This window comes from Oryzias latipes, chromosome 7 (genome assembly GCF_053564925.1).
Source record: "Oryzias latipes strain Hd-rR chromosome 7, Olatipes_Hd-rR_3.1".
Taxonomy (NCBI): domain Eukaryota; kingdom Metazoa; phylum Chordata; class Actinopteri; order Beloniformes; family Adrianichthyidae; genus Oryzias; species Oryzias latipes.
In genome coordinates, this window is record NC_136243.1 from 30,879,023 (window position 1) to 30,951,111 (window position 72,089).

A 72,089-nucleotide genomic window follows, 5' to 3' on the forward strand; every position below is an offset into this window, starting at 1 on the left:
ACATGCCAGTGTGAACACAACATAATACAACACTATTATTGCTACAAATATTGTCTCAACGTTCAGCCTCTAAAAAAACACAAAATGAACAACTAACTAATAAACAAAACTGATGGAAAAGAAAAAAACTACTAAACGTTTGGAGGAAGTGTTAACATCGATGAATCTGCCTTTAATGTGTTTGTTGTTTAAAGTTAATTCCCTGACTATTTAAAGTCAATAAAGTCTTTTTTTACTTGTTCTGTCCAATTAAAGCTTTTACTGGACATCACTTTTTCTATAAAATGCTGTTGTTGCCTTTTCTCTTTAAATGTGCCATGGTGCACAACATTAAAAGTTCCAAAAGAAATGACCAAAGTGACGAGCGAGATACAGCTTCCTGCTAGCAGGTCTTTCTCCTTCTAAAGCACATTGGGTTGTCTGGGCCCATGGAGGGTTGTAGAGAGGAGCGGCTGCATCTTAAGGGGATACGTCTGGCTGCGTGTAAAGAGCGCACACTTATCACGTGAACAGCACTGACAGGCTCCTTGCTCAGTCTGCAGGATTTGGGATGTTAGAAAAATATTTTAAAAATCTATATGACACGCCTGCGTCTCACCTACTTCACCCCTACTTCCTCTTGTATGTTGAATTAGTGTTCACTATGCCTGCAGGATGCCCATCTACAATCCTAAAATTTCATGCTGGCTCCCTGCTCGCCTGACACAGATTTGCCCATTTTGTTGTTGCCCACACACAGCCCTCATCCACCCATGAGGGCATTCGTTTATGCATTCATCTTTTAAACCCGTTTTGTTCCTTTCGGGGTCACGGGTCTGCCGGAGTCTATCCCGGCCACTCATGGGTGAAGGCAGAGGACACCCTGGACAGGTCACCAGTCGGTTGCAGGGCCACACAAATCACACACCCATGCACCCCATAAGGGCGGATTTGTAAAACGATTCTGCCCTGGACAATCAGCGTCTTTGGTTGCTAAGTAACCCTCCTGAACCTCAGCACAGCAAAGGTAGGGTGTAAACATGTGCAGTCCAGCTGTGACTCTGCTGCTTCTACTGTATGTCCCACAAACGTCCTCCTTTTCAGCAGCAGATAAATCCTCCTCTGTGCAGACCCCCCCCCCACCCCACTCCCATGAGGAGCTCTGTTAACTGCTTTTTCCCTTAGAAAGGGGGGGCGGTTATTTTGGCTTGTGCATCACATACAGTGACACCCCACTCAGGGGGGTTTCACGCTTATGAATCCTCACAGTCGGGCATCGGAGTGTGTGACGGCGCTGTCTGCTCCTTCCTGTCTCCTCGTTTGTTTCTGCTCTAGGAAGAGGCCCCGCCCCTCAGCACTCGTTCCACTTCCTTCCCTCCTTCTTGTCTCTGTCCATCTCGCTGCATGTCACTGTTTATTTCTTCCCATCTCGTCCCTCTCACTGCCGTCTGTCCATCTTCTGGCAGCCGCATTATGTTACGTCTCCTCTTCATTGATCTTTGCCCCCCCCCCCTGCAGTCGCTCTTGAGTGTGTGTTCTAAGACTGTGAAAGATGAAGATCCAGACAAGAGCTGAGATTTTTCCTCTGAGCTTAAGGAATCCTAAATTGCAAAAATGATTGTAATTTCATACAACCAAACCAATTTCATAATAAATGAAAACGCAGCTCCTGATCTCATCTGTTGACTCACAACTAAAAACTTATATCAGTCAGTTAGTCACTAATTGTCGAGCGCCTTACATCAACCTGCGTAGAACACAAGGTGCTTGACAGAAAGACAGAAAACAATAGTCATAAAAGTTAGTAGAATAAAAACAGCAGCAATCAAAGACAAACATCAAATGGAAGAAAACACTGTGGCTACTACGGTAGTTAGAGCGAGAACTGTATCGATTTTAAGATAGAAATGTTAATGAATGAACAATGGATGAACCATAAAAGCCATAAAACACTTAATAGTCAAATAAGTTAATTAAGAGAATGATATAAATCTTAAGTTAAAAAGATGAGTCTTTAATTTACATTTAAAAACTTCCACAGATGCAGAAACTCTCTGATCCTCTTGTAAGTTATGTCACACAAAAGGACCAGGGAACTGAAAAGAGGTCAAAGGTTATGATGGGAACACGGATGAGCAGGAAACTGAAAGTTTTGTCTTTCGATGACGCCATCTCTTCACCACAATAAAGTGGTAGAAAAGAGCATCAGAGGGTCACAGCTTGATTAGAAAAAGTGCCACCTCAGCTCCTAACACCAGAGGACATCCAAAGACAAACTCAGCGTTTAGTTGAAGAAATTTTGTCTGTCCAGGTGACAGACTCGTGCTTTTTAACCAGACAAAGAAATAGAGACTGATTAAAAGACACGTATAAATTCAAAAGCACAAAAATAAATAATAAAATCAAATACTGAAAATAAAAATGTCAAATAAGCAGAAAAACAATGAGTGTTAAAAGAGAATTTATTATTATGGCGGGGGGGGGGGGGGGTTGTAGTGCGTAGGGTTTTAAGGGGGTGGCTGTGGCTGTGGGTGCGTGGCGATCCCTGGGTTGCTAAGGTCGCGTGCCTGGGCTGGCTTGCGGGGACGGGGCGCCGGTCGGGTGGTGGCTGGCTCATGGGTTCCGGGGGCCCTGGCTTCGTCCCTGGCCTTTGTCTCGGTGTCCGGCGCCCGGTGGCCCCCATGGCTGCCGCCTGGTACGGCTAAGCGCTCCTGTCTTGTGGCCTGGGGGCCGGACACTGGGTTCGCTTGTGCCTCTGGGCATTGGGGGGGCCCCTGTAGGGGGGCCCTCTCTGTGCCTGGCTGGTGGGGTGGGCGGTCCCCTCCTCCTCCCCTCCCGGGCTGCCTGGGTCCGGAGGCTGGGGGGGCTTCTGGCCTGGGGGGCTCTCCTCCCCTTTCCTGGTCTGGCTGGTCTGGCTGGGTAGGTTCTGGCTCCCTTTATGAACACACGGTTCACGTCGGCAGCATGCATGTATCTCCACCCCCACGTGCACGTGCACACTGCCACACTCCCTGTCTGCTTAATCCCTCCTCCTTACCTACAGTGTATTGATGGACAGATTTTTTTTCGCTCATCTTAGTGTCAGATTTTCACCTTTGATGTAACATTCGTCTTTCCAGCAGATCTGGTATAATTGTTACAGCTTAAATTAATAACTTAGTCAAATCAGTGCTTGTATCCCCCACCTTTTCACCTTTCTTCCTTTTACTCTCTTCCACCCTCCCCTCACATTCTTCCCCTCTCCCTCCCCACACACACTAAATGTAACAAATAAATAAAAAATAATACGACAAAAAGGGGTTTATACAAATCTACACTCTAGTTTCTTGAAGCTATATAACCTCTTTTTGTGATAGTAAAACCTGTCCAACACAAAAAGCCTTCAGCTCTAATCTGTTTGCTCAGCTGTTGGACAGAACAAGTTAAAAAAAAAAAAGAGAATTTATTGCTTTACCTCTTAACTGCTTTAAAATATTTTAGAATTGCATAATGAAGGCAAATTGATTTTTAAATAAGTATGTACAAATCTCCATACAAAGAAAAGTAGAAGTTTGCTTTAAAGAAGCCACATAATATTTTTTGTTGTTTGTTTTTTTATTTGAATTTTTATTTTTGTCTTTTTTTTATAGGGAAAATTTGTAAAAAGTAGTAACCTCTACAAGACCACAAAGTTTTAGGAGTTGGTCATCTTTTGTACCCTTTAGTTGTTTCTCATCTGCAATAATAATAATCTTTGCCTCGTGTTCAACATTTGAAATTTGTTTAAGGAAGAAAACAAAGCTTTGATTTTCCAACATGAAAATCATCTGCTCCACTTTTTTAGATTCGTGCAGAATGAGGTCTGAAGTGAAGCAGGATCAGCAGCCAGACGGGGGTGCTGGTCCCTCAGAGTCTGCCTGTAGCGCAGGACTCTGCATTTATGAATGAACTTCACAGTCAGAGAAAAAAAACGCTCTGTGCCAAGTTGAATCCACATCACTCTGCCAGCTGTCTCTGCGTCCGCTCGCAGCGCTTTTAGGAAGTATCAGGTTCTGTGCTGGCAACACAAAGCACGTCTTAAAGCAATTCTCCTGTACGAGTAACAGCTTGTGAAATGTCTGTTCTCCTCACCTGTGAGAGAAACGCTGCGGCTCGAGGGGGGCATTGTGATGCAAATTTCAACAAGACACAAGGAAACACGTCCGACTCAGACTGCTGGAGGGTTATTGTGTGTTCAGTTGGACTGTGATGCACAGAAAAAATGGGTCAGCCTTTCTTGATCCTCACGTTTGATTCTGAGAGCCAGTTGATGTCATCGTTTATGGGGTCTGGAGGTTTGCCAGAATAAAGATTCAATTTCTTTAGTACATGGACCCCTGCTTTAGCTTTAGTGTTCTATCACTTGGTCCCTGATCTGACTGACAATTTTTGCTTTTCCTGTTGATCAAAGCAATATTTAGCAACAGTAATTTCAAAATTCTGGTCAGCAGATCTATTGAATTACAGGATTGGACCTTTTTTTTTGCAGTATGAAAGAGTTTTGGACGTTAAAAAATAAAAGAAATCAGTGTGACATGCTTGCATTTCACACTTTTACTTACTCTACGTGTTTTCTAGGGTTCACCATGTTCCCCCGTCCGCAGTATGCCCGTGAAAAAGTTTGCATGAAGATTTTCACTTTATGGGTTCACCAAGTGACTATGGTGTTTTATGCAGGCCACCTGCAAGACCACTTTTTACCCGCAGATCGTCCGTGTCCACCAGCAGTTTTGACTGAGGCTTCAGAAACAGCAATCAATCTCTTATAGTTTTTTATCCATCCATCTTCCTCCGCTTATCCGGGACCGGGTCGCAGTCTAAGCAGAGATGCCCAGACTTCCCTCACCCCGGCTACTTCCTCCAGCTCCTCTGGGGGAACCCCGAGGCATTCCCAGGCCAGCCGAGAGACGTAGTCTCTCCAGCGTGTCCTGGGTCTTCCCCGGGGCCTCCGCCCAGTGGGACATGCCTGGAACACCTCTCCAGGGAGGCGTCCAGGAGGCATCCGGACTAGATGCCCGAGCCACCTCAACTGGTTCCTTTGGATGTGGAGGAGAAGCGGTTCTACTCCAAGGTCTCCGTGGGTGACAGAGATCCTCACCCTATCTCTAAGGGAGCGCCCAGCCACCCTATGCAGGAAGCTCATTTCAGCCACTTGTATTCGGGACCTCGTTCTTTTGGTCATGACCCAGAGTTCATGACCATAGGTGAGTGTTGGCATGAAGATCAACCGGTAAATTGAGAGCTTTGCTTTTTGGCTCAGATCTCTCTTCACCACGACGGACCGATACAGCGACCGCGTAACTACGGACGCCGCTCAGATCCGTCAATCTCACGCTCCGATCTTCCCTCACTCGTAAACAAGACCCCAAGATATATAAACTCCTCCACCTGGGGTAATGAATTTAGTTATTTATATGTGCTCAAAATAAATGCTTTTGAGTTTTGCTTTTCCACTGAGCAGTGGCTACAGCTCATCTAATACGGAAGAGAAAAGTTTCACGTGTGATTAAACTGAAATGAAAGAAACATGTTTTCTACTGTACTATGGGTGCAGATTCTGGTGTTGACTGTCAGAAGTTTTTTTTTGTTTGTTATTTTTGTAAGGATGATCCATTTCCCTAAATTGAATCTCATAAATTTATCAGGCATCAGTTCAAAAATAGTTTGTTGGAAAAGTAAATGTGCTGCTTTGTCAACAGGGAACAAATATATTCAGCTCAGCTGAATCAACAGCTAAACTTTTTGATGCTGGTATCTTCAAGCCTCAAACATTTGCACTGATACCCGTTCTTGAAACCTAAAGTCACAGGAGGGCAAACAGAGAAGACTGCAGAACATCTTCCAGAGCAGATCCTTTTCACAAAAAGAAATCAAGGTCTTTTCCGAACTTGAAGGCATTCGTTTCCTCTTTTCCAGTATCAACAGATTCTCCTCGTTTATCTTGAGGGCTCGCTGTTCCAGCTTACGGCAGTGCGGCTCATTGGAGGTGCTAAGCAGTCGTGAATCTGAGCCCCGTGAAGGTCACAGTCCAGATTTGGATGGTTGTCGGGGACGGAGCAGCAGGCGGTCAGTGGGTGCAGCAATGGTCTTCAACACAAAACTGTGTCGTCTCTCTTTCTCCCTGCCTCCCGCTCTGGCTTCTGCTCTCCAGGATAGATAGAGGACATTCATTATCTGCAGGCCCACTGGGACTTCCTGCTCGCCGCGATGCATCCAGCAGTTTAAATCAGGCCTATCAGAGCACCGAGGGGGTGGAGGATAAAGGACAAGTTATGTGTGCAATATGATTTTCTTCCTCATGCCATCCAGTCCCGCCGTTTTAAGCATCATCATCCATGGTTGCAACTCCCCTGACTGGATTATCTTCATTAAAACATGAAAATCCTTGATTTAGCTCTTAATAATTTTATTTCTTTATTTTTAGGTTAAAGAATTTGTTATGGAAAATGTTGCAAATCTTTAACAGGATATTTACTTCTGTCTGTTTAATGTTGTAAAATTACAGCTTTTTGACTGAAATGAACCACAATGAACTAATCATTAGTCAAAAAACACGTTACATACTAAAATGTGGCACAAAGTGATTTTAGACAAGTAAAAACACAAGTTTCCCAAATGTTTTTCAGTCATGAATGCCTTGACTCGGTGGTCCCTGACCTCCTGGGGCACGCACCGGTACCGGTCTGAGGGGCAGTTAATACTGGGACACAGATAAAAAAAACACTGCCTACATTTTCTTCCATTTTAGTTAGAATCTGATTCTGAAGGAAGTTTTATTTTGGAAAATCTCTGGATTCTCTCCACACCCGACTAATTCAAGTTGCTCCATCATGCGACAAAACTCCATTGGCTACTTGCTTTAACCTTTGTGCTATCCTGCACTTTGACATTGGGAGTTGGGTCATCTAGACCCCACAAGACAAAGCGCTGAACCTTTTTTCTTCAATGATATCTGATCTTCACTGGTGTCCATGGATTACATGAAATCTTTCCACCTTTGTCCACCTTTGTCATGGTAGGAAGAACACGTCAATGGTCATTTTGACCCTATAGGATAGCACAAGGGTTAAGCAGCGGTGCCGACTGCTAAATTGAAAACCCCAAACTGGCAGATTTAACAAAAAACTAACGTATTTGGAAAGTTTCTTTTCACAGAAAAAGAGTCACTTAGGAAAATGAAGTAGAGCCTTTGACTTAAAAATAAAAACATAAATCTGCATTTAATAGACAAACCCAAATATAGATTTATTGCTAGAGGTCTGCACACTTCAAAGGACCTCAGCATCCTAGGAAGATGGAGGCGACTTTGGCCCTTCTAAAACAGGACATTGGTGTTATGGATGCAGCCCAGTTTATTGCTGAGGTGAACATCCAGGTACTTGAAACTGTCAACCATGACAATGTCAGTCCCTTGGATGTTCATTATGCAATGGGTGTTTATGCACTTGAATACCTAAAAGGCTTCAAAGGAGTTTATGCACGTTTAGATGTACAAAGGGGTTTTGATTTGGAAGAGAAAAGTAACAAAAGTTTTTATTTTTTTTTAATCAGCTTTATGTTTCAAATCTGATCTTAAATGTCATTTTAAACTTCAGGTGCTGCTCACTTTTCTATAGCTGCTGTACTGATTTAGCTCTTGGTTTAAATTGTAACAGAAAGAAGTTGGTTCGGTTCCAAAACCTGCCAGGCTTGTTCCACATACTTTAACACCGCATAAAACAGAACCAACACATTCATTTGTCAAGTCGTTCTCTATTCGGCGTTGGACACAAACAAAGCCCCCTCCCCTCCACTGCATGTCTTCATGTGCATTTATTCATTCCTGGTGTCAACCCTATGTTAACAACACATTTATTCTGATTGTACACAGTAAAGAGTGATTAATTCTTTCCAGCTCCAATTATCACAGCACTACGGCCACACACACACAAACACACACGTGCACGTAACTTCCAGGGGTGAGTGTTGCTGGTGGTTTTTTAACACCACTTTCCAGGGCTAATTAAGGTTAATGAACGTAAATGGGATGTAAAAACACATTAACGAGAATAATTGTGACTTTCACTTGTGGGTGCATGACTCCATTGGGAACACCAACGAAAATGACACAACTAATCCGTCAAGCTTCTCTTCTGACACGTGTCCATATCCTGTTGAACTATCAAGTCAACCGAGGCAGCTGAATGAACATTTTTAGCATTGTTGGGTTTAGTATATGTCACTTTATTTTAGCCATTCACTTTCATTGATCTATTAGTTCTTCAGCAATTTGGAAAACTTGATTTTAAAAACTTTAAACATTATTTTATTAATTGTAAATTCTTATTTTCAATGGCTAAAGGATTTTTATTTTTATTGGTTGTAAATGAATTACTTGTAAAAGTCTTTGTTTTTTATGAATGAATAATGCGCTGACCAATAAGAACATTTTAAATTTCATCCAGTGACAATGACAATAAAGTATTAGAAACATGGCAACTATGTAAAGAAAAAATAGAGGTGGGATCATGTTAATTCATTTTTTCCTTCTCCGTTTCAAGCAGTTAATCAAACATGATTTGACGATCATTAAATATCATTGATCCAATGTGTCATGTGTGAGTATAATATGTGTAAGTGCAAATATGTCCATTTTAGCTTATAATGTAAAAGAAAATTGCATTATTTTCTTCTATTTTCTTTGTTTACCCCTTGTGCTATCTTAAATGACCCCACCCTTACGTTGACGTGTTCTCCCTACCATGACAAAGTTGGATAAAGGTGGAAAGATTTCATGTAATCCATGGACACCAGTAAAGATCACAAATCATTGAAGAAAAAAGTTTCACAGCACTGTCTAGTGGGTCTAGATGACCCAACTCCCAATGGTAAAGGGCCTAGGATAGCACAAGGGTTACCAATCAATTAATGAGTAAATATCTTAACCCTCTGAAGTCCCAGTTTGATCTTCTTTTGATCTATTGTAAATTTGTTCCCAGTGGTCTTTTGATGCCGGTTTTAGCCAAAATAAAATAACAGGTGTTATTTTCTAGAACAAAGTTTGTTCAGAGCAGCAGGAGTTCATCATAAACTAAAGTAGGCCTCTATTGGTATACAATCATCCATTTGTTTACACGCTCTCTCACTAGCTTACAGCCCCTCACAACCCCAACCTAACATTAGCGGTGCAACATAAATGGCGAGCAACATTGGAGCTGTTCAGCCGCACAGTTTAGAGCCAGATGCCAGCAAGGACGAAGGCGTACATGGATCTATTTGCACAAGTGGATGCATCAGAGACTTTGCCCCTTCCATTTCAGTCGCTGCGTCACAACTGAGAGCGTTTTCAAACAGATTCAGCACCATTTGAATGAAGAGTACACAGTCTGGTGAAACTGAGAGATTTTCCAGGTTCTGTGGTTCAGTCCATTTGTAGATAAACTGGTGCTGGCGGCATTGTTGGCGTTGATGGTTCTGGCAGCAGTTTGATGCAAATCAGTTCCTTGGATAGATGCAGTATACCTTCATCAATATATGGGACTTTAGGAATGATGTGACTTTTTTTTAGAATTTACTGCAATAAATTACAAAAGAAATTCAAAGAAAAAAACTTTAGTTTGTTGTAAAGGACCAAGTTTTTGCTCTTAAAACAGGATTGTGTTTAATCCATATGTAGATCTTTGTTTATGCGCAATGGAAAACACCAAAGCCGCCATCAGCTGACAGTATTGGGAGTATTAGTTCTATTGATCCTCATATTTCCACTCTCATGCCGAGGCTTTGGTTCAGTGTGTTTCTGTGTGAGACCTCCCAGCTGCTCTGCCATTGACTTTCACTCAGCCTGACACAGGAAGTGAGTTTATCAATCCCTTGATTGCCCAACAGCCTTTTATTTATGACACTCTGGATGGGAAGTTGCAGCTTGTTATTTAATCTTTTCTTAAAAAAGTGATGCAGCGAGATATAAGTGTGTGTGTGTGTGTCAAAGACTTGAGACTAGGAAAGGATGAGATAAAGCCGGAAATCAATACATTTTTACTGAAAGTGCAGCAAGACGGAGACAGGAGAGAGCAGGGAGGACAGAAGAAACAGCTTCTCAAAGACAGGAGGGAAGTCCGTCCCTTTGAAGTTTCCTGTTTTTTTTATTTTTTACTGTTCAGTTTACCACACTTTAGCCTTCTGACTTATACTATCAGCATAAACTTAAGAAAGGTGAAATGCTACTGCCAGGTTTCTTAGTTTGCCGCTAAATTAATGCTAAATGTTGTTTTGTAGTCTTTAATGATCTTTTTTTATCAGGTCCCACTCTGATTTGATATTTTCAAAGCGTTCCTAGTGGACTTTTAATTATGATTATGCCTTTTTAAGCCAAAATACAAAAAATGTAAGCTGTTTTCTAGGCCATAGTCTCTGGAGCGCATTAGAAATTCGCCTCTAAGTTGTGGGACTGTTAGTGCAGAGTAAGCCTGCTCCCCTTCCCAACATCCATCTAAATATGTGCTCTTCTGAAAACTTACAGCCCCTCACAACCCTGACCTAAAACTACAGGTGGAACAAAAATGGTAAGCAATATTGGAGCTATTCAGCCGTACAGTTTGGATTCAGATGCCAGCTCAGACGAGGAAAACAAAGACGTACATGGATGTGGTCCTCTGAGAGTGGAGGCATCAGAATGGAGCGGAGCAGGGAGCTTGTGGCTTGTCGTAGTAGCTTCTACGTCACACCTTCAAGCTTTTTTCCAACTGCATTTTTGCATTTGCTCCTTATTCACGACCATTTGAATACTGACATACTCAGTAATCCAATTTTAAGAATAATTTCCATTATACATGTCCTCCAATATGAGAAAAATGCCACAAGAACAGAACTGTTTTGTGAAAACCAGCATAAGTTTGTTTTATTTTTTTGTTCACTGAAAATGTTCTATATTTTATGTGTAAGAAATTGCCTAGAAATTGCACTATAAAACAAATTAAAAGAAAAAACAATTATTGATCTTCAAACGCAGAGACAAAAAAAACAGGTTAAAAAACCATTAATAATTTAATAATTTGTTATTTTTTATCTTTATTCCCCTTTTCCAATGGATGAAATTCCTGAAATGTTTTATTTCTGCTCAAGAGAAGCTTTAAAATATAAATCTTTTATATAGTCATGTCATTGGAGACCTATTTTAAATCGTTTCAATCTCCAAAATCACAGGAATTATTATAAGTATCAAATTTCAGTAACTTCAAGGTCTGAAATAAAATTAAAAAAAAGTATTGATAAACTTGGTAAATAACACTGGAGGGGCAGAGGATGAAAGTAGAGGAAGGAAGAAAGGTGTCAGACTCTTATGATGAATGTGGTCAAACATCAATACAGTGTGAATGATGACGCCTGGCATGGCAGCACTCAGCTGCAGCGCTCGGCTGTAGCTGCCTCAGTAAGTGCTGTGCCTTTCTTGATCCCCTTAACCTCCATTTCAATTTCTATATTAAAATGTCTCTCATTGTTTTATGCTGGCTGGCACAGTGCTGCGTGTTTCTTGGTGTAAGGAGGATGATAAATAAATCGATGTACAGTAAAGAGCAGCGTTATCAGATGGCACAGCCTGGCCTGCAGTTTAACACTATTCAGACTGTTTTCTATTAAACTTACATATATATTTGGCTGCTTTTCATAGCCTGCTTCCATCATCGGATATTAAATGTTTTTGTTGGAAAGAATGCAGGGAAACACTGAAATAGATTAGGAAACAGAACAGAACGAAAGCAGTTTCAGAAATTAGATTTAAACATAAATATGTGAGACATTTAATTACTTTTTTTCCAAATATATCAAAAACAGTCACTAAACTCGTCTTGGACTACAAAAAATATTGGGGTTTTTCATGGTAACGATAATTAATAAGCAGAAAAATCTGACTTCTATTCCCAAACCATTTATTATTTTCTTTATATGCATTTATGATTATAATGTTTACATGTTTTTCAGACTTCTGTCTGAATTGTTCATTTTAAAAAGAAAGGTTCTTATGGAGAGATATAACCCGGAGAGGATGATCAAATTCAGCAAACTAACAAGAAAAGGACGTCGGGGGGTATTCCAGAAAGCAGGTCATGCTAGTTACCATGGTAAGTTTGAGGCTAAGGAAGAGGATAACCTCGGCTTTCGGTTCCAAAAATGGAGTTATGTTTTAGGGTATGTCAAGTTGCCATAGCAACTCATGCTCTGAACATAATCTGGTCTGGAGCAGGTTTAGTTGAAGCGTAGTTTGTTTTCAGAGAGGTGAAGCAGCATGGCGTGTCTATTTGAAGATGATTTAGTGGATGAAGAAGCTCAGATAATACTTTTTCCACCATGAGGGGGTGATAAGACCACGTTTGGATGTTTAAAGATAAACTTTTTACATTGATCTAACTTAATTATTTGCTTTAGTTAAGATAAATAATTTTTTTGATTTCAGTCAGCTTAAAAATAACATGTAGTAATCAGACAGTTATTTTACTTTCATTCAAATGAATTCAATTAAGTAGGTGTAATTTTGGTGCTGCTGTTAGATCAGCAGCGCAAGGAATTGTGGGATACCATCCCTTTGCCTGTCTGGACGGATTTGGGTTTAAGTGTGGGTTTTTGACCAAATGAGTTTAATTGTTTTACTGTGTTTTGCCGAGTTATTTTGTCCTATCATGTTTAATTCTTTCTGCACCATGAGTGAGAGGGAGGGAGGAAGGGGATGATGCAATTATTTACCATCCCTAGCAATGCTTACTGTTGCCAGAACTGAAGTTAAAGTCTGAGTCATAATAACTGAATCCACTTTTTATGTTGCAAATCCACATGGTATCATTGATTTTATTGTTATAAAAATGAGAATATCTGCAGGCTCAAACTTAGACATATGAGAGTTCAAGAAGTACAACAATTAGGTTGGAAAAACATTTGATCGAATTGGATTAATATGACATTCAGTTAGATAAATATGTAAATTTGAGTTGTATAAACAATAATTGAGATTGAATAAACATAAGAAATTAGGTTGAATATATTTAACTCAGTTAAGTTATATAAATATATGTCACAATGAAAATAGAAATGAGAGAGAAACTCGTGCGTTAACTTTGTCCGTTCTTTTTCTCCAAGCAGAAACTATTTCTTTTGCTGATGCAGCCGTATTACTTTTTTTATCAATGTATAATCTTCATACGCTGTCATTAAAATCTCAGACTCCCTCTCAATGGAGTATAGCGCTCTCTTTTGTTCTCCACGTGTTTCCATGGTGACTACAGAAATCGGCGATCCATTGAGAATGTCTTTATATACTTGCCGTGCACGTGCATTAACCCAGGGTTACCAAGTCGAGCGTAATTACACTAACTCATATCTGGTCTTTTGGAACCGACATACCCAGAGTAAGCAAGTTCAGGCGGATTTCAGCCAGAGTTCAGGTTGAAGTCAGGGTAGTTTAAATCTGCCTTCTGGAATACCCCCCTGATGGTTCCTTTATTATGATCTTCAGCAAAAGAAACAAAGTGCTATCTTTTCTGAAAGGAGAAATGATTATCTAAACCACTAACTAGCGGCCCACGGTCCGGATCCAGAGCAAGACGCTGGGTCATGTGGATCAATACCCGGACTTGGATCCAAACTCGACGCAAAACTAATACGATGGGGTCTCTGTTTTAAATGGTGCAGCTCTTGTTTTCATTGTAACCAACAAATTCTCAATCCCAACTCAACATTTTCCCTCTCCAAATTTTCTAATCATTGTTATTTTTACTTAAAAAGTAAAGAACAAAACTTGAACAAAACTTAATTCTAATTTTTTTTGAATGAACTTTATTGCACATTATCCCATTTTACAGAGAGTCACATTTAGGTATGCAATAAAAAAATCAATTGCAAATATCAAATACACATATAAAAAAAGAAAAAGAAAAACAAGAGCAGAAATACAAATAAGCCAGGGGGTTATACTTTAAAAATCACAATGACTAAAAATTTTGAGTCTTTCACATACAGACGAGGTTTTGATCCATTTTTGTTTCTTACACGATTTCAAGTTCTTTTTTTTTTTACTTTATTGTACAAAACGGAGGTACAGTACAAAACACAACTTTACTAAATAAACTTAAAATATGCCAGGGGAGCATACATATTACATGCATTTTACATAAAAACATTCAAGTTTCTACAACTTTCATACAAAAGAATTGAAGTTCTTTCGCGCCACTTAACGTCACTTTCTGAACTGGAAGGCGATTGGTCTTCGTCCCGGAAGAAGAGATGGTCACGTGTTCGCCCCACCTGACTCTGGGAAATCATTTAAGTGATTGGCTGCACCTGTTGATTGAGTTCAGTTCTTCACAACATGGCATGCCTCGCGTGCAGGTGAGAGAAGTTGCTTTTTAGCGGGTTTATTTTATTTATTTAGTCCATTCCATGTTAATATTTCTGTTTTTCTTTGAAAATCGAATTTAAGGTTGTTGTTTTTTAAAAAAAAAATGTATTTGATGAATTTGCAGACGGACTTCAGTTGGTAAAAAAAGGCGGCCGAGCTTCACGTCGGGATCTCTGATCCCAAAGGTCAGTCTGAGTTTTTAGAAACTTTTTAGTACAAATGTTTTTACTTTGCATGCAAACAAAGTAGGTATTTTAAAATTAACTTCTCATTTTGTTTAGTAAATGAAGGGACAATTCAGTCAATTTATCTTTTAAGTCTGGCAACATTTCTCTTTTATCTTCTTCCTGACTCAGGAAGTAGAAAAACAATCATACCTATTTTACTTATTTCCTCACTTTTGGGTTTAAATTTAATAACTTATGGTTTAATCTGATGCTCCAGAATGTTTTGATGTCCACCTAATTTACTGTTTTACTGATTCTGGGAATTCCAAAGTCTTTTTATTAAAATATTCAAGATTTTCCTGAATCCTGTAGATAAACTTAAAGCTGAATTTAATCTGTAAGGCCACTAAGCAGTTCTCAAAAATTGTCCCCCACTTAAGGTGAATACATTTTTTATCTTTCCTAAAAACTTTTTAAATCAAAATAAACTAAATATTTGTTTTTATATTACTTTTCTGCTAAACATTAAGATTTGCAAGATTGGCTTTAAAAAGATGGTCCTTAATGTAGAAATGTTTTTAAATGTTTAGGACGCTTAACTGCAAAAGACCTTTTTGAGCTGCACTTCAGACATTTACATTTATGAAAAATACTTATTTTTTTTAGCATCTTTAATCCAGTTTGTGTAGTAAAATGTCTTTAGGGCTTTTTATTTCATCTGCAGACAAACATAATAGATGGAATTGTGGGTAAAATTTGTCAAATCTCATCAACAGCTTAATCGGCGCCTTTCAAAAGATTTGGGAGACAACCGAAGACCAGCGAAGTGAACAAAGATGTAAGTATTTACATTAAAGTTAATGAAAAATACAATCAGAGATGGCAAATTAAAGCAAGCTTCTAAAGAATGCCTTAATGAGACTTTAGTTTTGGCAGCTGAAGGAGCTTGTTGAATTTATTTTTTGTGTGTGTGAAAGGGCTTTGGAGCCTTTCTGCTGCACTAAATGTACAAATACCCCCCAAACCAAGGCTTTATAGCCTCCTTGCAGGTCTGCTTATTCCTGTTCTTCAATCTTACCCACCCTGCCAGTTTTCCAGCTCTCCCTGCACTGCTTGTTGCTGATTACCTGGACCAGGTGTGTTCATTCAATCAGAATCTGGAGGCATCTGAGCTAATCAGCAGCTGGCAGGGCTTGATGATCTGGATCTAACAGTCAGGGTGGTGGATCTCTAGGAATGAGCAGCCTTGGCTTTAAGGAACTCTATTTCATCCAAAATGCTGTCCTGCCTTGAAACTTTGGATAAAATGATTTAAGTCTTGAACTGGATTAAAATAAAGGCATCATTTTAGCCTAAAGAGAATCTCCTGCAGAGGGCTAAAGTGTTTCAGTTAAAATGAAGTCTGGTCTGCTTCAGGCATTTCAGAATTTTCTAATTTACTTTAAATGTGGTTAAAAATAAAAAAATGAAGTTGGAATTTGAAAGTATATACACTTTAAACATTTGAAATGTGTCCTTTTTTAAGTTTTCTTTTTGGATCTGTTGGGACTTTAGCTCAAAATTTAGATTTTCCATGTCTTTATTTTTTCTCAGGAGGATCGGCGCTCAGGAGGATCGGCGGCTAGTGAGTCCTTGTGGTTTTTCTTGGCCGCCGTGCCCATCCTGTCCTCTGGCCGCTGCGCCATTTTCTTCATTTCCATTTCCAGCTTGCTGAGCATTGAAGTTGCCTTTTTAATCTACCTCATTTTGGGTCCACAGTGAAGTTGGAACTTATTTTTAACTACCTTGCATTATTGTCTCAAATACATTTTGATGCAATAATGTTTGCCCCTGAGGACAGACCTCCTTTGTGCCTTTAGTATTCAGAGCAGGCAGGTAGTTTTACACTTTCAAAAACTTCAATAGTTTTAGTTTATAGGTTCAAACAATCTTGCGCTCCGACTTTCGCTTCTTCGTCCGTGCATTTTGAATTTCATTTTCATCCAAAAAAGGTATGTGACACACACACACACACACACACACACACACACACACACACGCACACACACTGTCATCAGAAGGTAAGTGTGGCTTTAACTGGACTGGTTCTTGGGCCGCCGTGCCCTTGGTTTGTGTTTTTACCTCTTGGCTGCCGTGCCCCGACCATTCCTATTTTTTGTTTTCCGGGTTGCCGCCCCGACTCCTTTCTTGGCCGCCGCGCCCAAACTCTCCCCATTTTCCTGCTTTTATTTCCCCTTAAAATTTCAATTGAATTTACATTTTCTTTGCGTAACTTGCGCGTAAACAAACCAGCAAAAAACTCTTATTTTAGGTTATTTTAATAGCCGCTGTGCTAAATATACTCAGTATTTAGTACTTTATGCTCAACCTAAGTTCAGTGCTTCACTGTGGTAAAGGTATCTTCAGTCTGTCTTCTTTGCCTTTCTCTGCTCTGGTTGGTGGCTAAAAGTGTAGCTGAGGCTAAAGTTTGATCAGGTTCAGCTTGTGAGGGCTCAGGGTTTAATCTGGACACATGACTTCAGAACTCGAGTTTGTGCAAAGTTAAGCACAAACCCGAATTCTGGAGTCATTAATCCAGACCTCTGGTTTGTGCAGAAGCTCAAAGGTTGAGTTGATGGGCTGGAGCTGAATCGGTGAAAAGACTTCAGGGTTTGGAGTTTGTATTCAGAGGCCTTGGCCAGTGGTGGTCAGTGTTTGGCTCTCATGGTGTTGGTGCGGTGGCCTTTTATCCCCAGGTAAAGCAGCCAAAGGTAAGTGCCATTTTCTTCTTCATACCTACGCAAGGCCTTCCTGTCGTGGTTGTGCCTTAAAATGCTGGTTCTTTCATTTGCTGCCAGGTTTGTTTCCTGTAGTCTTTTGGTCAAAGGGTTTATGTTATTGAAAACTGGTCTTATCAGTGAAAACGTTGGGTGTTGGTTGAACACTCACTTGTGGCATATGGATGTTTGGGGTTTTTCTGGATTCTTTTTCCAGTTTTGACTATGATTGTGGAAGCCCAGCCCTCAACTAGGAAGCTGTAGAGTAGGGAGGGACTGCATGCACACTTTTACCACAACCTCACATGTTTTTTTTTTTTTCATTTCTTCACATTTTTTCACTAGTTTTAGAAATTACATCCACTGTGTTAAATTCTAAGTTTCATATTTGCTCACGGCAAGTAAAGTTCACTTTGCAGGTCACTTTTCACAGTCCTGAGCTTTTAGTTCTCTTCTGTTTAGCAGTTCTTGTCTAGAGTTTTATTTAGCTTTTAGTTTTTTCTGTCTCCCTTGTCTGTCTGAATCTTTAAAAAACAAACAAAAAAAACCTTTATTCTGTCTTGAGTCCAAGACGAAAGACCATAAGAGAAATTTTTGTTTAGGTTCACATCTGTTCACTTCTGTGGTTTTCTGTAGCCTTTCTAGAACTGAGTTTTCCTTAGCTTCTCCTGTGGTCTTTTGTCTGGATCCTCTTGGATTCTGGAATCCCACTGTAGCTCCTTTTTGTTCTGGCTTGTCTGCTCCCTTGCCCAAGTTGTCCTCTGGCCTCTTTGTGTTGCACCCTTTTTTTGTCATTTCTCTAAGCCCACTCTTCTATTTACCTCCCTTGGGAGATCCTGTTTTTTGACTCTGCTTGTATCTTTATTTCCCTGTCCCCCCCCCCCCCCCCCCCCCCCTTCTTGGCCCATTTTCTCCTTTTTTGTAAACCATCACTTGGTTTGCTTTTCTTTGCTTCTGTCCCAGCTCAAAAGTTGGGTTCATATTTCCACCTTCCCTTTCTTCATGAATCATTTAAAATGCCAAATTGCTAAAGTTCTCATGTGTTCAATGAAAACTTTACAAGAGCACACTAAATGGTTCATAGGGCACTTGGTAAGATTAAGTGCCAAATTAAGAACTTATTTGACTGTAGTCTGATATGGAATCCTTTCAAAAGTTCAAAATATTAAACTACGGCATGATTCATTTCAGCTGGTTAAACAATTGATCAGAAGCTAAGAAAATAAATTTGAAATTTATTTGGATAAAACTCTTCTCTAAAAAATGATTCAGTAATGAACAGCTTTTCTGTTAAAACTATCTTGGCAAATAATGTAGTAATGCTAAAAGTAGCTTATATCCCAGAGCTGAGAAATAATTTAGAGCATAAAACAAGAGTTTTGAGTTCTATAAAATAAAAAGCAGTTGCTAGTATAAAGGTTATAAAGCAATTTTAGTTTTTGTTTTATGAAATGCAGCAGGGTGTCAATATCAGCCAATCTTAAATAGTTTAATCAAGAATAAACGAAAGTTTAAAATTGCGAAGTCTGAAACAAGAACTCAAAAATAGGTGACATTATGTATCACATTAATTATAGCAAATCTAAAGATTCAAGTTTAAACATTTACATTGATCTTTGAAACTATTTTAAACTTTTATTTTCATTTCTTTGAAATAAAAGAAATTGAAAAATTAATGGATCTTTCGACAATGGCTGCAGAAACTTCTTCACATGATTTTTATTATTTGTTTATTTATATTTTTTTTTTCGTTTTTGTGTGGATGTGTAAATTGTCATTTAAAACGGTCTAACCAAGCTTATTGTGAGACCAGCACATCTGAGGCTCTGCAAAAAACACCTGAGCTGAGGAAGCATCATGTGGCGAGCAGGAGCAAGACTGTCTTCCTTCAATATCTGGAATCTCCCATCTCTGGCGAAAAGGACGGATACATTTCAAGTGGTTCAATTTCTCTATGCTTCCCGGATCCCATTTTTACAACTGCAAGGATATATATGCAATAATCCAGTGTTCGGAAGTGGCATCGATTCTAATCATTGGAACATAAAGCAACTACTCACAAGGAATGGAAAAGGCTAACAATGGGTATGAAACAGTCTGAAACCTATGGAGGAAATCTACCTATTAATGTTGCAAGAGGTTGCATCCCATGTTGAACGCAAATTGCAACTCAACACAAGGAAAAAGTCTTCTTCCAAAGGAAAATTTTCTGCAAATCTAATATCTGGAGAAATTTCAATCTGACTTTTAGGACTGTAAGCTTTTTGTTATATCAATCAGTATTTTATACATTTGATTTCACTAAAACCAACGGGGAAACACTGGAAATCTTAAAGAATTTTCATCCAATTCTCAGCTTATCATGAAAGATTTGTATTGAAAACTGCCCTGGATGGTTTATAGTTTAAAATCTAACAGTTTTTTTTTATTTTAAAATGAAAATATTTGCATCCATCAGCATTATCTTTATAACCTGCCATGTCTCTCACAGGATTTGAGCTTTTCAAAGAAAAGCTCTTGAAGTCTTGAGGAATCATAGGTGACAGTAATGAGGTTTTATTAATGTGTTTCTATTGCTGTTTATTTAATCTGGTTTTTATTTATTTTCGAAGTTCCTTGTGCACAAAGCCATTGGTGTTGAAGGTGCTACTGACCTTAACAATGGTACTTTTCCTGCAGTCAAATCGAACTCCTGCATACCTTTGTCAATTCTTGGTTTCAGAAAATCAGAGCCTCATTTCAGTGGTCTGCTCTAACATGTTACAGTGATTTTGGGGGTGATTTCCCCCCCCCCCCCCCCCCCCACAGGAACAAGAGGTGTAATAATTGCTACCACTTCTGTCATTAAATTCTCTGCATTGGAGATGTCTTTATGCTGAAGTTTGTTCAGACAAATCAAATCAGTTTGCTTTTTGGAGTTGAAGAGCTCCGGTTGCCACCATGGTTTGGGTAAATCTTTAGCGCTCTCGAAGCCAAATGACAGACCTTTTACCTATTTATATAAACTAACCATCTGAATTCAATCATGCTGGCACAATGGTTGGACAAGTCGGGGTGAATACCTTGACTTCTTGCAGGCTTAACCAAGCTTCTTGACTTTCACCAATTGTCATTTCAACCTGAAGACTTGTTTCCACAGCATGTTCTCTGGGCATTTAGCTTTTACAAACCTTTTGAATGCTCCCCGTTTTCATTTTTACAAATGAGACTGACTATCTTACCCACTTTTTTTTTTTTTTTTTTTTTTTTTTTACTAACAAAGTGTTGCAGATTGGATTGTGGATCACACGGTCACCTTAATCAAAGTTTGTCTTAATCCTGATTTCTGTAAAACTTTAAACTGTCAACATCAATGATGCATGTTGTCTAATGACTCTGAGAATATGGTAACCTGTGAGAAATTTTTACTTGTCTGAGCTTCTGTCTCTGGAATGTGGCATAATTGGTGTTTTCAGGCCAACGTCTATAGAAATATCTGCTCATGGTCTTAAATAACTTGGATGAGCCACATCTGCTGACATCTTGATTTTTCAGGATTTTGAAAAGATTAACCAATGAATCTCTCCAAACTTTATAGCTGTTGGGCTGATGGGTATCTTGAACCTTACATGTTGAAAATATGTATGAATGACTTGAGTTTTTTTTCTTTTCTTTTTTTCTCCCTTTTTTGATAAGGAACAAAACTTGAGACTTGTTCCAAAAGTTTCCCAAATGGCTGAAGAAACAAAAATGGTACCTGCTGGCAAAGTGGTCAGCTAAAACCCTGCCAAGCAGAATGACATAATGGGCCATATGTTGTGCTATTCAAAGGTTTTCTGACGAATTCTTCTGGACATAAGTGTCTTTGGAAGTGGCAATGTATACAGGGATCACGAAAATACTAATTGCTAAAGGTTTCCCATGACTTTTTAATGTGTTGCTTCCATTTTAAAGTGTTTGGTAGAGGTGCATTTCTTATTGGAATGTTTTCTTTTAAACTAATGCTACCTTTGCATTCTCAGGTTTTTATTTTATTGAAAGTGTATTTAAATTACCTGCATTTCTTTTCTTCTTATTCTGCCATTGAATTCACAGGGTTTTCTTTGAACGTGTATTTTAATGTTGTTGGTTTAAGGTCTTAAATCCATGTGGACAAAATTGCAATGCAAAACATTTTTTGCTGAACCTTCTAATGAAAATCAATCTTATCCTTGTGATGAGGCTTTAGGTGGATGCTCACGATATTGTTGGAAATGGGATGGTGAAAAAAATCTAGTTCTGGGATACCATCAGATATAGTTAAAAAAGCTGCATCTGAAATGTAAAGTACATATGGATTCTCTCAAGGACGAGGAAACTTGAGACTCTCATCCTGGGAAGGGAATGACTCATTTTCCATGAAAGGCATCTACTGGAAAGGTTAGTCATGTCGAAATTCAGGATGTATGCTGTCGAGACCCAACAATCATCCCGACTACTTCAATGGATATTAAATTTTCAATAACCAATTCCATCAAGATTTGAAGTCTTTCAACTAAACCACACTTGAGGCCATGGTGTGCTGAACTTTGACTTGAAATAACACATCATCATGGAAGTGCAAGTACAAAATGATGTTGGACCAGTTTGGGGAAAAAAAATCAGCTGAGCTAAAATATGGAGAAGTGTGGAATTTAAACAATATTTCAATTCTTGAAAACATGGAAATGGACTGGAGGTATTTGGGTATTTAACTGAACTAAAATGGAAACTCAACATGAAGACTGTGGGAAAAGGTTAAATCATCCTTTGTTCTTCTGTGCGTCAGAAAACGGAGTTCTGCTCAGTCATCTACTGTGGCACCAGAGCCTGATTAAAATGGAAACGTCAATTCAAAGGCAGACTCCCCACCTGTTGTGAATCAAGCTAATTTTGGGGAATTATTTTCTCATTTCTCAAAACATTTTCAGGATTAAGACTGTACACCAGACCAAGTATTGGTCCTCAAGTCCATATAAGTCTTTGGATCTACTGAAACACTGATAATTAACAAAGATCTTCCATTCACTGGGTGAACTTATTTTCTTTGTAAAACATAAATTGTCTTTTGTTTTTGTTTTTTTTGTTTTTATTTTCTAAGTGGTTGAGGTAAAAGATGGTATAAAAAGCCAAAGCTTGGTGACGTCAATGTGAAGTTGTTAGTTGTTACTCTTCTGTACAGGAAAGTTTCTGGGGCATTGTCAAAAGTTCAGTTTTAGGAAAAGGCAAACTAAGACTTTATATGAATTGGCTTCATAAGATTTTGGAATGGAAATCTAAGTGCTTGACTAAACTTAAAAGTAACTTAAGGAGCTAAGGTATTGCAAATTTTAACTTCAGAATGTTAATCAAATTGATCTTTATTCACAAAGTTGCAATTAAGAGCATCAAACCAACCAAAACTTACAAGTAGATTGTTAAAGTATAATATAAGCAAGCAGAGTAGAAATGACATTTCTGAATGTTCAAACAAATCTTACTACATAAAAAGCCATTGCATCGGTTAGTCTTAAACTTTTTTTTTTTGTAATGTTAAAGTATTAAATATTGTAAGCCATTGTAAGTGTACTGTGAGATCAACAATTTGAACAAAATGTAATTTGCCATTTGTAGTCTAAACTTTATGTAGATAAGCTAGCAGAAAATAAAACTGTAGTGAATAGTTTAATTTCCCTTCTCTTTTTTTAATGCAACCACAAGTGAGCCCAATCCAGTGCTTCTTGTGCCGGTCCCAAGTCCGGATGAATGCAGAGGGTTGTCGGGAAGAGCATCTAACATGAAACCTCAGCCAAATCATGCAATTTATAGCTAAATATTTGAAGATGCCCCACTTGCAAACACACAGAGCCAAAAAACCGGGATCGGTTAAACCATCATAACTCTCCGTTCAAAAAGTGTCTTTTGGTGCAGCTTACTGTCAATTTAGATTTCAATGTATGTTGTGGAACAGATAAAAAAATTACAAAATTATCTATTATATAATTTGTAAAAAAAAAAAAAAACGCAAACATTGGCATTAAACATCCTTCAGAGGTGTACAATTTCCAGAAATGTTTGTTTTCTGGACCCGTGGGTTTATTGGATCAGTTTGGCTCGTGTCCGGCTTTTTGTGGACACGGTGTAATCCCACCAAGAGTCAGATCTCCCTTTTTAAGAAGCTGTGAACGCATCGCGGAGTAATCAGTAACTGATTCCTATGTACGTTTGTTCTTATTTCAATTTTGGATTATGCATGCTCTGCTTAATTTCTCCATTTCTGCATCAGTGCTCAATCCTGACAGGCTCTCCCATTGCAGAGTAATTGCCCCCCCCCACCCCCTCACCAAAATGACTCATTTGCTCATCACATGAAGGAACAGAAATGACGGCTTTTGTAGCTTCGTAGAAGCGTGTATCGTCTTCATTGTTGGCTCCTCAGCTCAGCATGTTCACCCCCCCCCCCCCCCCCTTAATCTATCACTGCAGACCAGCGCAAGTAGAGCTTTCAGCTGTGTGGTAATAATGAATCGTAGGCACTTTAACACATCTGTCACATCGTAGTGCTCCACGCAGCAGGAGAGACGGCGAGTGGCGAGGAGGAGCAAAGGCTAAACGATGCAGGGAGAGGCTGAAGGTGATTCTTCAGGTTTTCACTTCCTTCCTAAGATGCTCATTTTAACTAAACTTAAAGAAGGCACAATTGTGTTCAACGGGAGAAAAACTGGTGAGAGCAGCTCTGATCCTCTTTGACATGATCCTTTATGAGACTGAATATTGAACCAACTCCAATGAATTTGGTTTAAGATGTGACATTTTTCTTAGTATGGAGGACATGGAAAAAAATTTAGCAGAAGAAACCATGCTGTTGAAAAAGCCTTGCAGTAGTGACGTAGGTGCTACTATTGGTGGGGGGGTCACAAGCTCCCTGCTCCCCTCCGGTGCATCTGCCTGCAGAGAAATTGGTCAATTAATGTCTGTTGTCCTCGTCTGAGCTGGTATGTGGTTCAAACCTGTACCTGTTCTTTATTTTTATTTATTTTTTCTGCTCCTTGTGGGTGCCGCTCATTTCATGTCAACCTGGACTTGGCAGCATATCTGCCTTTTGCTCTTAAAAACAAACATCCAAACTTTGGCAGAGATGGATGTGCATATTGTGTGTATATAAAAAGCGTTTTAGCCGGTCACTGCTAGCTCCGTGGAGAGTGTGTGTTAGCCTGGGAGCAGTGCTGACAATGCAGACTCTTCCTGGAAGGGGCTGTTCTCACTCTGTGATGTCACAAGGTAAGCACCCACTTGATTTCAAGGATTGTAAGGGGCTGGTGCTAACAGAGCAGCTTTTTAGAGGAATACTCAGAAATGTTTGTATGGATCAAGATTGTAAATAATGAAATGTTTTGGGCACATTCAGGGGCTCTCCTTCACCCTGTGATGCTGCTCCTCTACACTCTATTTAGCCACTGGATCTATTTCAAAAGTAGCTGTCTGGCACCAGATAAAATCCAACGGTACCATTCCTAAACTCATGTGCTAGAAATGCAAACATGATTCCTGCATACACTTGTTTGTGGGACTGAACTCCTAAAGATCTTGGTGATGAAGAGAGCCATCCTCCTCATTGGGGACTCCTTGTTTCCCTCGACCCCCCCCCCCCCCACTGCTCGATGTTGCTGCAGCCTTTGGTCAGATGATGCAGGAACCCCTCTGGTCCTGAGAAATTGACATTAATGGCTTAAATATTTTTAAAATAGACTGCTCTGTTTAGAGTTTCTGTTAGCTTTTCACTTGTTTTTTATGCATATGTTATGTTTTATTTTCAGTTGTTTTTACTCCAAAGATTTTGAATTTGAAGTATATCAAAGTAACAATATAAAAAACAAACACTTTGCCGTCCCCCAAAACCAATCAGAGCAGTTTAGGGCTCCACCATTGGATACCTTTAATAAAAAAAAAAAAAAAAAAAAAAAAAAAAAAAATTCACTTTCCTTTTCTGCAGGTCTTTTTCTTTTGTGGACTTTCCAAGTTTTTAAAAAGATAATTACAAAAATAGGGTAAAACATCATGTTAACATGTTTTTGGTCACTTTTAGAAAGCCCAAATTGATTTCTTTTCAACTTCCCTGGAAAGAAATGCTGATACTGACTATTCCACAATTGGGTCAGAAAACGAGTAACCATGACTAAGGCATTTTACCCATGATCCTCCATCCTTCACCCGCACACTCGATGCACAATGGAAAGACAACTTAAACAGTTTGGTTCAATGTCAGGGGAAAACTTTATTTGAGTCGGCAACCAGAACAAACACAGACCTTAGGAAAATAAGTCAAGATGGTGTCCTTCATCACTTACGTGCTTCTGTACAATCTGATAAAATTCCAAAGAAACAGGCTCTTCTTCACTTCTAGCTCTCACAGCACTTTTTGCTGAATTAGCAGGAGTCTTGGCTGCAGTCTGAGGTTTTTGCAGTGATCAATGCACAGCTACAGCTGGTTGAAGGGGACCAAATCCATTGAACAGTTGATTTGGTTCCATTTTACCAGCTTTAGCAAAGCATTTTAGGGGTGAATCCAGTCAGGAGGGAGAGGCGGATGAAAAGGAGCCCCCTGAAAAAGACAAAAACCAGGAGGTTTAAATACAGTTAAAAAAAAAAAAAAAAAAAAAAAAAAAAAAAGATTAGGATTGTTGACTAGAGAAGGAATTCTTGTCAGAGGCAGAAATGGTGTGAATTTATAGAAGAGTACAAGAACAAGCAACGTCACCGATGGCTTTTTAAAAAACAGACGAACAAGGCCCTAAGAGAACAGTGTGCTGCACATAAACGATGGCTCCAGACAAACTTGAGAAAACAATGAATTCATCACCAACATGCCGATAGAGCTAATGAAGGTGGCGCACAGGACGGCAGCAGAATTAACTCTCATTGACCTCCAGCGGCTCACAGAACACTTCTTCCCCTCCTCTTCTCTCACACCTTTTCTCTGTTCTGTTCCGGTCTTTCTGCCTCTCGGATTCGGCTTATTAAGCCCGGTGGCAAAGATATGATGTTCTCAGCAGAGTTCCCGCTCGCCACGCAGCTCCGCTTGTCCTTGGAGCAGCTCACTCATTTCCCGGTTCAATTAGCCTCGCAAATCTTTTAATCATTAGGAAATAAACTGTTTAAGCAAAGTCTTGGCCTCAGAAACTCTCATATTGGAATTCTTGGTTTGTTTTTTCTTTCAATAACGGACCTTTAGTAATCCGATGATTCAGTCTTTGCATACGCAATATGATTATTCTGCTTTGGCTGAGTGGTTTTTGCTGTTGAGCCTAAAAGCTGTTAAATCAGTTACTAGAATGTTAACAGTGAAGGAAATGGCTTTGAGAAAAAGCCTGTGGTGAATGTTATCTCACACCTCCGGTGTTCTTTTGTTGACTCTGAACCCCAAACATTTCTGATATTTTCCAAACATCTGTTTTGATGTTTGCATTTGAATTTTTCAGCATTTGTTTGATGCTGAATGACAAAAGTAGACATTGGTTCCTTTTTTTTTTTTTTTTTTGCCTGGTTCCAATAATTATTCAAATGAATTTTATTTTTTTAACTTCCATTTTTGGTAAATGACATGGTTTTCATTTTTACTTTATTTTTATTTTTTTACATAGCTGTCAATTTTCCATCCATGAACTTTTTGAATTTTTGAATAAAAAGGGGTATTCTTGCTTTTTTTGAGTAATCCTAAATCGAACTGTAGACCTTCCTGAATCCCAGCGCCCCATAAACCTAAACTGTCCATTCTTTGCAATAAAATGTTAACATGAACTGAGTGCACAATGGCTGCATTGCAATGCAATGCACATTTTTATTAAAGGTGACTTTACAAATGTAGAACAAAGAATTAACACCAGAAGGAGCCAGCAGGTAGGTCTAAAAAAAAAAAAATTCTTGAGGATATGCAGGTTTGGGCAGTCACATGGGTCGGTGCATGAATGGAAAACACAGACCACCTTAAAACTGACATTGTTACAACAGGGATGGGGGGAGAAAAGGAAATTGAAAACAAGTTAATTAAATTATAATAAATTATTATTCATAGTACTGATTTGTATATCCATTAATATTGAAGCTGGAAGTAGGCATCCAAGCTAAAGAGTTCTTGGTCTTAAGGGCACATGAATTCTTAAATGGCTTTTTTTTTTTTGTTTGTTTTTTTCCAGAATTGTCCATCTTTCGAATAAAGCTTTGCCAGCAGGTTGAAAGCCAGACAAGACTTCAACAACTTCAGCTTCTTTGCCAACATCTTGTTTCAAGAGCAAACTCATTTGATTGTAATCCCAGAAAGTCTTTACTTTGACAAAACGGCTTTAATATACCCAACTCCTCTTTAGCATCCAGCTGAAGGAAGACTCTACGAGAGCAGTTAACGAACCCCATAATTCCTGAGAATGAAGGCTTCCATTAATCAGCCGGCCATGGGCAGATCCAGATGAATAATGATGACAACCAGCATGTCTAGTGTTAATAAATAAGTAAGCTGCAACCATTGCCATTTCCAGTGCTTTGGGCAGTATTTCTCAGTCTGATTTGAAACAAAAGGGTTTGAAAGGGTTACTTATAGATTCTGGCGCTTCACGAAACTTTTATTTTGATCAGAAGCCCAACACCCAAAACACAGATGATTACTCACTTGGTTTTACGAGTTCTGACCCCCACCCCCCACCCCCACCCCCAGGATGACATGGCACCAAGGACCTCCTTTTAGACCATAATTTCAGTCAATGACCTGACTTCAACCAGTGGACCACACGGCCTCGTTGAAGACGTCTTCCTCCCTGTGTTTTCTCTGTATAGATCTTCAACTGAAAGCAATCTAGACGACAAGAATTTAAAATCGAAGCTGAGTCCTTAATCTATAAAACCTTTACATCTCAAAGGCCTCAGGATTTCTCATTGTGTCACTGAATTCTTTGCACCTCCTACCAACACTCACTTTTCAGGAGTATTTTCAACAGTTTTAGAGCCTTCTGAGAAAACAGCTCATCTAACTCAATCTTATCGTTTGTTGCTTCACTAGTCCTTGAAGTTGGAAAACTGTTAGAAGTACACAGTTAACTATTCTGCACTCCTGCAGCCTTAACCTTGCCTGATTTTGGGTTTGATGAGTGTTAGGAATCTGTGCCACAGTTTTTTTTCCTTTTCTGTTCTTTTACCTTTGGCAAGTGTTCTTTAAATAACGATCTAAATTTGATGCAATTTTAATTGTTAAAAGTACAGAACTTTTTGGAGAAGTAACAAATAACTATTGACTGTACATAACTGGACCTTAAAACGGACTCCTATCGCCTTGGCGTTCCAAGTAGAAAGTCCCCGAGGTCTCCAAGAAGCCTAAAATCTTTGACTTCTAAAGACATAAACCGCTATCTCAATCATGTTTGTCAGAAATAACCATTGCTTCTCACCTAACTTTTTTTTTTTAACATGCTCTTGATAATCATATTTTTTTCATATTTTCTCTGTGGTGCAAGTTCTTAAGTATAAACTGGCCAATTGGGGCCTCTTTAAAAGTAGGTGGTGACATCTGGCCCCCACGTCAAACATTCGAAATGTGATTAACCCTTGTGCTATCTTAGATGACCCCACCCTTGCATTGACGTGTTATTTCTACCATATAAAATGTGGATAAAGGTAGAAAGATTTCATGTAATCCATGGACACCAGTCAAAATCACAAATAATTGAAAAAAAAAGGTTCAGAGCACTGTCCAGTGGGTCTAGATTACCCAACTTCCAACATTAAAGTGCCTAGGATAGCACAAGGGTTACGCAGCTAATGACGACCCTGCGTTCAAGTGGTAGGGGTGTGGACTTTAAGTAGCTGGCACAGAAACATTGATTCAGATTGACTCTGACCAATCTCTGCTGAATGACTAGCTACAACATGGCGCCATCCATCGCCAAAAAAGGCGACTAAATTTGTTTTGTAGCAGCATTAGATGAGCTATTTTCTATAGCTGATGTCATACACGCACTGTCCAATGCTGATGACGAAGTTAAAATGGGAAGTATTTGTAATTTCAAAATATTGAGCAAGACTATGTTGGCTTCTAAAATGGAAAGAATTGGATTTATTTTCTGTTATTCATGTTACTTCTTTAGGGAAACAAATATATTTTCTAGGACACTGCGAATATAGAAGGTACACATGCTTGATTCTACCATTTACAGCCTCTGTACATACAAAAATGTTTCTATTTTAGACATGGCTAGATGTTGACTTAAATGACACATGCTCATCAGAGATTACATCAGTTTAGGAAGTGACCATAATTTCAAAATTGAGTTAGATAAAAGACCAGAAACTCGTTTGCCTTCTTGCTTTTCTTTGGGAAATTTTGGTGAAATTATGACCAAAAGATCACACATCTCCACTGATGTTGAACTGTGCTTACTGCCAGTGTTTTAGGGTGATATTCTGTCACAAACATGTACTGTGAAGAATTCTGAGGCAAAACACCATCCGGTCGCTACCTGAATTAATGGACTCTTTCTTCAAACGTCTGTCAGCAGCAACGCTTTCAAGCCGTCATGGCTTGCTGTAAAGCTCCATTTGGTTTCTAAAGATGAGTGTAAGTTTGTGTGCGACTAGAGGGACGGATCGCTCTGTCAGACCTGTATCAAAGCTGTCCACCCTTCCGTAGATAACAAATACATCATAAGAGAAAAACAGAACCTGAAATGCTGGCAGTGCATGCAAAGAGCCACTCCTCTGTGTTTAATAAACCTGTCAGCCACAAGGCTTCTAAATTAATGAGAACACATCCATGGTGGTTAAGAACATATTTTCCACTTTCTAATTTTCTTTATACTTTTTCCCTACTAAAATGATTTAAAGTTAGATTTATTTATTTATTTAGTTTTTATGCAGTTTTAGGACTTCAGAGTCCACACTGAGTCATCATCTGGAACTACTCCAGGAGCCACCAATTTACAAAGATTTATCCAAGAACATGGTGAAGACTCATAATACAAGCGGTACAATAAGGGAAGAAGTGCTGGCCTCACTTGACCTCAAGTTTAGAATTAACCGTACGACTGAAAAAAAGGCCAGTTAAGAAGAAAGGGGCTGTGGAGCAAGAAAAAAACAAGACTCATTGAAGGTCAGACAAACTTATTTTGACTGAGACAAAGCTGAACATCTGGAATTATACTAGTCATTTCAGAGAAAGAACAGAGCAACTGTCAGATACTGCTATGGTGCTGGTATAGAGTAACTTAAGTTCCAGATAACTTAATTCTACAGCAGAACAAAAAAGGAACAAGAGCAGCAGTTACACTTGTGATTGGATGAGCATAAAGATTCTTAAGTGTCTTGGTAAAGTCTAGACCTGCATCCTAACTTTTAAAGGGCCTACGGTAATTTCCGGACTATAAAGCGCACCTGATTAAAGGCTGCACCCATTACATTTTTAAAGGGTAAAACATTTTGTACATACATAAACCCACATTGAAACATGTGTTGTAGAATGAGGATGTGTATGCGCTGAAACCGTGTGCCGGGTCTGTAAGAGGAGGGAGTGCTCTCACTCACTCTTGCTCTGCTTAATCACCCCGGCGATGAAAAGTCCCAAACAGTGCTTGTGACGCGGCAGTAACACTGCAGCAATATGGTAGTAACAGCACTAACAGGGCTGGTTAAAAAAAAAACATACAGGTATAAGTATCTGAGAAAAAAAAAGTCACTGTGAGCAGCAGTAACTTATAGGCACGCGCCGCAGCACGCACCTCCTGTGCATTGAAACCATGGAAGTCTTCCTCCTCAATGTTGGATTGGATTAGCGTCGGATAGTCTTCGCCACACACTCTTTGTCTCCTTCGTTGTCGGTGTCACTCTGAGGCAAGTTACTCCAGAGCTTGCGCTGTCCTCTCCGTCACGCAGGAGACCAGGTTTTCGAAACCCGTTGGTGATTGTCGATTTTTTTCACACTGCTTTTAACGATTGCTTTTAACTTGAAAGCTGCGTCATATGCATTTCTTCTTTTCTTCTTGCATTTTGGTCGAGATGCATTATTGGATACGTGTGATGCATGATAGGATACATAGAATGTAGCCTTCGGATGTTTAGTAAAGATGTATGATGTGCTAACGAATATGTTAATAAAAGAAAAGTCCTGAATATTATTATTCCTAATTAACCCTAAACTACAATATGCCATACTGCAGCTGGCTGTCCGTCTACTGGCCAGCCAACTGCCCGAATGCCGGCATGACAAGCAAAAGAGCTGCGGTATGGGGAAGCAGCAAGCTTGTTCATCCTAAATATGTATTTTTCTTATTTTTATCGAGACAATAATAAATAGATCAGGGTCACAGAGACATGGAAGTAGCGGCGGAAAGCGGCTTTTGCGGCGGGATGGAGACCGTACCTGGATGTGAACGAACCCAGACATGAAAACGGGATTACTGTTACTTTTTAAAATAAATAAATCTGATCTCTGAACATCCTCAGTGTCTTCCATGTAATGTAATGAGACACACACAGACAGAAATGTGAAAGTATGTGCTGTAAATCCAAATATTGCTAACATCCGTGTTTGTGAATGACTAATCACGTGAATAATTATTTCGTTTGCACGAATTATTTCGAGGGATAGAAATATTATTTAGTGGGAACAGAATATTTATTATTTTACCCATGTCAGTTGCCGGGCTCAGTAGCACTGCATGTTTGTGTACAGAAAACACGGCACAAGAAATTGACCAGATCAATGGCCAATCAGGGCGCCAAACACAATGTGCCGTTTTTTTTATTTTATTTATTCTATGCAAAGTTGCATGCAAAGTTCTGTGGACTAAAATCTGTGAAACTGCAAGACCACAGAAGATGAACCACAATCTAGCGAGGGAACATTGTAATTCGAAAAAAATTCAGGCATGAATGAAAAGTTAAAGTGTATTTATCCTTTATAAAGTTTATGAAGTCTGAAATCTAATAGATTTGGGGAATCTTAAGTTTGACAAATATGCATTAAAAATGAAAAGCACCATTTCTGAAAGAACCATATTTAGAAAAATAAGAGAGGAGAAAGCTGAAAGTAGCACACAGGTTTTCATGGCCTGAATTCTCTATACCTGTCCCAGAGCTGTAGTCGTTCTGCAGCACTGCAGTCGGCATGCTTTCTGTTCTTCCAGCTGCATAACCTGCATGAATCTGACATACTCCACATCGACTATAATCATCCTCGTCTGTCCTCCTGAAACTGAGCTAGTGCCTCTTTGTCTGCGTTCCTTCAAGTGTGAATATCAGCTTCAGAGGCAAGACACCAAATCCTCCTCACGGCAGGATTTTCAGCAGATTATGGAGAGAATCCCTTCGCTATGCTTTTATGCCACCAATCTGAGGCCCACACACTCATCAAACGGGTTCTGCTTATTCACCCCGCACAGCTCCAGTCAGATCCAGCAACAAACAGAATCATGACACACATGCCGTTTTATCATTAACCTCACTGAGACACCTGCTGAAGGCTCAGCGAAACATCACACTGTTGGGCAGCTGCTTCCAAATCAAGCATCCGTCTCATGCAAGTGCTGCACAAGTGTGCTGCTTTTTCTAGAGGTGCCCTTTATCAGAGCGCGGTTGGAGATACGGCGGCTGCCTTTCTATTCTGGGTCTCTGCTGTCCGCTGAATTCCTGCCCTTATATTGGAGACGGCGAAGGGGTCGGAGGCGCATGAGTGGTAAGAGACAGCTGGGATTGTGGCGTACAGCAGCTGAACAGTCGCTTTTCCTCACATGATGTTTAGACTTGCTTATCCCAGCAAGCGGCTTTCCATGATTGACCACCGGACTGTCTGGCACCACGCAGGAAACCTAAGAACATCACTTCCTTTTGCACCAACCACAGAAGGGTTCGGAACCGAAGGAAGACCGTGGTGTGGGCTGAGCATGTCTAATGAAGATGTGCCACAACTGCTCATTAGCTTAATCAGTGATGAAAGTCTTCCGGGAATTCCCGGAAATCCGGGTTTTTGAGCAAACCGAACGTACTTTCCGGGAAATAAAGACCTGATCTCTACGGACAAATCGCTTTCCGGATTAGAAAATGGTCTGAAATCAGCTAATTTTAGCTTTATTTTCTATATTTCTCCGCAGATCGCTTCCTCTATGGTCGTGGCCATCTCTCGTCTTCCCGGCCTAATTGACCAATGACGGGACGTTTTAGTTGCTTTCGGATGCGTCGACGGGTCTGATTGGCTCTGTCTGCACCACGTGGTCAGCGTGACTTGCTTCCCTAGAGACCAAAACTGGCGGACCCACGCTAAAGTTTCACAAACACATCTGAAGAGTTTGCGATCAAATTTGTGTTAAAATAATGGCAGGCATCGTCATTATTGAGCGTGGTCACAACCTCAGTTGTGAGAAGACGATAAAAAACAAATTGAAGTGGTCTTGGCTGGAAAAAAAAAAGATTTTTAAGGTAGTGTAGGTCAAATACTTTTTTGTGTAAAATAATCTCAAAACCACATTTTGAAATAATTTCAATTTTAGTTTTGAGTTTCAGTTTTTATTTTGAATACATTTCTCTATCTAATTTATTTGTATTTCCTAATTACCATGATTTAGTTCAGTATAGTTAACATTAATTATAAGTATTTGATGGTTTGGACCCGCACTCCCTTAAAAAATAATGTTTACAATGTTTAGTTTAGTTTGTATGTTTGTTTTGATATTTCCCAGATTACTTAGTATTGGTGTTAAAGAATTGATGTATTATGTTATAGAATTATAGTTTAAAGCAGATCCCATATTTTGATGTAATTATAGTTTGAGAAAACAGTGCAAGTGGATGTTGTACATCAGTCATTTCTAAAGCAGAAATAATGTATAAATAACTGAGGTATTTTCATAGAATATCATAGTTACTGGTGTTCTTTTTGCCATTTGGGGCTTTGATGTTACTATATTTTAGCAATTGTATGTTTTGCAGCTTTAAGGAAAAGCGTAGATTGTAGGATTGTGTTACTTTGAGCAATTTTCCAAATTCTTTTTTAGGACCAGCAAGTCCTTAATGGAGAGTCAAACTAGGGGTTTGAATGACAAATCATGATGCTCCAATTAGTCTTAGTTTCTTGATAAAGAAGTGAATAACTAGCTGCCAGAATGCACCAGAATGCATCTAAGACCACGTATTTTTCCAAAATTTCGCTCTGTGCCCGCCATATCGCTCAAAGAAAAGTTCAGGGATTTTTTCCTTGCCTGACTTTCATCACTGTTAATGCACAGCCCACTACAGTAATGAAACAAGCTGAGCCGCGGTCCAGCTGTAAACTTTATCTTCTGTGGCTGGAAGTATTTATACCCGCTAATTATCTGCTGACCAAAGGAGAAGAAAAACGTGTGTGCATGTGAGTGCACATGAATCTGTACAACTGTTGGTGGGTGGGGGAGGTTTATTATGTTGAGTAGAGATGTTCACCCAAGACCAGCATTTTTGGTTTTGGCCTGTTAGTTTAACTGAGCTAATGCTCCTGCAGTCCACTGCAGCCACCGGCTGCCCCCCTCCACCCTGCTGCATTTGGGTGTGAGCAGCGGCTGATTCAGCACTAATCCTGCTCCTGATTGGTTGATCGGAGGCAGGAGCGTAACGGAACCCGTTGTCCTGAGCATCACTGCCTCGACCAAAGACGGATAACGCTTGTGCAGTTAAAGAACACGCTTTTTTTGTGACTCTCCCATTCAGTTTTAACTGTGGATCTGAACTTCTCCTTTACTAGTTGAGCTCTAATCCACAATGTGTTGCAGATTTACCAGCAGCTAAACAGACACAAGCAACCCAGGGGCCTCTAGACCCTGGATCATGTAAACTTAAGGTCTGAGTGCTGTACTGAACGTTCATTTATCTTTCATCTTTTCTAATTTAAACTCAGTTTTTTAATCCTCCGAGTGTTTTTACTCTTTAACCTTTCAGTCTAATGGCAGCAGCCCTAAGATTATCAATACCCATTTAGGCGATACACTTAATTACGCTGTCTTTGAGCCTTTCTTTGTGAAGCAGCACGTTTCATGAAATAAAGTCGCCCTTGTTGACGTTGTACTTTTCCGAGACTCAGATGAATGATAGCCAAACATGCAGATTTGGAAATGTGTCTGCAACCATTCAGACCTCCACCTATAACTTTGACGAGTAGCACAAAGGTCTCACATCAGCTGATGGCTGGAGAGAGATTTTGTATTGTCTGTTTTGTCTAAATAAAAAGAACAGATTCAGGATTTATTTTTTAATCATTTTAGAATAGACTCTGCATGTCCTTCTTCTGAATACATTTTTTATCATCAAAGTGTCCAATGCTATAAATAAAAAGGGCTGGGTTTGAAAACTGATTCCATTTATGATTGGGTTTTTTTTTTTTTTAGCACTTAATCACTTTCTATTTATATTAATGTTTGTGTGTGAGGAGGTACAGTTGTTCACATCATTAGGAAGTCTGGACCAGACCACAAAATGGTAACAGAAATGTTTTCTTTCTATTCATTGTGTGTAACTTTTATTCAAGTCACCCATTTTTCAAAGTTTGCCAACATTAGCATAACTTTTAGCATAATCTTTATCTTAATCCACATCAGCATAACTTTTGTTGATGCTTGTTATAATATACATGCTGTATATTGACGATAAATACGCATTATGTCACCAGAAAATGTCATTGTAGACGGAATGATCAGAAAACTGTCTATACGTGATGAATAACAAAAAAAAAACATGTCAGAAGGTCGAGATGTAGAAACCTGATTAATCATTCTTGAATTGTGCTGAACATCAACCGCTTTAAAATAGATCTACAATGGCTTCTAAAGACCTGTTTCCTGACTGAGGTACGTCTTAAAGGCCCGTTCACACCGGGACAAATTTCACCGGCGATTTTCGCCGACGTTTAACGCCTCGTGACTAAACAAAGTGCACCAATGAGTGTGTGCACACCGACGCGAAAAAACGCCACGCGTCAAAGCGTCAAAAAAAAAACGCCTCGGGTTCGTTTTTTTTTTTTTTTTTTTTTTTTTTTTAACGCCTCGCGTCAATCTATTCGACCAATGAGAATGGCGCTTTTGCACACGTGTCTGGAGCTTCTGAAGTTACAGTAAAACATAACTTGGGGGCGCTCAAACACAAAACTGCCTTGCTGAGCACACATACCAGCGAAGAAGATAGACGCCAAGTAGCGTCTACACTGCCGCGAAGAAATAATGACAGACATTCTAAAATATCCCCGAACCAAGCACCAGTTGGAGCTACTGGTGCTTGAAATATTCATGTTTTCTTTGTTTGATTCTGACAAGCGTGTAAATACTTGCTCTCTTCTTCTGAGTGAAAAGCGACTTTCAGAAGCGTAAAGTTGCGCAGCGCCACCTTGTGTACAGGAGTATTTCCGTTTTACATTAAGCACCATCTAATGTCAGGGAATGAAATTGCATGTTCGCTCGGCTCATCGTCAGCGAAAATCGCCTGGGTGTGAACACAAAAAACGTGACGAATAACGCTGGCGAATAACGCCTGGCGAATATTCGTCCCGGTGTGTACGGGCCTTAAGGGGGACATGGATCACAAAACTGTGTCACAGTTTGAGTTAAGTGATTTTTTTTAATTTATTCATTTATTTATTTTTAGATCAGTAAAAGGAAAGAAAAATACAAGATGAGCTCGCAATTTATTTCTTGAAAAGCTTCAAAACATATTCACACACATCTGTCGCCCCAAGATATGACTTATTTCTTTGAGGCCTGTCTTTGGAGTGTGGTGTAATGTAGTAAAACAGTACAAAATATGCTCCTTAAATTTAGTCCAACACTTTTGTTTGACACTTTCAGTGTAAACATTCAGACATATGCAGGAGGGATGCAATGATGCACTTTCCTCTCGATCTCGGCTTTGAATATGGTTTCAAAGCAAAAGTGGTGATGCAATGAACCCAAGTTCTACAACTCTTACTGTAATATCAAGTTGAAGGGTCCCGTATGTAGATGGATCTGCAGCCTTCAACCAACATTTGAGGGGAAAAAACAAAAATGACACCTGCTCTCTCCTGAACTGTGCCTGAACTTTAGTAAAGACAGACGGAAACAAGATTTAAAACTTCCATTTCTTTGGCCAGACAGCTAAATCTAACATTTTACAATTCTAAAGCTCTTTAATTATAAAAGAACCTTCTAAAATTACATTAAACCAGCGAAGACGTCACCCGGTTTGTTGGAGGGAATGATGTCATGATCCATATGCAGTGGCTGCCAAACCGCAGTAGACCTGCCTTCTGTCTTCACCTTTCTTTCTCCCTCTTTCCACCTATGCAGCCTGATTCTAAATCAGAACACGCACCGGCACGCTCCCCTTCTCTACTTCCTCCACCTTTTATCCCGTGTTCCTCCCCTATCTCTCTCCCTTAACGAACCGCCGCTGCCACTTAGGTATTTTAGCCGTGCATTCATTACGGGCTGCAGCAGGACCACAAAGGCGCGCTTGATATACACTCTGTAGTGAAGAAAAAAATCCATTGCAGTTAAAGTCGGGAAGGGGGGGGGGCTGATACACTTCTCTGTTGTTAAAACAGGACGGCAGCTCCTTTTTCAGGTAAAAAGAGATGTTTCATTACGGCTGTGTTTCAAGTTGGGACAATGATTTAAAGGAGACCTCAGCAGTTTGTCATCAGGATTACGATTTACAGACAAATAATCTCTTTGTAAAGATATGTCAGAAGCAGTAAGTGTGATAAAAGGGAGTCAGAAAAGCGCTGAGTTGTTGGGAAAATTCTGTTAACATAGATAAGTAGCTGAATTTGCTCATTGTGACCAGTTTTTCTATATTTAATCAGAATAACTATCGTGGGACGGCTCTCAGTAACCTGCACTTAATCTCAGCCTTTTTTATAAACTCATTCTCATTCAGTTTAGCTTGTTAGCAAATTTAACTAGCTGATTCTATTCACTGCTTACATCTTAATTGTTTTTATCCCCACTTTCATTTTCTGTTTCAAATTAAAAAAAAAAAAAAAAAAAAAAAATATATATATATATATATATATATATATATATATATATATATATATATATATATATATATATATATATATATATAAAAATAAAAATAAAAATTTGGGCAAAATTTTATTTGGTTTGTATAGTTTAACTTGTTCTCACACGACTTTTTATCCTGACTGGTGAAACAAAATTAAGAACAGTTCAGAACTGATTTAAGACTCCCACAATCTTAAATGTTCCTAAAGTATTTTAGGTTCAACTTTTTTTTTCTTCTTTCAGATGTTAAATGTTTTTACTGCACCGTGTGATTTAAATAAGTCAAATCTCAAGAACTCCCCTAGTACATTAATGTTTACAAATGATTTTTTTCATTAATGAATGGTTTTTAAAAAATCCCCTCACACCTACTCATTTTTTTATACAACTTTCAAGTAAATCTGTAAAAATAAGCAAGGGAATTTTAATTTTACCATTTGCCACCATAATTATTATAACTAAACATTGATTTATCAGAAAACAAGCCAATAAAGTGTTTTTGTCCAACACCTCAGAAAATACACCTTAAAATATAAAACCTAAAATAGATGCGTTCCTGTCCTGCAATGGGCCAGTGAACTCCAATGTATCCTGCCTTCACTCAACAATAGGCTCCAGCAGCCTCCTGACCCTGAACAGGAATAAGAAGGTATAGAAAATGGATGGATGGATATATGGATGGATGCGTTTTCGCTTTACTGAAAAATGTTTGTCCTTGGTTTAGGTTTTTAGTGTTTCACTTTTTGACAAAATTGTCTTGTTATTCTTGTTAAGGAGTTCTACTAAAAACCCTCTATTGTCATCCAGAAACTGCACAACGCACACTTAATGTAGGAATGCAACTTGTACTTTAATAGTAACTGTATAGTACAGGGACCCAAAATTAAAGAACGCATGAGTTCACTTTACAAACAGGGATTGTTTGCAGTACTGATCTGGAAAATTAGAGAGTGGTTACAGTTTTATATGTCATTGACTTTCTACAGCAGATGTACAGTTTAGCAATATCAAAGTAATTTAATTGTATATATAGTGAGCTTGAAGTGAATGAGCTCAAAAGTTGATGGTTTTTGACCACAGCATGAAAATGTCAGTGGAAATACTGTTTTCAGAAACTTATTTTACCAAAATTTTTACCAGTGAGGTTCACTTTACAGACTGTACTGTACAGATTAATCCTGATATTTTTTATTTTATCTTTTGTAAACTTAACATCTTTGTGCTGAAACATCTCATTGGTCGTCACATCAGCTCCACCCATTCACATTGATTGTTTTGATGAGACATTTGGGTTTTATTTTCAGACCAACACTGGGATTTTCTCCTCTCACTGAGCAGACAGTCACACTCCATCCAGTAGAACTCTTTGACAGGGAACCAACACAACTGCAACAGCTTCAGTCTAACACACAGCCTACAGGCCATTCCCAGCCTGTACCGTAGCCCCTCTGCTGAAACTGCCCTGCTTCTGCACTCTAAAGCCCTCTGTTACAGATGGTAATCCGGCTATCATATACCGTAATGGTCTCTGTGCAGCAAAAGGGGAGCAATTATCTGAAGGCACACAACAATCCATGGAACAGATCACAAAACATAAGTCTTTATGGGTTTGGCAGGTTAACTTTCTACTATGACTCTTTCTCTCAGTATATCCCCTTCTTTATGGGGCTTCTCTTTGTGTCCATCCTATTTTTGTTAGAGGTAACCCCCGCCGCCATCCCAATGCCATCCAACTTCATAACTTTTGACAGATTTGCTAAGTAGCCTCATCCTGCACTTGCACACAGATCAGATTCTCTTCAGGAGCTGGTGAGACCTCGATCACTGTTTTGACTGACAGGCTCTCGAGCTGACGGTCATTTTACCAGCTGATGGGCCTCGACTGACTCACCAGCTTTGCTGCTTTACAGGCTGCAGCGCTAATATCACTCCTCTATCATCCTGTATCATTGGCTACGGCAGGCTGCCTCCGACTCTCTGACACACTGCACTCTGGATCGCACCTCCTAATTACACTTCTCCTCTGACGAGACGAAGGGAGATGAATGCAAGATGCTCCACTCAGACCGGAGACGCGTTAGCAGCAGCAGGTTTGTAGAGGTCAGGTGCATGCAAATCGTACATGAAAAGTGCCACCCTGACAATTCAGTCTGATGTGTCTTGTGGAAACTCCTACATTCGAACAGCAACACCTCAGGTAGACTGGAAACATCTGGAGGAGAAGTGAAGTTTTTAAATAGAATAAAAAAATGAAAAATGAAGAAAAATCAAAGTTAGTGCGAAACGTTCTGCAAACTCTAGTCTAAACATTTTGTTTGCAGCAGAATCTGAACAAATGCATTTTATGTTGTATTAAAATGCAAACAAATTTAAGTTTGCGTCTGTAATAGCTGGCCTACAGTGCCTGAACCTTAACATCAACTGAAAGTGTAAATAAGATTCAGAACAAAATACGAAAAGATTCAATAAGTGCAATACAAAGAACAATTACAAAAAAAATTAACGGAAGACTACTTAAACTTATGGAACAATGCTGAACTACATAAATATACATGTTTAGTGGTCCTAATGTCTTTGGTTTTAGTTTGATCAAGCTTATTTTGGGGTATTTGTACTATACTTTACAATTCTGGAAGGAAACTTTTGACTTTTAAAAGTATTATCGTAAAAAAAAGTCAAATTTTTTATGTATATTATAAAACATTTCTATTTCTTTTGTGTTTTAATGTTTATTTTTGGCAACTGAGGTTGTTTAGAGGATGTTCAAATGGGATGGTATAACATTTCTTATGGGTCTTCATATACTTGAGTGTCATATTATGTGGGAGTAAAAATAGACTATCATATAGCTTTATGTTACCGTCAATTTATGTTACAGTCCAAAAGTTACCGTTTGGACTGTGAAGTTTTCTAAAACACCCCATCGGGAGTTTAAATCTTTGCAACTAGTGCAGTAGATCTAGTTTTCTATCAACACGGCAATATATTTTTATTTTTCCTCAAAACTTCTATTACAGGAGTAGTAAGTGCCAGGAATGGACACAGAAACTTAATGCCTAAGAAAATAATTTTTGAAAAAATTGGCGTTTTTTTTTAATTTTCATTTTATTTTGAATCACTGGTTTGAGCACCATTTAGGCACCAGAACAGTTTCAAAAGTATCGGATCGGCAGTGGATAAAATCCAAATGGTACCCATACCTCGTCGGTCAGTGCTGCTTGTCTAAACTTTCTGGTCATTCCACAATTCAACCTAAATTTCTTCCGCACACTAAAACATTTTCTCCATTCTCGTATATATTCAGTCGAGATCATTTCATTTCAACACTTTGTTCCAGAGGAGCTCGTGACGCTGCTCTTTCCTGCAACCTTCATCACATTTCTCATCACCATTGATGGAAATAACAATATGACCCAGAATACGTTGCGTTCCAAGAAATACCTCCTGAGATTCAACAGGCTAACCACTCTGTGTTTCCTGAAACGCCTCCACAGGCGGCGTGTTTCTGAGCTGCAGAAGGTGGGCAAACGGCAGCTAATATGCAACCTAAATTTATTTTGAAGTAATTGGGAAAAAAAGATTGCTTACTCCAGGGGGCATGGAAGAAAACAATTAGTGAGGAAAGCCTTTTTTTTTTTTTTCCCCCTCATATTTTGGTCAACAGATAACTTACTGTGTGGTAAAATTGTAAATGTTACGGCTGCATAAATACAGGCAGAGTAATTAGAATATTAGGATGACTGTAAACCCTGGAAGTAATTACAGGGGGTGTCGATGTAAAATGAACCTGCTTGGGAAAATAAGTGTGTGTGCAATCTCCAGCTTGAAGGGGGAACTGGTGGTGGGGGATGCAGAAGAGGGGGGATGTGGCCCTCCACCAGCATCACCACAGTGCCCTTGTTCCTTTAATTACTTCCCTCTGCTTCACAGCTTCACTGCATAACAATTATCCTGCGTGTTCATTTGAGGGGAGCAGAGCCGCACTCCTGGCGTTGTGCAGTAATGGACAGGCTCTGGTGTCAGCAGCATCACATGATGTACAAAGAACACGAGTGGGAGCCGTTAAATTAGTCTTTTTTTTTTTTTTTTCTCCCCCCTGCTTCACCATAAACAATAAACAAGGGCAAAAGTGGCCTGTGGCGTCGCTTTAACCAGATGTGCAAGTCTTCCTTTGCTTTCCTGCATCGCTGCAGCTAAATGTGTGTTTGCGAAATCACAACAAGAGGAGGAGGAGGCAATGAGGATATGAAGAGTTGCTGCTACCTTTGAATTGTCCTGCAACTCCTACAAAAAATTACAACCACAAACAGTGATGAGTTGACTTTTCCTTCAGCAGTGAAAAAGTGAAATGGACTTTAAAGATGTGGGGAAGAGAGCAGAGAACAAACGGGAGCAAACACCCAAAACGTAGTTCAGTCGGCCATCAAGACTACCAAGCTTCAACAAATAGTGTTACATACGAAATCTCTTTTGTCGTTCTCTTCATGCATAACTCATTCACTCTTTGAAGCTTCAGAAACTGGTTCTGAATGGCTTTATTTTATCAATACCACTACAAAAACTGTTAAGATGATGCAAACATTATTTTACTTAAATTTACAGTTTTAAGGTTTAAAGATGTGTAACAAACTCTGTGCTTCTATTTTTACTTGAAACTTTTTTCTCTTAGTTGAATTTAGCTAAAATGGGGATTTTGTATCTTAAACGTGAACGTTTACAGAGAAGAAACAGTTTTCTGTAAAGAAATCCTCAAACTCAAAGATCAGAGGTCAGAGCTATAAAACATGTTTGCACATCTTTACTAAAAGTCCATCCGTTTTAAATTAACACTGTTGCCAAGGTAGCACTATTTAGGGGATAGAGTAGTTGACTTTATAAAAGTTTGTGAAAGTCCTTAAGTTTGTAGTGGGTTTGTTTTGTGTTTGTTTATTTTTCTCAAACGATGCTTGAATCTCCATTAGTGTATTTTTACTGTTTGTATAGGTTCAACACAAACACACACACCACACACACACGGATACATACTGACACAGGGGTCTTTGCAGTCTATTGGAGTCTAATTCAAGCAGATGTCTGTTTAATTGATCGAAACAAATTACCTCAGCATTGATCCCTGTCCTGATGTGAGGTACTGATCGGGTTTTTGGAGGCGAGCTGTGTGTGTGTCTGTGTGTGTGTGTGTCTACGCTTTGATCCACTCACACAGCATGTATGACTAAATCGCTAAATAATAACTCGTAATTAGTTTTCGGATTGTACCCTGCATGTTCTTGATCGAGTTTCCTTTGGACTGATTTTACTCCGACACCAAACCGATTAACTAATTGAATTCAAAAGCTCATTGCATTGAGTGATTCATAAAAAAAAAAAAAGAAAAGAACTGAAGCCATCCATTATAAAGGTTTTATCATTTTCATTCACCTGCTGCTTCTGTCTGTCCAGAAACAGCAACTCTGTGGTTTTTTAAAATTCTAAGTCATACTTACACTTAATACTAAAATCTCAAAGGAATAAATAATAAAAATGTTAGCTTTCCATGCTTGTTATACGTTACTGTGCGGGAGAACAGGTCAGGCTGTTTTCTTATTATAATCTTTTTTTTTTTTATGTTTTAGATTGTCCTTTCTTTGAAAAGTCTGTACACTTTGACATTACACGCAGCTCTAGTTTTAAAAATGACAAAACATTTAGATTTAGCTACAATTTCTACAAAGGACAAAAACAGCGCAAGATAATTAGGCAAATAAAGGAGATAAAAATCCTAATAGAAAATTGTGATCCCATGTTCACACAATCTTTGGAAACTGCACAGATTCTAACCAAACGCCACAATTCTTCTGCAAATCTGTTCAGGACTCTGCAGATTTCAAGATAAGTTTGAAAATTCTTACAGTAATTTAGTACTGACCTTGACATTTTTTTTATTTCTGATTTGCATGTAACTTTATTTTTGGCTTCAAAGGAATGTCGAACAACATTATTTTTTTTTAAATCCTCTTTCGTACACATCAAACCACACAAACAAAATGCCTCTTTGCTGTCCTGAAACAGTCTGACATCAGTGTGAAGGATTGGACATTTACAAATTCTTTGGTTAGGACATGGATCATAAACATTTTCTTTCTAACTTCTTTAGAAAATATGTGATCAGCAAAAAAAATAAATAAACGTAAGGTTAAATAAGCATGTTGGGAAGGATGCGTTTGAAGCAAACAAACATTTGTAGCAAAAATTAAAAAGGAATTTACTACTCAAGATTTATAAAACTGACATTTTTTGGCTTGAGGAAAAAAACATTTACTTATTTAAAGTTTGCTGCTTTGAATGCAAATTTGGTGTGAAATGTAATCCTGTGTTGTCCCGTTAAACTCAGCCTGTTAACTTCAGCTGTTTTTTGTAACAACACTGTCCTCAGCTATAATTATATTTTTTTAATTGCAGTTTTATCCATTCTTTTCTTCCAGAGCTTTTCCAGCATTTATTCGTTGTTTTTCTTATGTAGGACCCTACAATTCATGTCATATTTTAAAACAGCCGCAGAATAATTAGAGAATATCATTGCTTATGCAAAACCACTTTCTCTTAATATCATCAAATTATCAAATGTTTGCAATATTCCCTAATTTATTGTGAAGTAGGATTATAGATGTTTTAAGGCATTAAAACTCCTCATCACACACTGGATCCACTTTTCTGAGACAGACGAACATTGTTACACTTTTCTCTCCTTCAAACTCTCAAAGTTAAAAACGTTAGAATAGAATAACATCAGTTTTATAGAATGAAAACAAAGATGAATGTAGATTTAGTATACTAAATACATTCTATAGAGGGGACACGACAAGGATGAGATTACTAATCAGGACACATAACACTGGAAAAAAAAAGGCAGTATGCAAAATTACCCTAAAAGTGTGCAAAATAGTGAGACCAGCAAAATATAGCAAGGGACCAATGAACTCAAGGAAAAACTACGCAGAAACTAACTTTTAATTGATATTGACTCTTCATACTATAGTTTAACAAACTAATTAAAGGCTTATCAGTCATTCCTTGATCTGTTGTAAAAACGTTCCCGGTGGTTTTTTAATTATGAATATGCTGGATTTTAGCAACAAGTTTTAAAAAACTTGTTTTCTAGGACATAGTTTCTGCAGAGCAGCAGGAGTTCATAAATATTCGCTGTGGGCGAGTCTTTAGGCTGGACCATTGGGGCGCAGTAGGCAGTGCTGATTTCCCAGCAATCCCAGCTCTCCCGTTAGTTTACAGCCCATCACAACCCCAACCTGGTTGCAACTAAAATGGTGAACAGTATCGGAGCCGTCCAGCCGTCCAGTTTTGAGAAAGATTCCAGCTCAGACGGGGAAAATGAAGACATTAATGTATCCGTCTGCAAGCCGATGGAAATCAAAAGTTTACTATTTTTTCTGAACCTTGATTAAACTTAAAACCTGTTTTAAGTTAACACGCATATAGTATAAAGGTCATTCAGTTCAAGATGTATGGCTGCTTCCACTCTTCTACTTTAGAACTGAGTTTTTTTTGTTTTTTGTTTTTTTTTTTTAAAGGGGAGGGGTTTTTACAGTCAATGTTCCACATGACTGATCTGCATGTAACTGCTGCTAATCCCTCACCGGACCGGTGGATTAACCGGTCAGTTGTCAAGACGGGAAGTCCGTCGGCGAATGTTACCCAGGCTGCAAAATCCAGCAGATGGGGTCAGGAGGGGTGGAGCGGACGCCTGCAGGTGTGGAGGTGTGTGTGTGTGTGTGTGTGTGTGTGCTTTGATGGGGATGGATCTGGGCTGTCTGCGGAGCGAGGCAAAGCGCTGCTGCCGGTTTACTTTTATCGGGTTCCCCCCAGTTGTCCAGCTTTGGCTGTCTCAGCACGGCTCCGCAGTCAGCATTGCTGCATATTTAATGTCCTGATGAGAGCTTCCACCTGCTGACACAGGCAAAGTGACAGAACAATACCCCCCCACCCCACCCTCACCCCCACACAGGCGCACCAAAGACCTGAACACCATCATCAATCCAGCCTCCCTCTTTCTGGCTGTTTCGCTTCATCTCACACGCTCACTCGCCACAACTCCCTCAGCTCCAACCTCACTTCAGTGCCCCCCCCCCCCGACACACACACACACACACACTCAAAGCACCATGTCCTTCTCTCTGTGAATTCCCTCTCCAAACATTGACCTTTTGCTCTTGTTGTCAGGGATCCCAGAAATAATAAAACACAAACTGCAAAGTGTTTTCCTGAACAGAACTGGGTGCATCCACGACGAGGGAATCCAGCTGTCAGTCCAGCTGCTCCTTCGCCTCACACCTGATCTGGACCGACATTCTGCACAGAAACTGTCCCAAATAGCAGCGAACACGCAGGGACGGTAAACCCTAACTAGGACACCTACAGTATTTATACACAAAGTAGGCCAAAATGCAAACAGTTAAGCCTGACATGCCTGTTAAACCTGCCCCCAAGCCCCACCCGGCTACGCCGGTGCTGCAGTGCACACCTGCCTGCACGCTTTCACATGCAGACTGGACTGAAGACACCCGAGCTTCAAAGCGTCTTTCTCAGCAGACCAACGAGCTGAGGCCAGATCCAGACGGCGTCTGAGCTTCCTCTGACTCGCTCTCCATTAGGAAGGGTTTAATTGCTGCGTCTTTACTGGAAGCTGCTGTCTGTCGGCCGTCTGCATCTTCTGAGTCTGCACTTGGCAGGACAGGACCATCAGGAAAAGTGCTGGCTTTTCCACCAGAACGAAGAGCAGAAACTGCATTTCAGCAGCCGCACAGCACGCCGGGCTCTGGCGTCCACGTTCAATAGAGGGAAGGTCCCCCCCCACCCCACCCCCCACCCCCACCCTTGCAGAAGCTCCTTCCATGAAGACTCTATTTGAGGCCTCATCGTGCGCCGCTGTCATTTCTCCCAACCTGGGATACATACTTCTTTACATTCCATAGTTGCTCGTGTTCATATGGGCATATAAAGAAGTATGTCCCCCAAGCAGGCCGCTGTCCTCGCTCAGTCAGTCCCCCCCACCCCATCCCAGCCCAAATGTTCCTCATCCTAAACCTGCAGGATGATGCTATGAGGAAGCTTCTTTTTTCTTTTTAACAAACTGCAGTGTTGTTCCTGTGACCATGCATGTGCTGGGGTTAAACGTGCACGCCCAGGCATACGCTCTGATTCACCTTGAGCTGCAGGCTCGGCTGCAGCGGCGCAGAAATGAAGGCAAACCGGCAGTGGTTTGGGGGCCCCAGGAGAAGTATAAAAGCTGGCCCTCTGCACTGGTTATAATCTTTTTTTTTCTATTCTTTTTGAGAAATTCCTACTTGGAATAAAACATTGAATAACTTCTTGAGTGGTGCAGTTTTAGATAAGATCAGTGGCAAGAATCCAAATGTTTTAGTTTTAAAAAGTGAAATCAAATTTAAATGTTAAATGTATTTTTTATACACCATTATTGTTTGGAAAAAACATTGAATTTTTTTAAATGCTCCATTTTGCCATCCACTCACTTTCTAATGGGAACAAACGGGGGTCTTCTGTCTTTTTATTTTTGTCAGGCAAAAGAAACAAATACTTGAATGATTGAAAAAAACAGTTGACTCTGGATTGGCATCAATATAAAAGAAGTATTCTCAGGATGCCCCTCCCATTTACTTTTCTGTCCCTCTTCTCAGTCTTGACTCATTTTCCTTTTGAATTCCTTGTTGTTTAACTCACATTGTCGGAACTTGGAGATGGTTTTCTCTTGTTTAGTTTTATTGCATCAACAGTATAATAATTTTCGCTGCCGCTTGGATAACTGCACTTCATCTTACCAGTTTTATTTATTTTTTTATCTCAAGTCTCTCTCTGCTCGCTGCATCAGCGGCAAACTTCCTCGTATGTCACCGACTTGCTGTTGATGGAATAGTCCATTGCTGCAGAGGGATGGGGGAGGACAAAACACTCTCTCATGAGCAGTGTTATGCTATTTTACTGATTTGGGTTTTTATGACACTTCTATAATGAGAATGGGAATTATTGTAATTTTTTTTTTGTTTGTTTAGTGTTAAGGCAATCGCCTACTTTTGCCCAATGGTAAATCCGCCCTGCAAACGGGGGAGATGCTGCACTCAAAATGAAAGTCCGACTGTTACACTCAACAAAGTATGGGAAAAATGGTTTTCTGCATTTGACCAATCCTCTCAGGGAGCGGTGAGCTGCAGGCACCGCTGGGCTCGAAACCTTTTTAGCCGTTGAACTCCCCCAATTCCAACCTCCCTCAGTGCGGAGATTCAAGGGGATAAAATGGGTCCCTTCTTTTTTTTTTTTTTTTTTTTTTTAAATAGTCTTTGGTATGACCCAGTCATGGACTCAAGCCCACCATGCCATGGTCTTTGGGTGGATTTTCTACCCCCAGGCTGCAAAGGGGTGTTGCCCCCCCCCCCCCCACACACACACACACACACACATCCTGCTCATTGCTGCACTAAAGACGAGGGGCAATAAAGCAAAGAAGAAAAGAAAAAGTGCTTTGCCTCTGCAGTCTGTCTGTCCCCCCCCACTCCCATTCCTCCACCTGAAAACTTTGTCGTGTGTGCAGCTGCCCGTCCCACCGAGCAATTTCTCTTTTTCTTCCTCCTCCTTCATTCATCTACCCCCTCCACCCAAACTGACATTGTTTTATTCCTTCACCTTTCCTCCTGCTGAACCACAGCAGTGTAACACCTCCAGGTCATGATGAGCTCTTCACGTGTGCACTCCTTTCTGTGAACCATATTCAATATTGGCCTGTCTGAATAAGAACCCCCCCCCGCACATACACACACTGACACAAAGCTCCCCACCCCCCTCTCCCTGTCCTACCAGATCAATACCAATTTATAGGCAAATGCACAACGGCTGACTCCTGCTTTTAATGAATTGACGGCAGGTCTAGAAGCTGCGAGACAAAACCGCGCGCGGGACGAAAGCTACGCAGGTCAGAGCGCCGCTGCTGCCTCTGCACGCGTGTGAGAGCACTGCAAAAAGCATGCGGCTTCAATTCAGTTCCCAGTCTGCAGCATCAAGCCTTTAAGTGAACAATTTAAGTATCTCAGCATAAAGAAAGGCCCATATTTCCTGTCTTTACTATATTTTAAGTCATTCCTACGATGTTTTAAATAAATAATATTAACAATTTTCTCTTCTGTATCTTCACCTTCGCTGCACTGCAGAGTAAAACACTGATAGCAATGCAGTCAACTGCAGAGAAAACTTACCTGTAAAGTTATATTATTGGCAGCAAAAATCTCTTTTACTTTACTGCTACACTTTAAAACCTTTACATGTAAATGTGCATTTAAATACAGATCTAATTTGTTTTTTAAGAGACTGTAAGATATTGAAATTTTATAGAGCAATAACAAACTCTTATTCAATGAAAGTTTTGTTTTCTTTTAAAGTAGAACTGTTAAAAAGGATCCTTAGAGTGAGAAGCATGTAGATGCACCTAAAAACCATAAAACAATTTTCAAAATAAAGCTCCTCCTGCCTCTGGTGCTGCATTTTTTTTACATTCCCATAGTGCTTTGCTGCTTACAGAAACTTTATTTCTTTTACAGTTTTTAAATGACCTCATATAGAACCTCTGCATAGTAATCTAGACTATGTATAGACAACAGTACATTTATTTATTTTTTGCCCACTCCTTTGCAGTTTAAGACATGGTACGGCATTGCAGTTTTACTGTATGTTCCTATAAACTTAACATATTAGGGGGGAACAATGTAGTCTACAGAATATAGTATGTAAGACAAAAGAATAGCATAAATTATTTAAAAAAGTCACAGTACTTTATTAAAATACTACCACCGTGTGATTTGTCAATGAAATGACAAAAAATATTTGAAACTGAGAACAATACTCTATCCATGTAGAGTAAACCAACACTCACAAAAAACTACTACACAACCCAGTCTAGGTATGAATTACTTTACAGTTCTCCAATCACCATGACAACAACACACTGTTAGTTGTAGGAAAAGCCAGAATTTAAAATGCGCATGAGCAAAAAAATATATATATATATATATATATATATATATATATAAAATGACTTGAGTGTATTACATGGAATCAAAATACGACGCTAAGAAAAAGCGATTTTGAACAGGTGTGAGAAAATTATTGCTGCAGACTTGTCCCGGTTAGTTCTGGTTAACCCAGAGGTTGGTAAAATTTACCATCTTTTGACTCAAAAAGAAAAATATCAAGCTGGCTGCATAATGGTCAGAAAATATACCACCTTAAAACTAGCATAAGTTCTTTGATGATGCAAAATGGGTTTTAACATGAATGTAAAAATGTAGATTTTAATGTGGGCGGGGCAAGCGTAAAGGTTACTAGGTAAAATTGAAAAAAATTAGTTTTACACAGAAACACAAACTGCAATACGCTTATTCATCAGCTTCCGATTAGCAAAAAATGTTATAGTTGCTGTAGACCTCTAACATCCAAAGAAGACATTTGTTAAAAGTAAAACGGAATTTCAACAGCAGCTCAGAAGGCTTCTGGGTAGTGTGTGTGTGTGTGTGGGGGGGGGGGGGGGGTGAGTCCCCTAAAGCCCTTCATCTTGTTACTGGACATTGCTTTTCCATGTAACTAATTTAGCAGTTGTTTTATCCTGCAGTTTTAAAGCACAGATTGGTTGAGTCTATCAAAACCTTGTGAATGTGTCATCTCCTGTGCCCCCCCTCCCCCCCCAACACACACACACACACACATACACAGTTCCCTTCATGTGTCCTCACCACACTGTAGCACAGTGCCATTGGGCACACTTCAGCTTTGTCCACCCAGTAATTAAAGTAAAAGTCGCTTCCATAAATCACACCGGTCCTCCTCTCCCTCATTCCTCCCCCGCTCTTCTATCCCGCCGATGGGCCGGGTTTTTATGAATCTCTCCTGCTGCAGACGCATCGCTCCACTCTGACCTCCTTGCCATCCCGGTATTCCAGGCAGGAGTTTCTCCTTAACTCTCCTCCTTCCCCACAGCAAAGTTTCCTCTCCGGTCCACCCTTTGACGGCAGAGCTTTGCCTCGGACAGCTGCGCCCGTAACCGCTTCAGAAGGGTCAGGATACCTGACACTTCCCCGCTGCCAGCACTTCACCCTGAAGCCTGTCCTGACTCCGGATGCTTGACAGACAGCTGACCACTGCTGATCTCCCTGGTATCTGCTAACTGAGTAAAATTAGCCCGGACGGCAGGAGAAAGAGAAGATGAGGGGAACATATGCCCAACACTTTTAGAGGCTCGCTCCTACTTTAGCGCTCCCCCTTCTCCCTGTGGAGAGTGACACTTGTGTCTGTCCCGTCTATAGATAGAGCCGAGGCCTGGTTTGAATGTCTGCTTCAACGCTGAGCTCCGCGTGGCGGACAAAGACGGGTTCAGCTGCTATGGTGGAACATTTTTGTTGCAGAAATGCCCAATTTTTTTTTTAAAAAGACAAAACAAACAGAAAAAAAAAAAAAAAAAACTAACCACCAAGTGAAGTTGATAACAAAGTCGTGTGACTGAAACCACTGATTTGACTGTACTGCCTCAGGTAACCCTTGACCTCTTAATCACGCACAGATGCGGAAATGAAAAGTTAAAAAATGCACAAATAAAAATCTGTGGTTTGCAGCTCAAATCTGCAGCTGAGACGGAAATAGGCAGTGCAGGAAACAGAGAAAACAGAAACAAAAGTGGCTCATTTTACAGATATCTGAACAGTTGTGCACCTACCATGGTGAAGGTGATCCACAGAGGGACGGTGGCCAAGTGAGGGAGTCGCTGCAGGCGGAGTCTCTCCTCCCCGAGAGCTGAATCAGCAATGGAGAGTTTAAGGATGCAGAGAGAAGAAGAGGGTCACGGGACTTGCCTCCCTCTCTCGTGCTGGATGAAAAAGGAGGAGGGTTTAAGAGCAAGACAGTAAGGCAAAAAAAAAAAAAGAATCATAGGACCCCCCCTCCCACACGTATAAAATAGATGGCAAGAATAGTGTCCATTTGAAAGAAAGGGCTGGATTTTGAAGTGATGACTGGGTAAAGTTAGAGGGAGGACAGCTGATGGGACTGCCGGAGATGGAGCCAGAGAGTGAGTGCTGACAGTGCTGAAGGACAAATGGAGAAGAGGGAGGGGTTAACAGAGAGAAAGACAGAGAGGGGGGGGGGAGAGTGAGGAGAAAAGTATAGATTAAGGGTTTAATTTAAACAGAGAAAAAAGGATTAGGACTTAAAGAAAAACATCAGGAAATGAGGGGAAGAAAAAAACGCCGAAGGATGAGGGGGGTAAAGAACAGAAGGGAGAAGGTGAGGAGAAATGAAAAGGTAAAAGGAAGAAAAAAAAGTCCTTACTCTGTTCTGATTTGTGTCTTTGTGTTCCCAAATCTCATTCAAGCTTTTTTTTCCCCACATCCTGGAATCTGTGAAAGCAATTCTTCCAAAATAATTAAAAAAAAATATGAACTGCTAAAGAAATCACCTGAACTTTGTTTATTTTTTAATGGCAATCTAAAAGCAAATAGCACGGAAAGACAGCTCTGTCTAAGCATAATCGGAGGAAACCCCCACCGTCCCAGCGCTTTTATACCAAGGTAAGGACCCCCCTTCAGCAGCGCCCCCGTGTAGCCGAGCTGCACGGCCTTATTTAGAGAAGCAAGGCAAAAAATAGACTCCAAAGTGCTGCTGGGGGTGTTTAGGTAAAGTAGGTGGGTGGGAAAGTGGGAGGGGCAGAGAACTGCGAGGTGATGGAGGGGGTGGTGACGGAGGTGGTGGTTGCAGTCACTTTCAATCATTCGATCTGCTGCTTGACATGTCTGGTCTGAAAGCGACTCTTCTGTCACCTATCAGAGCACAGCGCAGACCAAATGAGGGTGGGAGGGGTGCGCTAAAGGAAAATACACATTACATCGCTAAATTGTTCAGTCAAATTTACTGCTAATTAAGCATTATGTATTTATCACACAGTGTTTGCAGTTTTTCACTTTTACGAAATAACTTTCCACCCTTGACTTTTTTGTTAGGTAGTAGCCTACAGTTAGCATATTGGCATAGTATTACAGTAATATATTTCATATGATTTTTTTTTTCGTGCTTTTTTTTAAAATTTCATTAGATACAGTATTTTTGGGACAATAAGTCGCTATGGAGTGACTTACAGTGAAACATGCATAATAAAGAAGAAAAAAATCATATAAAAGTTGTATTTCTAGGAAATTTTTTCTTCTTCTCAAAATACAGTAACAAGAACGGGCATTTCATTTTGTAAGACAAATAACGGAATACACTCACCGGCCACTTTATTAGGTCCACCAAATTCTGACCCTACCATCCAAAAAGTGCAGCAAAAAATGGAGACTCATCAGACCAGACAACTGTTTCCAAAAGCGACTTTTTCTATTGTCCAGTTTTGGTGAGTCTGTGTGAATTATAGCCTCAGTTTCGTGTTCTTAGCTGACAGGACTGACCCCCAGTGTGGTCTTCTGCTACTGTAGCCCATCTGTCTTAAGGCTGGACGTGTTGTGCGTTCAGAGGTGCTCTTCTGCAGAGCTCAGTTGTAACCAGTGGTTCTTTGAGCTCCTGTTGTCTTTCTATTAGCTGGAACCAGTCTGACCATTCTTCTTTGACTTCTGGCATCAACATTCTTACCACATTCAAAGTCACTTCAATCACCTTTCTTCCTCATTCTGATGCTTTGAACTGAAGCAGATCGTCTTGACCAGGTCTACATGCCTAAATGCATCGAGTTGCTTCAAAGTGATTGGTTAGAAATTTGCATTAATGAGCAGTTGGACTTCTATCACAGTGGCCAGTAAGTGTAGAAAACAATAACAGAATGAATATATGCAAACTTCCCTACCACATATGAACAATTATTAAAATGACCATAGCATAGACAACATGCTAACAAGTCAACTAAACTTTGTATATAATTTTTAAAGAATTCTAGATCTTTTAAGAGAGTAAAAACCCTCAGTACACACTGTACACACTTTTCTCAGGCAGACATGAACATTTTCACACTTTTCTCTCTTGTTTAAATAAATTAAATAATAATGAATTTTACTTTATTCATCCCACAATGGGAAAATTGTTCTCTGCATTTGACCCATCCCCTGGGGGAGCGGTGAGCTGCAGATGAGCTGCCCTCCGGAGACCACAGCTAGCTGGGGAGAGCGGGGAATCGAACCACCAACCGACAACCTGCTCTACTGCCTGAGCTAAACTGCCGCCTAAACTCTCAAAGTTCCAACCGTCATAGAAAAATAAGTGCGGGTGTAAAGAATGAAAATAAAGTTCTGCTTGCGATTGAAGGTTTACGTACATTTTTATAAGCTTGAACGCATTCTGTACAGCAGAGCGCAAAGGAGATGAACTTTTGCGTCTTAGTCTTTCAGAATGCAGAACACAATGCATTGTAAAAACAAAAAACAAAAAAAAACAGCTAAAGACTGCATAAGGTGAACCGTGTTATGGTGAGGGACAACTGTTCACAGATCTGTAGCGTTGGGGTTCTGAACGATGAGAATTATTGGAATGGTTGTGTGAGTTTACTAGGCCCACCTCAATAATATGTTCAAAAGGAGAAAGTGAGTAGAACAGAGTGAAGTGAGTTCTGTTGAGCCCACCCAACTGAAAAAACCCAGAAGCTGTAAAAAATCTAAACGTCTGGCTTCGGTTTTTGGGTGCCTGTCCTCAGCCCTCTTAATGATGGGACCCGTGTGGGGTCTGAGTGACTAATTCAAACCTCACCTACTGACAAATCTTTGCTGAACATTAATCCAGAGATAAAGCTTTTTCTGTTTTCTCAGCAAGACTTCAACACCACTGATAATAAAACAAAGCCTGTCAACTCAGAAATGGTCGCAGAGGCCGTCTGAGCGCCATAAAAACCTTAAGGTGTGAGAAGGAAAAAAGAGACGGATCAAATCTTTTCATTTAATGTGAGTAATTTAGGCTTTTTGTCCAGCATTCATTTTAGTTTGCTCAGCAGACACTAAAACAATGTTATTGGATCAAAGAAAGTGACGAATATTTGGTGACTTGACTGCTGTTTGCTGCTCAGTGTAAAATGTTCTACATGATAAATTAAACACTATTGCTTTTCAATGGATCACTGAGGAAAAAAAATGTTTTGTTCCTAAAAAAAAAAAAAACGTAACTTTGAGCGAGCAGCACTATTGGCTTGGTTTGTTAGCAAACCTTTAAGCGTGGCTGTTCGAAATGAATGCACATGCATTAAAAGAAATGCATGTACCACAGAAGCATGTACCACAGAAACCACTCTTACCATCATATTCACAAAGGCATCAAACACTTGGCGCGATGTATCTGGCAGAACACAGCCGTCATTTCACCTTGCTTTCTGACACACTGCACACATGTTCATGACCGTGCACAGCGAATCAAACTTGTCCTGAAAGGTGACAGACATCTGGTGTTCTCCCCATGTGGCTTTTGTCAAAACCTTGCAGGAATCCTTTTGTAGGTCTGAATCTGCAGCCTGCATAGACCCATGGGGGCTGATCGCTGTTTCAGGAAATGAAGTGTGCAAAAATGCACTTTGCATGCACACATGTGCACTCTGGCTGTGAACTTGCAACAAGCTCACTCCTGATTGGCAAGAGTGGTTACTATAGAAAAGTAAACTCACACCAACTTGCAAAGATTGCGACTTCATTAAATGGTCACCGAAAGGTAGTCATTTGAATGGCTGACGTTACACTCGGTCCAGGTCTCTTATACAGTCAATGCTTAGGTGGTAATGTGATTATGTGTGGCTATGAGGCCCTGCCATGGACCGGCGACCTGTCCAAGGTGTACCCCGCCTTTCCCCAGCAGTAGCTGGGATAGGCTCCAGCATCCCCATGACCCCGAAAGGGATCCTTGCTGGTTTGGAAAATGGATGAATGAAAATCAGTTCTGCGTTGTGTGTTTCATTTTTGGTGATGTGTTTAGAGTTTAAACTATAAAAAATGCATGTGCACAACACACAATACACAATATCTAATTTACTGGTTCCTTTGCAGTATAACCCTCATGAGTTTTGGGGCTCAGTTATGCGCCTAAACACCTCACAGCTTTAATGAGGAGATTAATGACACACACTTTGTTTCTAAAGTAGAGTGCATGAATTATTATTTCTTGCTCTGTGTAAACAGGAAATGAACACAACACAGTTCAACGGTTTTTGCACCACTTTTCATGCAGTTTTGAATTAACATTAAACCCAAGTTTAATAAAGCACTCTTATTACCAACTGTAATTCATTACATGATGAAGTTGTAAAGTGGTATAATAAAAGTTGTAAAAATCAAAACAATCAGCAAAAACCATAAAACAATGGTGCAGGTTGGACCCAAAAGACATAAAAGGCTGTGGGCGTTTGGAAAGCAGTCTCCTGTGACTCGGGAGGTGATGGTTAAAGAAAGAGGAGCTCCTGACTAAGCAACAGGACATGATGAGCTGGGAGGAGGCTGACGTGTCGTATTCGTCCAGTCAATCACCTCACACAGTTATAGACGAGCTGCTCTTACAAACATAAAAAAGACGAACATCAAATCAAAACAAGGTGCACACACTGTATGAGCTGCACACAAACAAAAACATTTGGATCTATTAGTTTAAAACGTGCACTTTCATTTCTGTTGCACAAACATATTTCTGAAGTCTTTGGTTTTTGCCTTAACTTTCTCTGTTAATAAAGATGTAGCTATCAGTAGCACTGTTTGGATTTTATCTAATGTTTTGAAATAGTTCTGGTGCCTATAGGGTGCTCCAAGCGCTGCTTTAAATAAGAAAATAAAATAAAATAATGTTTCATCAGACATTTCCACGTCATCAGTCTTTTCAGAGAACATCACTCCATTACCCTGCTTAATTAGAATCTTTTGCTGTGAAGTACAACTAAACCTTTGTTCGCTTCACCTTTGGCATTTTGACTTAAGCTCCGCCCACCCATTCTTAGAAGAGTCCACCCATAATCGCTGGAAGGTAAAATGACTGAATAACCAAACTAAACAAAATTCAACTAATTGACACGTCCAAAATGCAGCACCAACATGAAGCCCCCACTTTTTTATACGGCAACAGTATTGTGTACATCTGTACCGGCACCAACTTGGCACAGAGTTTCGGTACCAATACCTAGCTATTAAGATGTAATGTCAATGCTAATGCTTATCTGTGGAAAACAGTTGTTGTGGTGGTTTTAGGCTTTTTTTACTTTAGTCTTGTAACGGATGTTTCAGTGATTCTGTTGCTTAGTAAATTAGTTTCTAAATTGTGCTTCCTATTTTAGGTTATGCCAATTATATCTATTTTGAGGCTTTTTCATTCCCTGGATGTTATCTACAACAATTTGTCATTTTGTTCTTCGTGACTCAACACTCATTATATGAACGTCCTGGTTGGCTCTCACCATCAAATAGAAGACAAGGTCACTGGATATCAAGGGACATATAGTCCATGTTTAAATGTATATATAAAATAAATGGTCTCTTTTGTTCGTGCAGTTACTAACCTTTACTTATCTTTACAAGATTACTGCTGTAATCTTGTATTACAGCAGTAGTTTCTGTTATTTTTTTGTTCTCTCTGAGCAAATCACTTCTACCAGATGTTCCAGTGTTTTTCTCTTTCCTGTGTTAAACTGCTCTGGTTATGACAGATGTTCATCTTACTAAATCTTGACCTGCTGAAGATGCACCAAAAAATGCTTTAATTCGATTTTGTTGCTCACTCATAGAATTTTTACAAAACCGTTAGGAATCTATGGTTTAATTAGAATGATCTGGACTAAATTGCTTTATAACTAATCTCGAATGTTTGGAACCATTTGGATGACAGCGATAAACACAGTTCTAAATTTTGTTAGAAATGTTCTCATTCTTTTGATTTTATGTGTCAAGATGTTTTTGTTTATTTTCAATCGTTTTACTCACTGAGCTGTTAATTGGCATGTTGGAAAATAAAATCAATCAAAAATCAAGCAGTTGGGCACTAGCACCTTATATCTAAACTAAATTGAATTGACTTAACATGGAAATAATTTCTGAACTGATGGGAATGGGTAAAAACGGAGAAGGAATGGGTCCAGCTTTTTGCACACAAAGCAAGGCATTGCAACATGTATGTCATACTTGAGGCCTGTGGTATAGTTGTTTGGACTGAGTACATTTATCACTACTATTAGAGCTAGTCTGTGTGCACCACTAGTTCACTACAAAACCCACAATGCACTGCCAGCTTGTGGGTGCATTGAAATCATCTTACTGATGAACACCTTCATTCAATCCTGTGGATTCCCTCAGACTCTATTTTGTCGTCAGGGAATAAATAATCCAGAAAAGCTATTTAAAAAATAGTTTAAAAATACAACAGATTTTCCCACAGTCTTTAAAGTTTTTTTTTTTTGTAGGTACAACTCTCTTATACAGCTCCACTTCTGTGTTTCACAAAATATTAAGCTGAGCTTTAATAAAAACGTGATTTTTGCACTTTCTTTCTTGATCCTACACACTGAAGGCCCCCGGTTCAAGTGTGGTTCAAGTCCCGGTTGGCGGACCTGAAACAGAATACCAATGGGGGTTTGCGTGCTTTCACCGTGCATGTGTGTGTTTTCTCCGGCGGCTCCAGCTTTACCCCATCGTCCAAAAACATGCTTCATAGGTTAATTGGTGACTCCAAATTATCCCTAGGTGTGAATGTGAGTGTGCATGGGTGTGTGATGTTACTCTGCGACAGACTGGCAACCTGTCCAGGATGTCCCCTGCCTTCCCCACAAGGCTTCGGGGCCTGTGACCCCGAAAGGGACAAAAACTGGTTTAGAAGATGAACGAATGATTTATTTTTCTAATCAGCAATATTGAGGTGACAGATGATTGGAGCAGCAGTGATGAAGACGCATCCTGTACACCCTGACCTGCTAGTGCTGAAGCTGCAGGAGGGAAACCTGCATCTCCTCTTATCTATTAAACAGCAGTTTGGGAGAAAAGAACCTTAGTCATTCCTGCACAGGAAGTCCACACATATGCTGAAGGACACTAACCAGTGATTGTAAATGAGCGTCAATGCTGAGGATTTTCACAATAAAAGACCAAGACTGAAAAGTGGAGAGTGCAATATTTATCTGCACCTACACAGAAACATCTGCTTTCCTGCATTTCACAATTAGACTGAAGCAATGCACACATTTGCATTAAAAGGACAATTATACTGAGCTTTGTGTTTGTGGTTTTTTAGTTCATGGTTAATTAGTTCTGTCAGTGATTAGAGTGAAAAACTAGAAAAATTACTGGAGATGGAAACCAGTGTTTTTTAATCGTACAGTAGATGCCTCTTGTTTGTTGATTCAAAATGTCTTATGTGCTCTTGCCAAACATACTTAGCATGTACTTGAACGCAAAAACATTTTTTTCATCATTGGAAATAAATGTAGGTGTCAAGGGGTTAAGAAATGATCAATACAAGCTTCTTCGAGCATTAGAAAAAGCACTTCAGCTAAAAGAACTGCTGTTTTTCTAATAACAACAATCATAAAACTGTTAGAGATGTGGGTTTTTGATCTTTTCATTTGTAATGGCCTCTGATGTTCTCATTTGCCCCCCACCTGCCACCCCATATAAAATGTTCTAGCTCCACCACTGCAGCGTCTTCACCAAGGCAGAATATGGGTAGAGATGGAGACCACGGCATTAGTTGATGCTCTAAATGGTAATAAAGAATATGAATAAGGAGTTTTACACCCATAGATACTTTAACAATAATTAAACACATGAACCCAAACAATGACATATTATTTAATGTCTTAATAAAGTTTATAAAAACAAAGCAGGTATAGATAACTGTATGGATGAAGATATGGATAATTTAAAGAAACCAGGAGACAAAAAATGAAGACGAGGTTTTACAAGAGCAGGGATGTGGTCAAACTGAAGATGGTCAGCAGCAGCACTGCAGGAAGTATTTCCTCTGCAAAGCTGACAGCCTTCACAGTTGCATCTTCACCAGCAGCTTCTCTGAGCACAGGCAGCCTTGTGCTGATCCTTAGACCTTCAGTCCTGCCCGCCAAACAAAGACCAGCCTACATCCAGTTTCAAATTTTTCTGCCTTCTGGCTCTGATTCACGAAGAGTCCAAACCTCATCTCCGGACTTGGACTGCATGTAGGGAAGCAGTGAGGTGAGCCTTTGTACAAGCCTACTCATTTGTAGAGAGGCCGACACTGGGACCCTCAGACAGACGGGCAGGATGAGAGGTGTCCACTATATGTGAGCTGGAGCTGTGAGCATCGTTTGTTTGTAGGAAGAGGCCAAGAAATGTGGAAAGAAGCAAAGGCAGGCCGGGGGAATTGAGAGACGAGAAGGAAGGGAGGATTGATGGGCAAAGAAAGGATATTGATTTCCACCTTAAAGAGGCAATCTCCGCTTCTGAGGAGCTCTGGGGACAAGCATCTGCACGTGTGTGTCTGTGTGCGTTTTATTGTGGGACCCTACATGCTATCAGACTGGAGACGCTGGTGCACACCACTAGAACATAAATGCACAAAGACACACAGTTAAAGAATCAAAATGATGAATAAAAGTGAAAGGTAGGAAAATAATGTTCCCAAAGCTTTCGTTCCAACTAAACAGATTTTTATTTTCTGCTTTAACAAGTAATGAACATTTAAAAAGAGAAAAACATGGAAAAGGGTGATCACTGATGAACACCATAAAATATGCGCTTCCATTCATTCTCCTCAGCAGGTGATCCCGGTCGCAGATTGTTGCTTACAATCTTGCAAAAGTTTCCGAATATGCTCTCTGGGACTACAACATGAAGATATTACCCTAGGCAAACACACAAACCCTGTTGTCTTTAAAGATTTGCTCTAAAAAGAACTCTTATTTCCAACTTATCTTGTGTTTTGATCAAGTGTTTCACCCATTACACCTGTTTTACAATAATAAATGAATGTCCATTTTTCGTTATTATAATTACTATTCGTTATTTTACTTTATTTTATTTCCCAACTAATGACTCATCCGCGATGATCCAGTATAAACTGAGGGAAGTTACTTTATCAAAAAATATAAACAAAATAGAAAAGAAGTAGTCCGCTCCTGCACTTAGTGGACCGGTGGAGCGGGGACTTACAGCTTTGTGTTTGAGGGGAAAGGGAGATGCTTTGTTATGTGTGCGCTATGTGTGGGACACGTAGGAGTGCGATCCGTCCCGCAGCTTTAGGTGAGCGAGCTACCGAACTCAGGGGAACCGGGTCTAAAAGTGTGTGTCCGAGCAGACCTTGGACCGTCAGCCCACACAGCGGCTTTGGGGGTGTGTGAGCTAAAAGCAGAAATGTCGCTCAGTCCTTAGAAACCGTTCAAACAATCACGTGGATTTGTGTTTCCAGTCGTGTCCCGACAAAATAAAGGCTGATGTTATTCCCGCATATTTACGTGCAGCCAAGATGCAGATTGCAGAATTTCCCGCATGGATTTTATGTTCATCAAACTTAGGCTAATGCTGTTAGCGCGTGTTAGCCTCTCTTACTCCTGGCCTCTTCCATCTCCGTTCTTCAGCAGAAATAAGCACTGACCACACGGATTAAGAATAAAATGATCAGCGAACAGGCGCTTCAACCGTAACATTAATAAAAGCGTGTTTAGAAGATCATCTTGTATATTACCGAGCTGACATATCTATGTACACTGACCAAAAATATAAACGCAACACTTTTGTTATTGCTCCCATTTTTTAAAGTGTGAACTCAAAGATGTGAAACATTTTCCACATACACAAAATAACCAGTTCTCTGAAATATTATTCACAAATCTGTCTAAATCTGTGATAGTGAGCACTTCTCTTTTGCCAAGACAATCCATCCCATCTCACAGGTGTGCCATATAAATATGCTGATTAGACAGCATGATTATTGCACAGGTGTGCCTTAGACTGGCCACAAGAAAAGGCCACTCTCCCATCGGCACAACCCTAGTTTACATTTATGCTACGTTCTAGTTTTTTTATATTATTGTTTTTTTATTATTCTATTTTCTCTCATGTTTACTTGCTACGGTAACGCACACATTTCCCACGCGTGGGATCAACAAAGTACTTCTGTTTCTGATTCTGATCTTGAATGACAGAATCTCAGTATCTCCGCTTTGGAATGACCCTCAATTGGTAATGGGCCATAGTTTTTTTGTAAGATAAGTGTTTCTCCACATTTTCACTATGCCTCTCTAAAGATGTTGCTTAGTGGAGGCAGATTTGCTGCTTCACAGCACTCTTCAACAAAACTTCTGTAAATCATGTATTTGGACTTGTCGCTCAAACCTGCCATTGGTTTAGTACCACCCATCCTTGGTCCATAAGGTCCTGCTCCTTACTTTTTTCCAGTTATCATCTTCTTACATGTTGCTGATGACGTGAATCAGGTGTTTTCCATCAATCAAAACTTGGAATCACCTGGTATTAAGCACCAGCTTCGGCAGGTTATAAGGGAGAAAACGTTGCCACTTTTCAGTGAAGCTAGCATAGGCCAGAGAGTGACTGGATAGTCAATTATTTTATTGAATTGCAAATGTTGACTGCAAATCTGCAAAATTCTGACTGCCTATGTTCATCAGAGGGGGTTTGTTCTTAGTCTATCTCAGTCAAAGACCAAGGAATACCTTTTAAGTTTAGAGACAGCACTAGGGATGCTCTTTATTGCATCAACTTATTCTTGGAAGACACCTTCTGGAATATTCTTTATCCACATCCAGCGGTGTTCAGATTCCTGTGTATACTGAATTATCATGGAGGAGTCTATGCTTTCAGTTACCAGGTGCCCAGAATAAAGTAGAGGTGAACAGATCACTTGTCATGGTTTGCCATACATGTGTACCAGGGTTTTGCAACCCCACTGCGTTCGTGCATTATTTAAAAACAATTGTCTCTTTATACCTTTTTTCTTGTGTTTATTTTTGTCTGTTTATACCGAACACAATTCGCACATTAAAATTAAATATGTCATCTTTGTTTTAGCATGCGTCAAACTCTTTTTACAAAATGCAATACTCATTAGTGCACTTAGTTAATATGGGCATCTTGAGTATATTTGCATATATAGGATTATATTGAGTTAAAATATATCAATAATATTTTGTTTTTAAAAATATTCCTCAATGAGCAAGTGTTTGATGCAATTTCAAAAAATGTATTGTTGGCTTTCATCTTATTCTTCCTGTTTTATCTTTTTACTGATCCGACAAGTGATCTGAACCGTGACTCCAAAACCATTACACGATGAGTTTGGTGATCTGTTGCACCACTCGAATAAAGCTAATGTTAACAGTGGAAAAACTTAGACATCATTTGAAATGTTTGTCCTCTAGTTTGAAGATATGGTCCAGAGTTTTTGCATCTATTCTTATATTTTCTGCGCAGAAACTCTATTATTTGTGAACTATTTACCTTAGAGATTGAGTCGGTGTTCGATTACATCTTCAATTTCTGAACACCCAGATGCTCACTGAGCAAAAAGGTTGCCTGCTTTTCCTGCGCGCGTGTTTAATTTGCGAGTATATGTGAGGTGTGTCTGTGTGTGTGTTTGTCAGTCCCTGTGTCACTTTAGAGTCTGTACACTCATCTGATCTGCTTGGCGAGCAGACAGAATAATAAGGTTGTCTTGTAGGACAAAGAAACAATAAGCTCCTTCATGCTTTATCTCTTCTCTTAGGGTCCTGTCAGAATCGAACCACAAAAAACTAAAACAGAAATATTTCCCCATCTTCCTCCACCTTTGCCCCTCTTTACCTCTCTGTTTTATAAAGTTAAAGTTCCCAGGAGACCATTACTTTAGCTAGCATGTGAAATGGCCAAGGAGGCAAATATTCTTCCTGCGTTACCTACTGGTGGGGGTTAACGTAGTAGGTACCATGTCCAGAGTCTGCTTTTTAAATCTGTGAAGGATTTTTGATCCAAGTTAGACTCCAGATCATAAAAAAGGAAAGAGAAAGGAGTCATAGATTGAACAAATAACAGGGAGCTGACAGGAGATGTATGATGTGTGATTGTTTTTGTAAATGGCACCATTGAGAGTGACGTAAAATATGTCTTTGGGGGATGCTTTGCTGCAGGAGAGGGTTTCAGTCTAATGAAATGGTCTCTGACGTTGGATTTGGCTGCATTGCTAATTGTGCTGACTGGTTTGTTTGCAACTTATGAACAAGGATTTCAAAGCTGTAGGTGGGGCTCATTGACCAGAAACCACATGTAGCTCCAAGCCGGAAGAAACAGGTGCTTGTAGAAGTCGATGAGGAAGTCAGCTGATACGGGCTCCTCTTCAAAGCAGAGAAACCATTGACCTTATGTGTATACATTTTTATGTTCTATTCTGTTACATTTCTACTTGTTTGATGCAACTTTTTATGGTCCAAGTTCTCAGTATAGAAGCAAAAGGTTGTGTAAACATGTAAGCATTTTGAACATGTGCACTGCAACTGTCCCAATAATTATGACACATGCTTTTATAATTGTGATCGATATTCTAAATGCTATGTTCTGTCCCTTTTTTTGTCCTGAATCTTTATTCTGCAAACAACAGCCATCACTCAGACAGTTCCTATTATTATTTTTACTTTCCAGGGAATCTGCCTGTTTTGAAAAGTATTGTTGCCTGATCCTTCATCATGCGTGTGAAATGCTAACATTGGGAAGACACAACTTTCCTTCATTAAACCTTTGTTCAAGATGGTAAAACGTTGGTTATTAGGAAAAAATGAGTAGGCTAGCCTTGAATTATACATAGAATAATGCACATAATTATCTGCCCTGGAAAGAAAAAAACAGCATGGTTGCTGTGCAGCTCTTCCGTTTGTGGACTCAGACTTTGAAATTAAAAGGTGACTTTGCTTCAATTAAGCAGGGCGTTATTTTAAAACCGAAAGAGCTCACCTGTTGTTGTGAGGATGAAGTGTGTTCCAACAGCCAGAGGAGGACAGTAACAAAATTGTAGGGCGAGCCGGGCCTGTGGCGAGTTGAGGGCAATCCAATGATGCTTACCGTTTTAATTTAAACTGAAATCCTTTGTAAACGGAAGTATACAAAACATCCCCCAGCAGATACACACAAACCCCAAAAGAGATCTCCTTTTGGCTTTCAAATCGATGACAGTGGAGGCCAGAGTCTAATTAATATTCAATGTTGGGAGATGCAGCATCAGCAAACCTGCCCCGGAGCCAGCAGATGAACCTATTCACACCCACTCTGTTTGGAACACCCACTGCTGCACTGAACACAAAAACGTAAAGAAGCAAGTGAAAAGGCACCCTTGGGTGGAAAACGATCGGTGTGAGGGCGCACTTCTGCATACAAGCAAAACAGTATCCATAAGGAACAACTGAACTTCTTCACTGAAGCTACGATAACAGCATGATTAGGGCGGAGGTGGACTTCTCACTGTGGGCCTGGCCATGGTCGTGTTTGTGTGTTTGAATCAGCAAAATCCCGGCTTTCAGCCGACACCAAACCTCTGTTTGCAGCAGCTTGTTCAAGTTCAATTGGAATCTGCCTGACCTATTTCTTTTGAGGTAAACTAATCAGTTATGTTTTCAGCTGTTCAAAGCTCTGTTCAAGCCGAACCTGGTTTGCACGGGTCCAGGTACAGAGCTTAGTCAATGCAGCAAATCAGTAGTTCAGCTTTGGTCTGTGATGTGTTGATGAAGTGCCATGTTGGAGCCAGGCGACATCAATACCCAGTGATTGGTCCAGGTCAGTCTGTGTCAGCATTTCTATGGCAACCACTCTTGTCAATCAGGAGTGAGCTTTTTGGAAGTTAACACCCCTTTCACTGAAAGTGGGAAAGGGAGAATCTGTAAGTCAAACATTTCGAGCGTTGGAAGTGCAGGTAAGCATGCACCACCTATTTTTTATTGAGGCATCTGATTGGTCAATTTATAACTTGAATAACTTACAATGAAGAAAAAATAAAATTATCAAGAGCATGTAAAATAAAAGGTAGCAAGAATGGTTCTTCTGACAAACATAGTGAATGAGTCTTTATAATGTTTATTTCTCTTCAGAAGTCTATGGAATTTTGATTGACTTCTTAGAGTTCGTAAGTACTTCCTGTCTGAAATGCGGGGGGGGGGGCGGCTCTCAGTCCAGTTCTCTTATACAGTCATTAATATGAGAGATGAGAGCAGTACAAGACATTTTTGAAATCCAGGTGACCTCACGTTTGGCCCTCCTAAAGATTTTCAGAAATCGTTGACAGGTGTGCGTTGCTCTCCTGCACAATGCAGGGCCGTGTGATTTAGTGGCAACAGCATTTGGCTGAACTGAGAGGCTGGGGTCTGAGTTACGGGCCGCGGACAGCCTCAGTGTTGTGTGTCAGCTGTGAATCAATGAACATGTCTAAATATAAACTTGTTTCATGTAACGCTGACAAAATCATCCGAATTTGATTTTTCATTGTGAATGCAGCCGATGGTTCCTGGAGGAGCCACATGGAGGAAACAAAGGGGTTCTCCTCTTTCTGCGCTCACATACTGAGGGCAGGTTAAGGTGAGAGCAAGTTCTCACTCAGGAAGAAGAGTGCAGGTTCTACGCCTTTTGGCTGCCTCGTTGTTCTCTCTGTGGACGACATCTTTGGGCTGAGAATAGCATTGACTTGCCCTTTGTTTCACACAGATATATAACTGTCTCAGCACAAGGTCATGCGACATTCTCACACTCTCCCTCGTCTTTGCTTCCTTCAGCCTCGTCCTCGCTCGATCTCAGATTACAGCAATACAACAACCAATGGGAGCTATGCTAAATCAAGTCGAGTTTCAATTATCCTTATTGTCAGCCACCGCTCTCCTCCATGCTAATGCAGTGCGCTGCCGTAGGTCGGTGGGCCGTAGAAGGTCCGGAGGAGGGTGGGGTGGACTGGGGACTTGGGGAATGAGCCGGTGACACATTGATGGATCTGAGTCCTGCTTCGCATAATCATTCTCCTGGCCACTCGAGGACAGAGAAGGAGGAGGCGGCAGAGACAAAGAAACGGACAGAGGGAAGAGGAGGAACTAGAATGCCAAGCAGTGCATTATTCCCGTACAGGAAAACAGCGAAGTGATGGAGAGGGAGCTGAGTTTGTCGGGGGGCCGGGGGAGATCAGAGCTGCAGCTGCAGTTGGTGATAGCAGCGCGTGTGTTAACATGCTACCTCCTTCCCCTTGTACATCTGTTCGCTCACTCCCCTTCGCTCTGAGCGGGGCGCCGCCAGGTGATCATTTTCTCTGCGAATTAGGGCTCCCGGCAGATTACAGTCCATTAGGGTGTATCGCTGTGTATCAGTGTCTCCAGCAACAAACTGAGCATGAGAGTCAGCACACACAAGCAGCAGGAGCTGGAGCAGCTGTGTGCAAGTATGACACTTGTTTTTTTCATGTTGCTGCTTCAGATCAGGACCTAAATCAAAGCAACTTGAATTGCACTTAATCTTTTTGCATGAGGATGCTGCCCACGATGCACCACAGAAGACTGGAAGAGCTACAAGGCAACAATGAAAGCATCTAAATATGGTTGAATTACTTCCCTGTGTACCTTTGGGGTTGATTCATCTTAACTTTTAAAAGATATGAGGTCTTCAATATGTAGTAGAGTTCAGTCATCCAGTAGCACACAAAACGTACACAACAATTAAGTGTAGACTGGGATTGACGTCAGAGTCCATGATTTAGCTGTCAGAAAAAAGAATAGAAATAGATCAGTCAGAGAACATGCTGTGCAAAAAGTACACATTTAAACCAAAATATCTAGATTGCCCCTAAAAAACAAATCTTCCAGGAACCGATGAGACAAAAGGAGGAGTTTTTAGGAAGATTTTGACCCTAATGTGAAACTAAAGGCAGGTCAGATAGATTGTGTATTTAAGGTGTTAGCATTTTCTTTAAAGCTAAAGAGCTACAATAAAGGGATAAAAAAGGCCACATGTGGCCATGAAGCTGTTCTACACCCTAACAAAATATAGTCCAGCTGAACTTAGTTATCCTTAAGGTTCCTTCCTGATCTTCAATTTTCTTCTCCATTGTGTGGCATCTGCATGGTCAATAGGGATTGCTCCAAAGAACCATTCAATTGTCAATTGCATGTATCAAAATTCTTGAACACTAAAATCGCCAAATACCGTATTTTCCGGACTATAAGTCGCACCGGAGTATAAGTCGCACCAGCCCAAAAATGCATTATTAAGTAGAAAAAAACACAGATAAGTCGCACTGGACTATAAGTCGCATTTTAACTTTCACAACCTTATATTACACAATCATAGCAGACTGTTTATCTAATAATTTCACATTAATTTTTTCTCAAACTTATTTATTTATTCTTTTCATGAAGCATCATTGGCCAACTAATACTCTGTTTTCATCCTGTATTTGTAGAAACAGTTGTCATTTTTATTGCATTTCTGAATCTATGAAATCATTGGAAAATAGAATATTATGTTGTTAACCTTCAAGATCGTACTGTAAAAAAAAGTTTGCTGATTCTCTGAGTCACTTAACACAGTGTTTTTCAACCTGAACCTTTTGAGCCACGGCACTCTTTAACCCTGACAAAAATCCCGCGGCACACCAGCATCCAAAAAAAAAAAAAAAGCAGAAATTCATGGTCTGTATTGATCGACAGCCCCCCCCCGCAATCTCACGTGCATTTTTGTGATAATTGTGGCCGGAAAAGCAGGAGGTTACGGCTGTTTTCTCTAAGAGATGAAATGAAAGTTAAATTAGAAAATTAAGAAACTGTTTGTTTGTTGTGCTTTCAAGACATTTCACAATTCTGCAACTCGTGCGCTGGGACACTGGCCCTTTAAGCCAATGCATCACGGGAGATGTAGTGTGAAAACTGCCGAAAAATTGCAGAAAGACTCGCGTCTCTGAGCTTCATTGTTTTGTTCACGTGTTCCACGGTCTGACACCGGATTCTGTAGAAAGCTACACCGCTAAAGACGAGCTTTAGCTGGTACTTTTGTTAGAACTGAGCGACTTTATCAGCAGAATTAAGAACAAGGAAGTGAAGACTTTAAGCACTTCTGATTGGTCAGACTGATGACATGTGATTAAGACTTCAAGAATGATTGGCGGAGACAGTTAAAGGGGCGGGACTTTTCCGCAAACTGTCATATCTGCAGGTAAATCGCGGTACAGTCATTCTTATCAAAATGTCTTTAATAGAATTAAAGAAACACAAAGAAAAAGTAATTTTAAGATCTTTTATATTCTTAACTACTCAGTGTTTTATCAGGGCCTGTTTGGATGAACAAAAAGCTGATTTCCTGGAGATGAAAAATGTTCTTAGATCAGTTAATGAGGGCAATTTCCCACGGCACACTTGACCATCTCCCACGGCACACTAGTGTGCCGCGGCACACTGGTTGAAAAACACTGACTTAACATACCTCATACATCAAATTGACCCAGGAACATCATCTCTGTTCCTCACAAATGAACATAACAGGAGGGTTAACAATGTATTTATTTCAATTTAGTTCTAATATAAGTCGCTGCGGAGTATAAGTCGCACCCCTTGCAAAACTATGAAAAAAAGGGCGACTTATAGTCCGGAAAACACGGTATATTATTACGAATAAGACAGCTTGGCCTTGCTGTAATCCTCTGGACTGAACTGGATTGTAACAACAGCAGTAACTTTGTTGGTTTTTGACCTTTGCAATAGACAACTTTGCTTTTCAAAATACACTTTAGAAACACAGTAAATTTTAACATTTCAACCTTTAAAAGCCTCTCCTGTCCTCATGTTGTGTGTTTTTAGGGTGGCAGTTTAGCTCAGGGGGTAGAGCAGGTCATTCAACTACCGAAGGGTTGGCGGGTCAATCTCCGCGCTCCCCAGCCAGCTGTCGCCCCCCGAGCGCGGCTAGTCTGCAGCTCACCGCTCCCCCTAGGGGATGGGTCAAAATGCGGGATAAATTATCAAATATTATTATTATTATTGTTAATATTTATTCACTGCTGGTAGTAAAAACTTTAACAATTCTTTTTAATGCATCCAATGTTTTTATATCTACAATGTAAAAAAATATATTTATATTGGTTAATGTCTTTGAATACTTCAATGAGAGTCTCACAACAAAACTGTCGTACATCACCTCCAATGTTCACCTCAAAGCAGAGAGCGTCTCCTCTGCTTGTCCTTTTACCGCTACAATAACCAGAGGGAGCTAAAGGAATTCAGTATCAGAAAAGCTGGATCCAAGTTTTTGAATTTTGAAAAAATTACTGTCTATTTTATTGAAAGGACCATTGTTTAGAATTACTTTGCCCAAATTCCTAACATGAAGTCAATTAAATATGTTTGACTTAAAGAGGAACACTAATACTGCCATTCTGGTGAAAATTCCACAAGAGAGCAGATGAAGTTGAGCTAAAATGTTTTCAGCGTTTAGTACTATGTGTTGCTGTAAAGTGGACAGACAGAGGAAGAAGTCTGTGGAAGGAGAGGGGGGTAATCCTTAAGGATCAGTTTGTAAAATCATTTGATAGCAGTAAAACTTTGGGATGGGCCAATATAATTTTTTTCTGGTTGATACTGATAACCGAAACGTGACTATTCAGATAATAGGCAAGGCAAGGCAAGTTTATTTGTATAGCACAATTCGTACACAAAGTAATTCAAGGTGCTTCACAAAACAGAAAAATGCATTAAAATCACAATAAATCATAGAAATAATCAACATAAAATTTACTTTAAAAGAAAAGGAAAAAAAAAAAAGATTTAAAAAGAAAGGAAGGAAAGAAAGGTGCAGATAGGACCTTTCAGTCATATACACGGCTAAACAGAAATGTTTTAAGTCTAGATTTGAACATGAACACAGAAGAGGCCTGTCTTACGCCTTCAGGGAGGCTGTTCCAGATTTTAGCTGCAGAATATTGAAACGCTGATTCCCCTTGTTTAGTTCTGACTCTGGGAATCAACAGGAGGCCGGTCCCTGAGGTCCTCAGAGTACGAGATGGTTCATATGGCACTAACATGTCAGAGATGTACTTTGGTGCGTGGCCATGGAGAGACTTGTACACAAGCAGAGCTGCTTTGAAGTCTATTCTTTGAGGTACAGGGAGCCAGTGCAAAGACCTGAGCACAGGACTAATGTGATCATACTTCCTGGTTTTGGTCAGGACTCGAGCAGCAGCATTCTGGATGTACTGAAGCTGTTTTACAGCTCGTTTGGACAGGCCGGTGAGCAGGCCGTTACAGTAGTCTAACCTACTGGAGACAAATGCATGAATAAGTATCTCCAGGTCTGGCTTTGACACTATGTTTTTGATTTTGGCAATGTTTTTCAGATGGTAAAATGCCGCTGATGTTACTGACTTGATATGGCTGTTAAAGTTCAGGTCAGAGTCCATGATTACCCCTAGATTTCTGACTTGATTTGAGGGTTTAAGAGACAGAGAATGAAGGTAGCTGCTGACAATTTCTCTTTGTTTCTGTGGGCCAAAAACAATAACTTCGGTCTTGTCTGAGTTTAGCTGGAGAAAGTTGTTCTGCATCCATGCGCTGATCTGTTGGAGGCAGTGGTTGAGAGAATCCACCGGCCCATATTCACCTGTTGTCAGTGACACATAGATCTGAGTATCATCTGCATAGTTGTGATAAGATATGTTATTACTGCGTATTAACTGCCCTAGTGGCAGCATGTAGAGGTTGAACAGAAGGGGTCCCAGGATCGATCCCTGGGGCACACCACAATTCAAGCCCATGTAGTCTGAGACACAACTCCCAATTTCAACAAAATAT

General features: G+C 39.9%; 2 long non-coding RNA genes and 2 other non-coding genes across 5 annotated transcripts; 1 reads left to right on the forward strand and 3 right to left on the reverse strand.

Moving 5' to 3' along the window:
- The first annotated feature begins 14,480 nt into the window (after positions 1 to 14,480).
- Positions 14,481 to 17,833, forward strand: LOC144993931 (uncharacterized). Its single transcript, XR_013657231.1, has 3 exons — positions 14,481 to 14,547; positions 15,306 to 15,367; positions 16,123 to 17,833. It is a non-coding gene; the product is annotated as an uncharacterized LOC144993931 (long non-coding RNA).
- Positions 17,834 to 25,511: 7,678 nt separating this feature from the next.
- Positions 25,512 to 52,871, reverse strand: LOC144993936 (uncharacterized). 2 transcript variants are annotated; one of them, XR_013657238.1, is made up of 3 exons: positions 52,676 to 52,871; positions 52,065 to 52,214; positions 25,512 to 25,863 (listed from the first exon to the last, which is right to left on the reverse strand). It is a non-coding gene; the product is annotated as an uncharacterized LOC144993936 (long non-coding RNA). The 2 variants fall into 2 exon arrangements; XR_013657237.1 differs by lacking the exon at positions 25,512 to 25,863 and having other exon boundaries at positions 48,136 to 52,431.
- On the reverse strand, positions 25,721 to 25,826 carry mir133-2 (microRNA mir-133-2). Its single transcript, NR_107102.1, has one exon. It is a non-coding gene; the product is annotated as a microRNA mir-133-2 (primary transcript).
- On the reverse strand, positions 47,224 to 47,324 carry mir1-1 (microRNA mir-1-1). Its single transcript, NR_107101.1, has one exon. It is a non-coding gene; the product is annotated as a microRNA mir-1-1 (primary transcript).
- Positions 52,872 to 72,089: the final 19,218 nt, after the last annotated feature.